Consider the following 72,089-nt stretch of genomic DNA (forward strand, 5'->3'; position numbering starts at 1 on the left):
GTTTAGCGCAAAAGTGGGGGATGATGGCCCAGCTATGCTTCGGTTCCTCAGACCGAAGGAGAAAGAGAAATAAACTTGGACGAGAAAAAGAGATAATATTAAAGGGACAGCTTTTAGAGCGGATCTAAAGAGTGGAAGAGAAAATCAAGCTCTCACACATCACCACAGGCCTCTCTTACTCTGCCATACCATACACCCCTCTTTTTCTATTAAATTTTATTTTGAATGCAAAGATTAAAGGGTCGGGCTAGGTTGGGCTTAGGCAGGCCTATATTCGGTCCGGTGACTGTTGGGCTAAACCCTTACACTGCGAACGATCGATTATAAACAGGTTGAATGCGACATGTTTATTAATCGGGCTGGGGCAGTTCAAGCTTTAAATGGTTGGGCTCAATCGAGCCTGTTGGGCCGGGCCGGGCCTAAAATTGACACCCCTGGATGCCATGAAGAAAGGGAGTTATTTGGATTTTCCAGAATAGAAAATTCTTACCAAAAAAAGATTGGATCATGAAATAGCTTATGAAGTATGTATTAGGGCTGCAATAGGGTCGGGTTGGGCCGGGCTTTATAGAACCCTAGCCCAACCCTAAGTCCCCTTAGCTGGGCCCAGGCCCAACCCGACCCTGATTCAGGGCCAGAAAAATCCAACCCTGACCCGCCCTCAGGGTCGGGTCGGGCCGACCCTGATTGGCCCTAATCATGGGGAGGGGGAAAGAAATGCATGGACTGGAATGGACTGGGAAGAACATTATTAATTTTACATAAAATAACAATATAATAAATTATATTATAACACTTATTGTCTTCATATATAATATATTATATAAAGAAATGTGGGTGAAATTTAAAGTTTATACTGTATAAATTTTGTCAATATATATTTTATAGTATAACTTAAATCAGGGTCGGGCCGGGCCGGGCCAAGCTTAGCTCGAGGCCTCAACCCTAACCCGACCCGACCCTAACTCAGGGCCAGAAATTTCTAGCCCTGACCCGCCCTCAGGGCCAAATATCTCAGCCCAAACCCTATTCGGGCTCAGGGCGGGCCAGGGCAGGTTCGGGCCAATAGGGCCAAACTTGCACCCCTAGTATGTATGGAGTGAGAATCCTAATAATAATCCAATAAAATAAATAACTAAAAGCTAGTTTACATATGGGAGGTGAGATAGGATTAAAGAAAAATTTAATGGTAAAAGCAAAAAGGATAAGGTTATACAACTTGATTGGGTAATTCCTTGGCTGACTCAATAGACCACTAAAACTGGTTTAATAACTGAACCAATTGAAACAAAATGCAAAGAAATAAAAGAACTATCAATCCAAAACAAACCAGACCACGTTATGCCTGCTGGTTCTTCTTGGCCCTTCTCATCTAATGGTCTTCAATTATGCATTAGGTCTCCCCAGATTAAAAACATTTGTCTCCGATGAATGAGTGAAAGACATGTAACACCCGTACAAGTGTGGATGTAGTTGCTTGAAGTCATTCACATGAATCCATTTGCATGCGTGCCTTAAATGTCCCTTCCATTTGACAAAGAAGGAATGATAACCTCCTCTGTATCGAAAACGATAACTACTACCATAATAAAATCATACTTCTCCCAAGCACGAGGTAACCCGAGCACGAACTCTATGCTTATATGCAACTAGGGTGCATGGAGAAAAAGTAAAGGTGAATACAGACTTGTATTTTGTTTAGTCCCCTAAGCAAGTTGACATATTCAATACCTTTTGATCAAATTAATGATAGACGTTCTGTGACATGTGTGGCCAGTAGTATCAATCGGCGATCTGAATAAGGGTCTTGTTCGACCCAAAGTGACTTCCTAAGCCTCCTCCATACAACTCTCTAATAATATGATTTCATAGAGACGAATAAAGGATGCATAATTGCTTAGTCCCCAAGAACATGTTATCATCATGAATGGAGTATTTTGGGTGTTGTCCTCCTTGTTGTAACTCCTAATATATGTGTGAAAAGTCATTGTCAACTACATACTCTCCTTTGATATGATCAATACTAACTGAGTGCTCTGAAAACGTATGAAAAATTAACACTTTGTGACTCAATGCATTTACAACAATGTTCTCTTTACCAACCTTGTATTTTCAATGTAAAAATAAACTCCGGTAAATTAGCCATGCACCTAGCATGCCATTTTCTTATTGACTGTTGAGAGTGCAAATGTGTAAGTGCCTAAAGATTAGTATAAAGAATATGTTTACAGATAAAATAGTATCTCTAGTGTCGCAACATTCGAAATATGGCATAGAGTTCTAGATCATAATTCGAGTAGAATCGCTTAACATCGTTGAGCTTCTCGCTATAGAAAGTGATAGGATTCACCCCCTTGCATAAGCACTCCTAGACCAACATGTGTAACATTTATGGCAACTTAAAACACTCGATCAATATATAATATAATTGTTTGCTATTTGATTCCACCCGAACTTGCCTTTGCTTTGCTTTAGGAATTCAGTGATGGGAGCCATAACTGAACTGAAATTTCGAATGAATTGTCGATAGAAAAATGTCAAACCATGGAAACTCTATACCTTTGTAATGGTCTTAGGTGTTGGACGATCTAGAATACTCTTGACTTCATCATAAACAATTTCAACTCCTTTTGAAGAAACAATAAATCTAAGGAACACCAGCTTGAGCAACATAATGAGCATTTCTTGATATTAAGATAGAGTTTTTCAGCTCCTAATATTCTCAAGCCTCATCTAAAATGATCAGTATATATAGTTATCTGGGTTCTTGCTATTGTTGGACTTATTCCAAAATATAATTATTCCATCCAAATCCAATGGCTTTTTTATTTATTTTAAGGGAAGGTGGTAGTAACACGGACGTATTGCGAAGCTTAGCAATGTATCCTATACAAGTACTATCTGGCTATCACTATACGTGTTGCGAAGCGTCTTATGGTGAACGATAAGTTTGGTGGGAAACCTTTCAAATCCCCTCAACTGGCTATCCAAGCTTTTCACCATCTCCTACTGTCTTGGGGAAATTAAACCTTGTGGATCCTGGTTAACTTGGAACTACAAACAAAAACCACCCAATACCTGTTTGTGCTCTCTTGGCTGGCTATCAAAATGGTGTTGGAAAAAGTGCAGAAATCCTTTTTCACCTGTGTGCAAAAAAAACTGGAAGAACACGGCAGTACATGAATAGTAACTATAAATAGTGTCATGTGAATAGTGACACATGAATAGTAAATGTGAATAATAGCTACGTGTGGGACCTACGTTAACATAAAGTGAGAGCGTGCAAAGAACGTATAAAAATAATAAAAGCAAAAACTCACAGACACAAGTGTTTACGTGGTTCAGCAATGCCTACATCCACGGGCGTAATTGGGATTTCTTCAATATAAGAGAACTGAGACAATAATCGTACGCGTAATAACACTTGGATTTAAATCAAACCCAACCCTGTATCCAAAGCCGGATACCCCTTGTACACCCTCTCTCAACTCACACTCTCAAACCCCTGAAGAGTTAACACAAAACTCAATACTCCACAAACAATCACCCGCTCAACTCACTTCACCTCTTGAACTTGTATATTGATCAAGTGTGTTTAGAACCCTTGCCCTTACCCCCTATTTATAGGGAATGACATGGATGCATTTTTCACGTTCCACATGATATTGAATAATTCAATAGTAGGCAAGTAGGTGGGAGGCATCCCCTCCCTATCTTTTTCTTCTTTTCATTTAATAGCCAATTTCTCTATGACCCATTTCACACTTCACATTTTCAATTCATTTTGTCCTACCTTCATTATTCTCTCTTACTCATTCTTTCCTATTTGATTTTGTGGCATAACAAGTTTCCAAAGCCCACCCCTTTTGTCAAGGGCGGTGGTTGTACCTCCTTAATGAGGAGGACCCAACAAACTCCCCCTCTAACTCATAAGGAGGGATCTGTCATCCCTGCAATGCTTTTGCAAAAATCGTGTTTTACTTTGGGTAAAGCCTTTGTCATCATATCAGCTCCATTCTTGTCAGTATGAAATTTTTCAAGCTGCAAATGTTTCTGCTCTAGTACATTTCGTATCCAGTGATACCTTACATTGATGTGCTTGGTCTTGCAATGAAAACTTGGATTCTTACTTATGGGAATAGCGTTTTGACTGTCGCAATAAACAACGTACTTGTCTTGCTTCAGACCTAATTCTTGAGTGAATCGCTTCATCCATAACATCTCCTTACAAGCTTCTACAATAGCTATGTACTCAACTTCTGTGGTTGATAAGGCCACACATTTCTGCAACTTGGATTGCTATGACACTGCTCCCCCTGCAAGAGTAAATAGGTATCCTGATGTGGACTTCCTTAAGTCGATGTCACCTGCCATATCAGCATCTGTATATCCCTACAACACAGGTTTTTCACCTCTAAAGCACAAACAAGAATTAGTTGTACCTTTAAGATATCTCATAATCCATTTCACTGTTTTTCAGTGCGCTTTGCTTGGGTTAGCAAGAAATCTACTTACAACTCCAATTGCATGTGCGATATCCGATCTTGTACATACTATGGCATACATCAAACTTCCTATCGCTGATGAGTATGGTATATTCTTCGTTCCAATTCTTCCTTCTTTAGTTGAGGGGCTCTGGTCACTGCTCAACTTGAAGTGGTATGCAAGTGGGGGTATTTACATGCTTTGCTTTGTCCATATTGAAGCTTTCAAGTACTTTCTGCACGTATATTTCTTGTAATAGCCATAGCTTCCCAGCTTTTCGATCACGAAAAAATCTTCATCCCTAAGATTTGTTGTGTCTGCCCCAAATCCTTCATAACAAAGGATTTGCTCAATTCTTGCTTTAACCTGTCAATTTTACTGACATCCTGACCAACAATTAACATGTCATTAACATAGAGCAAAAGAATAATAAAGTCATTTTCTAAAAAGTTCTTAACAAATACACAATGGTTTGATGTTGTTCTTATATACCCATGATGCATCATGAATGAATCAAATTTCTTGTATCATTGCCTTGGTGCTTGTTTTAAGCCGTACAAGTTCTTTCTTAACCTGCAGACCATGTGTTCCTTACCCTTGACTTTGAAGCCTTCTGGTTGATCCATGTAAATTTCTTTTTCCAAATCTCCAAGGAGAAAAGCTATTTTTACATCAAGTTGATGAACTTTCAAGTTCATACTTGCAGCTAGACTTAACACTACCCGTATGGATGACATTTTTACTACGGGTGAAAAAATTTCATCAAAGTCAATACCTTTCTTTTGCCCAAAACCTTTCACAACCAACATTGCCTTGTACCTTGGTTGAGAGTTGTTCTCTTCGGTCTTTAATTTGAACACCCATTTGTTCCTGAGTGTCTTCTTACCCTTAGGTAAACTTACCAGGTCATAGGTATGGTTCTTATGCAGGGAGTCCATCTCTTCTCGCATTGCTTTTAACCATTCAGCCTTGTGCTTATCAGCTTTTGCTTCTTCGAAGCACTCTGGTTCACTTGCATCTGTTAGTGTAATATACTGATGAGGTGTGTACCTAGTAGATTGTTGTCGCTCCCTGGTGGATCTTCTTAACTGGGACTCTCAACTAGTGGCTCTTGAGTCATCTGTTCCCCCTGTTCACCATCATCGGTACCATCTATGGGAGCATCATTTTCACCATTGACATCACCGGTTGCATCTTCAACGCCTTCTTGCGTATCTCCCCCATCATCATGTGTCATGGGTGGAGAATCTGGATCAGAATCCACAAGGTCATCAATGAACGACTGAGATTTTTCAATCTTGTCAAAGTCTTCAATTGTTTGGTCTTCAAGAAAGACCACATCTCTGCTTCTGATCACCTTCTTTTCAACGTGATCCCATAACCTGTAACCAAACTTGTCATTAGCATATCCTAAAAAAATGTATTGTTTAGATTTGTTATCAAGTTTGGACCGTTCATCTCTTAGAACGTGCACGAATGCTCTACAATCGAACACCTTTAGATGGTTGTAGGATACGTCATTTTCGCTCCATACCTGCTCGAAAAAATCTCCATTCAAAGGAGATGATGGAGATAAATTAATCAAGTAAACGGCTGTCCGCATAGCTTCTCCCCAGTAACATCGTGCCAATTTTGCATGTGAAAGCATGCATCTGATTCTTTCTATAATGGTGCCGTTCATCCTTTCAGCTACACCATTATGCTGTGGGGTCTTGGGAACTGTTTATTCATGTCGAATTCCATGGTCTTTGCAGTACTCTTCAAATGGACCAATGTACTCACCACCATTATCAGTACGAATGCATTTGAGAGGTTTTCCTGTTTCTCTTTCAACAATAACATGAAAATGTTTAAATACACCAAAAACTTGATCTTTAATTTTTAATGCAAATACCCACACTTTTCTAGATGCATCATCTATGAAAATAACAAAATAAGACGCACCACCAACTGATTTTACTTTCATAGGTCCACAAACATCAGAATGTACCAATTCTAAGATGTCTCTTTTTCTTTGGGGAGAACTTTTGTTGAAGGTAACTCGGTGTTGTTTACCGACTAAACAATGAACACAGCGATTTAGGGACGTACCTTTAATATTTGGTAAAATATTACCTTTTATGAGAATTTACACCCCTTTCTCACTCATGTGGTCAAGTCACCGATACCACACGTCCATAGTGGACTCATCCTCTACTGTGTTTATTTCAACCTTGCAAATTTACATTTATGTTTTGTACAAAGTACAGCACTTACTTCCCTTTGCCATCACAAGAGATCCTTTAGTAAGCTTCCATCAACCGTTACCAAAGTGATTGTAATATCCTTCTTCATCTAATTTTTCTGTAGATATCAAATTTAAACGGACATCTAGTAAATACCTTACGTCTCTAAGAACCATTTTACAACTAACATTTGTTTCAATGTCCACATCACCCATCCCCATAACTTTTTAGGTGCCACTGTTGCCTATTTTTACAACACCAAAATCACCAATTTTAAGATAAGTAAAAAATTCTTTGTGAGGGGTAACATGGTAAAATGCACTTAAATCGATGACCCAATCTGAGTCATTGCATGCGAGGGTGAGGCAAGATTTTTCACAGCTCGAGATGATGACGATGTCTCCATCTGAGCTCACGGCGGTGGTGTAGTTTTCTTCTTTCTTGTCATCCTGGTTCTCTCTCTTTGCTTTGAGCTTTTTGCAGTCCTTTTTCATATGCCCTACCTTTTTGCAGTAGTAGCATGTGATTCTTCCTTTTGACTTGGATCTTCCTTGTGACTTCTCACGATCTTGTGGTCGTCTAGTTCTGCTTCTCCTCCGGCTTTCCGTGACAAGTGCCTCTTGCTGAAATAGCCTCAAGGATTTTTTTCCTTGTCTCATTCTCCAAGAGAGCCACTGTCACCTCATCAACTTCGAGAGTATCTTTTCTGACCAATAGGGTAGTCACAAGTGTATCAAATGAAGATGAAAGAGAAGCCAAAAGAAGAAGAGTTTTATCCTCATCTTCAATTTTTACTTCAAGGTTTAACAGTTGAGTAACAATTCTATTAAAAACATTCAGATGATCCATGAGGTTAGTTCTTTCTTCCATCCTCAATTGATATAATTGTTTTTTCAAAAATAATTTATTTGTGAGGGATTTTGACATATATAAACTTTCAAGTTTTAACTACAATTTAGGAGCATAGGTTTCATTCAACACATTATATTTTACCTCAGGTGCGAGACATAAGCGGATGGTACTTACTGTCTTCATTTCGAGTTCTTCCAAGTCATCATTAGACATGGATTGTGACTTCTTGGCTTTGCCAGACAATGCTTTGAACAACCCTTATTGCACCAAGATGTCTTTGATCGTGCTTTGCCACAAACTGAAGTTATTTTTGCCATAAAAAAGCTCTATGTCGAACTTACCCATCGAGATTCCTTTTTCGATCATCGTACTGCAATCAATCTTTTACACACGTTCACGCTAACCAAGGCTTTGATACCACTTGTTGAAAAAAGTACGAAAATCCTTTTTCACCTGTGTGCAAAAAAAACTAGAAGAATACGGCAGTACGTGAATAGTAACTATGAATAGTATCACATGAATAGTGACATGTGAATAGTAAACATGAATAATAACCACGTGTGGGACCCACGTTAACATAAAGTGAGTGCGTGCAAAAAACGTATAAAAATAATAAAAGCAAAAACTCACAGATACAAGTGTTTACGTGATTTGGCAATGCCTACATCCACGGGCGTAATTGAAACTTCTTCAATATGAGAGAACTGAGACAATAATCGTACAAGTAATAACACTTGGATTTAAACCAAACTCAACCCTGTATCCAAAGCCGAATACCCCTTGTACACCTTTTCTCAACTCACACTCTCAGACCCCTGAAGAGATAACACAAAATCCAATACTCCACAAACAATCACCCGCTCAACTCATTTCACCTTTTGAACTTGTATATTGTTCAAGTGTGTTTAGAACCCTTGCCCTTACCCCCTATTTATAGGGAATGACATTGATGCATTTTCCACGTTCCACATGATATTGAACAATTCAATAGTAGGCAAGTAGGTGGGAGGCACCCCCTCCCTATCTGTTTCTTCTTTCCATTTAATAGCCGATTTCTCTATGGCCCATTTCACACTTCACATTTTCAATTCATTTTGTCCTACCTTCATTACTCTCTTACTCAGTCTTTCCTATTTGACTTTGTGGCATAACAAGTTTCCACAGCCCACCCCTTTAATTAAGGGCGGTGGCTATACCTCCTTAATGAGGAGGACCAACAAATAGCCCGAATCCTCCTTCCACACCTTGCATTCGATCTGTTCTGATCACATACCCCTCCTTAATACCTCTCCTTTCAGGAAATCTTACAAGAAACTCTTCCACTTCCAAGTCGCTTGGTTGAAACACCTCGAATTCTAACATTTATTGTCATCTAAATGGCACTCCTTAGTTGGTGATAACCTATTAATTAAACTTAATGGGGCTGTGGTTTTCCTTAAGTAGTGGAATAGAAATATGTTCGGACATTTACCCACCCTCAAACGAAATATCCAATTTCACTTTCTTGAATCTCTTGAGCCTTCCACAGATACCCTGTTGAAATTTTTTGACTTAAAATTCAACATCAAAATGCTTCTTGGGGTAAAAGGGTTCTTCTGAATGCAGAAATCCAGACATTAGTACATCTAGGAGGGAAATAGCAATTTGTTTGTTTGATTGGAAATGCAATTTGTTTTCCCAAGCTGGTACAATTGTTTTCATCAAATCAATTCTTTCCTCCAACCCTGCATACCCATAGTTCAAATTATTGTTTTGTTTCGTGCGAAATTTCGAATATTTCGAGTATTTCGGTTGAGTCGAAACGGAATGCAGCATCAAAATCAAAATATGCAATATTTCAAAAGTTTTGGCCATCTTGTTTCAAAAATTTCCGAAATCTCGGTAATTTCGGTCTAAAAAATGCACTGCTTCATCAAAATTTCAATTATTTTGATCATTTCGTTTCGGTATTTCAATCATTTCGACATTTTACACCCACAAATGGTCAAGCAAAACTTATAGAAAAAATACAATATTTCGACGAAATTTCACCAGAATTTCGGTATCTCGAAAATTTCAATCAGACCGAAATGGCCTTCCAAAACAAGATTTAATATTATGTGCATACTTATGTCCTACTTTCCCTTTCCGAAAAAGATTTGCAATTAATTGGAATCCATCAATGCCAATTTCTCGAAAGGGAAATCTGGTTCGGGGAAGAGCCTCAATCTAATCTCTTAACCTACCATTTTTAAATTCGAATTTCTGGTGGATTGGGCATTAGGAAATGTTCAAACCACAATAAAACACTCTTCAAACTTGCTTGGCGTTTACTGACTCATACTGATTGTCTTTGGGTTCGTATCACTAATGCCAAGCAAATACCATCCTATATAAGAATGCCAAATGGAACAATGGTTCATGGCTCTGGAATAGTTTAAAGGCCACCTTTGTGGGTTACATAACATCATCTGTTGGAGGGTAGGTGATGGATGTTCCATAAATATCTAGACCGACCCTTGGTTTCCCAACCTCACCGGGTCTTCATATCCCTCCCTCAGTCCCCTCACACCCCTACTATAGCAAAGTACAGGATCTAATTTACAATTGACAGTGGAACCACAATTTGATTTTTAATACCTTCCCAAAGTTAAATGTTGAATCCATTGTCAGGATCCCTTTGAGCAATAACCCCAACCCCCAATCAAGTTTCCTATCCTATCACCTGATCAGAAATCCGTATTACCAAATCAACAGCCTCCTTTCTCATTGGCAATCCTAGATCACATCAATCGGCCGAAGTAGGGGTGTCAATTTAGCCCAGCCAACCCAAGCCCACCCTAGCTGGCCCTGAACCTGAACAGGGCCTATGCTGAGCTTTTAAACTCGTAGGGTGGAGCTTGGCTGAGATTTTGAGGCCCAAGGTCGGCTGGACCGAGCCTGGGCTTAACTATTAGGCTGAGCCTGGCCTAGCCCAACATGACCCTATATGTATATGATGAATATATATACCACTCACTCAGCGCTCACATTCTTTGTTTTAATCACCGACATACACCCGTCAACATTCACATTCTTTGTTGTGTAGCGGCAGCCAGTGTCAATCAAAGCCAGCCCGGCCCTGAAATGGCAAAAATTAGGGGCTGACAAGGTCAATCAGAGCCAACCCAGGTCAACCCAGTCCAAATCAAGGTCAATTAGCGTCAGGACTGGGTTGGACTAAACCCAACAATGCTGGGCCTGAGCTGAGATATCCAAACCCGATCGAGGGCTTAGTTGGGTTTGGGCTGAGTTAAAATATCTTAGGGTTGGGCTTGGGTTTTAAAAAACTCGGCCCACCCTAACCCATTGACACCCCTAAGCCGAAGAACTGTGGATTTGGAAGACAGCCTGGATTCTCAAATCTCACCCTAAATTTAATCTCTTCCTTTGGAAGATTCTCAATGGTGGACTTTCCTATCTGTTTAAACTCAAACATTTCATAAACATTGAGGCCAGATGTAAATTTGCAACTCTGAAATAGAAACTGACTGATACATTTAGTATCTTGCAATTTTTCTAGACGGATCTGGGCTACTGACTCTAATGAACTGCGTACCGAACACCTCCACAGTCCCACTCTCATGAGCTTAATTAAGGACTCTATCACCAACCCAAGCATTACCAAATCCAATAAAAATCCAATAAATTCTGCATTCTCATCATCTTCTCATTAACATCCTACTTCTGACTTGTGAGGAATAATCTGATTTTCAGAAACACCAAGCCAAATCCCTACCATATAGAGCAGCCCTGTGCAAGATGCTCAAGCTTTATCCTTGCCTACCGTAGTCCACTAACCTCCAACCGCAACTTCAACTCCCCTATCATCGATTTCTACACCAACCTCTCCCAATCATGGTTTGAGGAATCGGGGTCGGATTAGCTGAATCGGCTGATTCGTATTGGTATCGGTGGAGACTGATACTATGGTTATGCAGGAACACCCCAAGAAGCTGAAGCGAGAGGGATCAAGCAAGTGTCTCAAGTGCTTTATCTATGGCATTTGAAGACTTAAAATATGGACATACTCGACAGAAGTAGTGCAGTGGCTTATAGAATCAGAGAAGGGTCCTAGGCCATGGGAGCTTTTCGCCATCATCTTTGATTTGCAATCTATTCTGGAAGACTTTAAATATGTATGTATTAAGAAGAAGAATAGGACAACCATTACCATTGCTCATAATCTAGCCTTTAAAGCTAGAGTTAGTTGCATGTTTCTATCATAGACACTGTTGTTACTTTCCCTTCTCAGTAGTTGATGAAATTTTATTTTTCACTACCAAAAAAACAAGGTGTCCTATAGCTATGCAGCATTTGATATGCATTCTAGGCCGATTTTTCATTCTCAAACGACAAAAACACCTCTTTTTATTGTCCTAAATGCAAAATCGGCCTAGAATGCATACCAAACGCTGCCTTAATGTCTACCACATGACTTTGGCTCCCAGATCTGATAAACAAGAAGCACCTACAATTTTATTTCAGCCCAATCTGAATTTTGACTTTGAAAACAAGCAGGTCAAATGTGATTAAAAAGTGGAGTAGAATTAAAATTAAGGGCTACCCGTAATGCACGGAAAGAAATTTGACCATAAAATTTAAACTACCAACAAATATGTTTAGAAGTTGCCGCATCATCAGGAACGTAGCTACAATTAATTCGGATGTGTTGTCAATGCTGCCACATTTTTTGGCTTATTTTGATTTATTTTTAATGATTTACTTGTATTTTGGCCTAAGAATTTAGTTTTTTTTTTTTTAAGAGTCTTTAATAAATCAGCCCAAACCCATGAATTACTTTTTATTTGTTTCCTTACTTCCTTACCATTATATGATGGACACAGCAAGAGTGGGATATATACCTTAACCATTTTAATGGATTTGCATTTTGTACAAACAATTAATGGCATTTCATAGAAAACAAAAACTGAAAATTCTATAGTGCCTACTAATGCACCATTCCTGTAAATGGGGCAAAGGGATATGCATCAAAATATAACAATGAGGAACCCAAATAGAATCTGACGATGATTGTTTCTTCAATCATGATCAAATCTAAAGGAGACCCATCTTCATATAATTTAAGACAGCATTGATTGAACCAGTGCCCATGTATTAGAGAAATATGGCAATATGGCTTTGCACCTTACCCGGGTCCCAACATCTCTTTTTCAATCTTTGGCTTTACATCGACATTCTCAATGGAGCCTCCAGCCTTCGGAAGCTGACCGTTATTAGTAGCAGCAGCAGCACCTGCACTTAACGTCTTAGATATTTCAGCACTGACTGGAACAGAAGGCCTTACAATACCATTTGCAACAGGTTCATGTTGACTCCCAGTTTGGATTGATCTGGTCAACGAAGAACAGTTTGTTTCTGTAATGTGAAAGAGAGATTAAAAACGACATATTTGAGTTAAAGACAATAGTAGTAGAAAGATAAAATTCCACACAAAGTTAAAGAATTGCAAACAAGAAGGAACGCATTGTTACGTTATTGGGACATCTAAGCTCCTTTGCACTTTCTAAACTACCTTGGCATTTTGTAGTTGGCAGCCCATATAAGGTTTTTATCAATCCAAAGGACAGCTCGATGAGATAAGCACATAAGGCTTTTGATGTCAACAAACAAACACTGAAACAAAGCAAGATTTAAAATAAAGAAATTAGGAAAGCATGTAATAAGCTAGAGAGCAATACCTTTAATTTGTGCATTAGTGGTTATCTTCCGAAGATAATCCCGGAATGCTGTCAAGACAAGCTTTTCCTGTTCCACATATATCTCAGATGTGTCCTGCCCATAAGGCCACCGCAAGGATGTTTTGCGTCCATGGCACATTGTCCCATTAGGGGAAGGAGCTGCCATGAACATTGTATCTTGCTCATCGCACATCAGTGCAAGTGTCCCAGGGGACATAGGCCTTCCATTCTGAGCAACTGCACCATCCGATCCAGAATCATCTGTGCCCATTTTCTCGGGTTGATTCCCACTTGAACGGTCATCAAACATAACTTTCTCAACGTCGGGTTCCTCCTGGCTAACCTCCTTTTCTTGAGTGGAAGAAGCAAGCGAACTCTCCATCTGATCTTCTCTCAGTTCTCTGCCTGCTTGACAGTTTGTTACATCTCTGTTATCTGGAATGTTAAGGTACAGATTCCAAAAATTTTCAGATAACACATCAAGAAAGAATACACTGAGCACATATACAAATGAAAAAATCACCATAGGAACATTTCTGGCCTGCTTTCATTGTTCAATGCAATATTGTCAGAGTAAAACCCCAAATGATCCCTGAGTTATGAGTTGGTTTGGATAAATTAATCCACTGGGTGGTCAAGTGCCTAGCACACTTGGTAGCTAGTGGTGCGTAAAGGCCCATTGGTATCAGGAGGTCTTGAGTTCAAGTCTCCTGGTTCACATCCTACATCCCCCCTACCTATCAAAAAAAAATTAATCCACTGGGTAGATAACAGATATTGCAAGTGGATTGCAGATCCACTGTGCATTACATATTAGATCAGGATCAGCCAATCGTTAAAGCCATGGTTGTCACCAGTTTCTAAATAAAGGGTAATAACAAGATTGTAGATCCACTAACTCAATAAGATGTAGAAACACTGAAAAAGTTGATTAGTACATAAGAATCAGAGATAGAAAAACTAGAGAAGAATCATTAGTTAATAAGGGAAGGAGGAAGGAGAATTCAGGGTCAAAGGAAAGAAAGGACTAGTGGACTACAGATTTGGTGCACAAATAGTACAAGTGCTTAGGATTTTAGAACAATTAAGCACAGCAGTGTTCTCCCCCCCCCCCCCTCCCACTCTTCTTTATTTCATCGTATCGGATATATCGTGATGCATTAGTTTAAAGACAAAAGCCACAAAACGCACCATGACCCAAATGAACATACACATGCACAAGAGGATAATTCTTCAGCTTCAGCCATTCGCACCCAGCCAAGCTTATAAAAAGCAGTCAACAAACCAAACATCATTGCAGAATATCAAAATAAGTAACGGAATCCTTAAAATCTAAGAATGAAGATCCCGTCTAACTGGTAAGCCTTCGCATAGGAAGACAGTTGTTTTAAAGTACAGGTAGGTATAAATATATATATATATATATATATATATATATATATATAGGCAGTTAAGACTGTTCAATTCTGAACCTGGATGTAAACTAAAATCATCTATTCCTGGCTGTTTTCCTGTTTAAGATCAACATATACCTGCAAGTGTCTTGGCAGCTTCTGCTGAAACTACAACCAAAAGGGAACAAAGCTCCTTCACGTCCTGAGGTTGAATAATATCAGCTAGCAGAGACCTTCAGTGTGGCCATTAAGCATTTAAACTAGTTAGTTCTGGTGACCAAAAGCTTTTATTAACTAAGCACAGAAGAATATCATCAAGAACAATACCTGTATGTAAATTTTGAAGAGCCCATTACTGCAGGGTTAGAAGCACGAGGAACAGGAACAGAAGGGAAGGAACATGAGGGTACAGAAGATTTAACATTATTCCCCTGATAAACAAAGGAAAGATTACAATTAATCAATGCTCCCATGATCTCCAAACATTTCATCAAAATTCGAAATCAATGTGGGATCATGGAAACATAAACAACAGAAACTGAAATTAACTGGTAAAAGCAAAGAATTTGTATCCATCCAAAATCCAGTGTAATGAAAAACCAGTTATGTCTCCTAGTTTGCAAACAGTCACACTTTGGTTCTTGACACAGATGGAAAGAGTAGGGGCTACCTATCTAAAAAAATCTGTTGTTTTGGTAGTACAATCAATACCTAATACACCATGAACAATCAGAATGTGGCTTTCTGCAAGGATGCAACATTGAAAATACCTGTGAGAAAGTAACAAGCCTATGAATAGGTGGATCTTTGGTTGCTGTCCCAAATAAGATATCTTGATTTTTTCGCTTCTTCGATGCAGGAGGGGACCCAAAGCCAGAGGACCCTATAGCCCCAGTAATTGCAGCATTGGCTGCTTGCTGCATGTAGGCCACGGCATTCCCATGGTCCACGTGAAATAGAGCCCGCCTCTCTTCGCTGCCTTCAAAGTTTTTACAGTCCATGCATTTACAATTTTCAGAGCAGAGAATGTTAGCTTGGAAACATTCACAATACTTCTTGAGGCATCCTGATTTCTTACAATGACATCCTTTGTTGTGCTTTACCACAATTGGGACCTCCCCTGCCTCCTCCTATATTAGTTTCCATCAATCCATATGCATGAAAAAAAACACCAGATTAGAACAAATGCAATTTGGAAATTCACATATTAGTGCATTAACCGAAGAGGAAACATATTCTTTTATAAAATCTTGTTAACAAAACACTTTTTAGTGAATTGCTTGAATGATCAATATGATCAGGCAAGAACTTTATTTATAAGGAGAAGAATTACAAAATAGGACAGAATTGCCCCTAAATCTTCTCTTTGAAAATATTATAACAATTCTATCAACCAAATTTTCTGTTTGGAAATCGAAAATCCGAATTAAATTTCGATGGAATAAAGCTCTAGCATGAGTTTCTTACTTCAAACGAGATAGCTCTCACTATGGTTGGTTACTGACTGGTTTAGATCTTTCTGTTCACTCTTCCTTCTCGGATCAAGGGCCTTCCTCTTACTACACCCACCGTCCTTGGCTATTAGTTACTGAGCTCTTTTTATAGCTGACCGGCTAAGGCCTCTTTCTAGCTCTTGCTCGTGCATTTGGGCTCTACTTCATTCTTTTTCAAAGAACTCCTACCTTGGCTACTACCCGAATTCATTCCTCTCAGTACCATAGTTGTCATGGCGTCGCCATATCGTCGCCATGGCGTCCTAGCGCTGGAGAAATGTGCATATCGACCTACACCATGGCGTCCTGTCTCTCTTTCCCTCTTCGATTTCTTCTTCTTTAATTTTTTGTTTCTTCCCCAACCTTAGACACACTCCCTGTTTCCCTAAATCTCCTATTTTAGCCTTGGTTTCTGAGTTTTTTCTTTCTATCATGTTATTGCAAGGTTGAAGAAGACATATTAAGTCTTTAAAATTGCAAGTAAGGACAACTTATATTATTTAAATTAAACCCCCTATATTCTCTATTGCTATTCTGATTAGCCCATTCAGTTTTCTCTTTAACTCCATTAAATTACAGTTCTGCCACTCCTTTACAACTTCAAATTAATTACAATTCTGCCATTGCTCTTATAAACCTTGATTTATCTACTAGTTTGCCATTCAACTTCGGATTTAATACAATTCTGCCATGGTCGACATGATCGTCATGGCATGAACACCATGGCGGGCGACGTGTCGATATATTGATCAGACATCCCTCCACCTACTTGGATCGCCGTGACGCCGTGACAACTATGCTCAGTACGTCCACCGGCCGCACCGCCCTAAGGGCACTCAAAGAACAGGCCATTAAGGATATTGTTGAACACTAACTAAGTGCTTCTAGGCAAGGTACTAAAACTCGGAACTCGGTACCAATTCGGTCCCTTGAAAAACCGAGTCTAGTCGAGATCTCGCCGAGTTGGTGCGTTTTTTTTTTCGACTCGAAGCCTCAACTCGGTGGGTTTTAGACCTAGTTTGGGTTTGAAACTTGGTATTAAGCCTATTTTAGGCCATTTAAACACAATGCCACTATCAGATTTTGCAAAAAAAAGTCCAAATAGGAGTTATGTACCGGTCAAACTTAATTTGGTGCGCACGAATGCTGTCAAAATCGTTCTGAATGAAAATATTTTCTTAGACATCAAAACAAATGAATATTTTACCACACTTTTGGTTTTTAGCAATGTTTTACCATATTAAGATTTATGGAATTTTTAGATTTGAGAAAAACCCCAGCATTAGAAAGTTGAAAATTGCACCTACCGCCGAAAATCCAGTTTTTGTTCTTGAACTGGGGGGGTGACTTTTTTTCCTTTTGGAATTTGATTTTTTAACTATTTTTATTGGATTCAAATAGGGGGCTATTTGCTTATTTATGAATAATATCTGTATTTCATTTACTTAAATGATATTAGGCATAAATAAGTGTCTGTCTTAATTCCTGGCTTAAATAAGTGTCTGTATACCAAGGTTTGCATAGATAGACGTCTATATACCAAGATTTTCCACCAAGATCTCGAGATTTGGCACTCATATAAAGGAGATTGGGTCGAGATTCTCGAGACCTCGAGAACTCGGCGAGATCTCGAGATCTCGGTCGAGTTGTTGCACTTTTATAACTCGTATGCCAACTCGTCTCGGTTTCTCAAAAAACCGAGAAACTCGCCGAGATCTCAGCGAGATCTCGCGAGTTCTCGAATTATGTTGACCGGAACATAACTCCTTCAACATAAATCAGATTTAAGCAATCTTCAATTTGTTTGAAAGCTTTCCAACAAATTCAAGATTACTTAAATCTGATTTATAATGAATGAGTTATGTTCCGGTCAAACTTAATTTGGTATGCGCGAATGCTGTTTAAAATCGCTTTGAATGGAAATAAATTTAGACATCAAAACAAATGAATATTTTACTGCACTTTTGGTTTTTACCAATGTTTTATCATATTAAGATTTATGGAATCTTTAGATTTGAGAAAAAACTAATATTTAAAAGTTGAAAATTGCACCTACCACCGACAATCCAATTTTTATTCCTGAACTTGGAGAGAGGGCGGGCCTTGGTGCAACTGTAAGGTTGCTCCATTGTGACCAGGTGGTCATGGGTTCAAGTCGGGAAACAGCCTCTTTGCAAAAGCAGGGTAAGGTTGCGTACATTATGACCCTCTTCAGACGCCGCAGTGGCGAGAGCCTCATGTACTGGGTTACGTCCTTTTTTTTTTTCTTAAATTGGGGGGTTGAGTTTTTATCCTTTTAGAATTTGATTTTTTAACTATTTTTATTGGATTCAAATAGGGGGTATTTTGAATAATATCTTAAGTAGTTGAAAGGACAAATAAAAAACATTTAATTGAATCATATTTGGCATAAAAGTGTTTGTCATGGTTTCGAGTCAGGTTTCCTCAAGTTTCGATGGGGATAAGCGAATTTATATAGGTGTTCAGGTCGAAACTTGCGAAATTACCGAAATATGGCCGAAACAGGGTCGAATCTTGTTGAAACCAGGTCAAACTTAAAGTCGACCCACATTTCGTCTTAGTAGGCTGCGAAACCGAGTTCTTCTTCCATGCTTTGGGGTTTACTTGTTCTAACACTTTGTGAACATTGGTCAAAATCTGAACTTCATCGGTTAAGGTTGACTTTGAACCTACTACTGACATAAATTCTGTTTTAGGTTTGCTTAAGTTCCTGTTATAAAGGGTGTCTAATCTGAATCAAGTTTCATCCTACCTACCCCCCACCAATTTGGTATCAGAGCTATGGCTACATTAGGTTCTAACCATAGCTCATTAATAAGCATTTTAACCATAGTTGTCACGTCGTCATGGCGATCCAAGTCGGTGGAGGGGTGTCACGTCGATATATCGACATGTCCCCCGCCATGGCGTTGCCATGGCGATCATGTCGACCATGTTTTATTTTTTATTTTCTCTATTTTTAATGTTTTAATAGATGTATACTCAAGCCATGTTTTATTTTTTCTCTATTGTTTCTCAAGTTTTAAGGATGGCAATCTTGTAATTAAGCAGAATCTAAGAAAGGGCATAAAAGGGTTTTCATTTAATGACTAAGGGTAAACTTGGAGGGATGTGTAAAGTATGGACAAAGGGGAATAAAAGAAGAGAAGGGTACTTTAGGAAAAAGGCAAAAATAAGGGTTTGTAATAACCCACGATCGGATTATGGATTTATGGTTGTCTTCAACCTTACGACTTCAGCCTGGGACGGAAAACAGCGCAGTACGAAGGAGATAACTCCTTCAAATCTTCTCGGTCCAGTCTAAACCTTCAGGCGAAGCATCGCCACATCAAGTTCTATCAATTCCAGAAAGAACTCATCACAGAAATCAACTAAACAAGGAGTATTTAATTCCTGGAATCAGATCTGGCGACTTCTTAGTTGCAAAACAGAGACAGAGAGACAGGAAGAAGAAATCGAAGAGGGAAAGAGAGACAGGAAGAAGAAATCGAAGAGGGAAAGAAGAAATAAAGAAGAAATCGAAGAGGGAAAGAAGAAATCGAAGAGGGACGCCCTGGCGTAGGTCGACATGCATGCTTCTCCAGCATAAAATGGATGTTCTTTTTTTTTTCCCATTTAAAAAGCAAACTGGCAAATGCTTTCCAAACCAACGCTAAAGAACGGGTTCATTCTTACTTCACATATTAAATGCGTATAAAGCACAAACGTGTTCTTAAGAAACCAAAAAAACAGCACTCTACAATTACCAATATTTAGACTGTAGCATTACCACAGTGAGCAGTGGAACCTCAACTGGGGAAAAAAAAAGGTTTTTCACGTTAAACTCATAGAAAAGGTACCAAAACCTAAGCTGATAGGCTGAGGTAGGTACATTTTTTCAAAAGACAGTTAGAATTTTATTAGAGTCCCACTCCCACTCACATCCATTGGTTACCGATGTGGGAGTAAAGGCATCCTGTGCAACATACCTACTCTCAGCCACAACCCACCCGGTCACATCTGGAACCTGAAACATGAATCTGACCACTCGATATGGATGAGATCGTTGACTCGTCAAAGCTTAGATCACTAATTTACTATGATTAGCATCCCGTACTGTTTCTCCACCTCCCCATTTGTGGTATCTTAGTCCACTATTCAGTCTTGATCTTAGAAAACTTTACTCCCCTGTGCAACAATGGCCCTGCTCCACACTTAGGTACCTACTCCCATCCAAGCACCTATTGGTTCGAACACCTTCTTGGGCTTGCTGTATATACTCTCTAAAGCTAAACTTTCTATAAACTGGAGGCTCCCTGCTACTCTGTATTATAGTATCATAAGGACAGAAAAAATGCGCTGCGGAGAATCTCTCCAAGCACCTATTTAGCCTTGAGATTCTATTATGCCAAATCATGAATGACATTACGTTGCTAAATGTTATCTTCAATAGACCAAGAGAATTTCCTCAGTAATTTAAACTGTGCTAGAAGCACAAAAACTACAAATATACTGCCCTTTTTTGGTCTCATATTGTGCAAATCTAAACGTTTAAAACCAGTACTGTCAAAGAAAGTAGGTGTTGGACTTTTTGGTGATTTCAAAAGTAAGTGAAGCAAGAGAAGAGGAGTTTTTTTCATTTTCTAAATGTTTCTCCGTATTTTTTATCGTCCCGTTCAAATTCTAGGCGGTTTAAGCACGCCGTACCGAACAAATTTTTTCGCCATCCCCGATTCAACTAGCTATGGTTCTAACCCTACAGAATCAAGAGATGACCACATACCTACACGACAACTTGCTGATATTACAAAGAGCAAATCTGATCAATTGGTATCCTTGGAGCAAGGTGTTTGTTAAAGTATTAGTACTAGGGGCAGTTTGGTCTTTTCCCTTTATTTCAGTCTTATTATTTAATTTTCTGTAGTATCGTTTCATGTAGGGGCATTATTGTCCTAAACATTATTTATTGAAGTTATTAATATATTAGGGACAAGCCAGCGATAGCTCTCTAAGTTCTATCACAGGCTCTCTCCCATCTTGGAGACTTGCGGCTCCTTTTCTCTTCTTCTCCATCTCCTAATTCTGGTTTGATTATATTAAATCTGATATTATAACATGGTATCAGAGCTTCTATAATCAGATTGAATTTTTCTCAATCTCTCTTACTGGTTTCTCTTTTTCGATTCTCCTCTGTGGTGTGCAGCCACCAATAGCTGTGATTACTATGCATTAGAACCACTTCTTCAGCAATTAATGAAGTGTTTTATCCCTAATTACCGCCCCTACAGATTGTCAGTTGAAGATTTCATCATCTACAGCCCCTTGTTGCAGGTATCGATCTCACAAAAAAAATATATATTCTCACAAGGATCGATCTCTATATGGCAATTTTTGGGATGTTTTCTAATCATGGTTATGATCGTGAGGATTTCCCAAGTTATTTCTGATTGATGACATATCAAAACATCAATTTGGTGACCTGGTTTACGGTAATTGTGATCTTCTCAAACCCCATCATCATCGTTTTCTCTTGGCTGGATTTGTAGCTGCTTCTGGTTTTGTGGCTGCTTCTATTGGGATTGAGACTATTGCTGCTATTTTTTTCTTATCAATTTCTCTTGGAGATCATTACTATTACTTCTGGTTTACTTTCTTCAAGAATCGAGTGTACTGTTTTGGGGGTTCAAGAGTTCTTCTCTTTTTTTATATATATTTTTTTGGAAGGCTTCTCCTTGTCATTACTATGGCTGATACAAAGCACTCAGTAGATAATGTTAATGTTCAGATTACCTCTATCAAACTTAAGGGATGTTCTAATTATCTATTGTGGGCTCAAGCTGTCCGTGTTTATATTATGGCTAAGGACAAACTTAGTTATATTACTTCTGCCCCTCCGGCTTCGCACTCTAAAGATTATAATATCTGGGTTAAGGAGAATGCCATAATTCTGATTTGGTTGTGGAATAACATAGAACCAGAAATTGCTGCCAATGTTATGTTCCACACTACTGCCAAGGGATTATGGGATGACTTGAAGGAGACATACTCTCAAGAGAAGAGCATGACACGTATTTATGACTTATACGAGAAACTGTTCCAGTTCCAACGGGTGATAAGTCCTTTCAAGAGTATTATAGTGCTTTTAAAGGGATGATTGAGGAACTAAACATGTTTCAGCCACTCACAACAGATATTGAAAGATTGAAGGCTCCAAGGAATGAGTTCTTTGTCTCTAAATTCCTGGCTGGTTTAAACTCTAACTTGAAGGCTGTGAAGGGTCATCTATTGGCGGGTGAATCAGTTCCTACACTCCATGACACCTATTCTAGACTTCAGCACATTGTTTCTCCTAATTCCAAGCCTGACACTAGCCCCAAGGAGAATTCAGCATTTACTACTAGTAGAGGCCATGGTTCAGGTGGAGGACGTGGTTCTGGTGGCAGTGTGTCTGGTGGACAGGCATGTTGATAAAGCTGCCCAGCAGTGTTCTTATTGTGGGAAATCCAATCATACCATTGAGACGTGCTCATCAAAGCATGGGAAACCAGAGTGGGCTCAGCACTTGGCCAATCATGCAGCCCCTGAAGATGGTACTGACATGGTTCCATCTAGTGCTACTAAATCTGGTTCAGTCATGGGAGATACTTCTACCAACCTTCATGATGAGGCTCATCAGCTGATGCGACGTATAAAGAGTCTAGAGTCATCTTCTTCCACTACTGGGGCATCTAACTCCACTGCCACATTGGCTCATGTAGGTACTCCTGTTTTTCTTTCTACCACTTCCACTCCCTGGATTATTGATTCGGGGGCTTCTGCCCATATGACTGGTAAGTCATCTATTTTTAGTTCCATTTCAACTAACTTTCATTATCCACCTGTTATCTTTGCAAATGGTTCTTCTACACTTGTTACTGGGCATGGTACTGTTTATCTTGATTCTAATCTTTCTCTTTCATCAGTATTACATGTTCCTCAATTTCCCTTAAGTCTTTTTTCAGTTAGTCAACTAACTAAAAACTTGAACTGCTCAGTAACATTCTTTCCCACTTATTGTATTTTTCAAGATCTTCACACGAGGAAGACAATTGGTGGAGGGTGTGAGAAAGATGGATTATATTATCTCTACAGGGCTGCACCTTCTGCCTCTGCAGCTGCTACTACTGTTGGTGGAGAGTCGTCATTCCAATGGCATTGTCGATTAGGACATTTGTCCTTGTCTAGACTAAAAATTTTATTTCCTCAGTTTAAGTCATTAGAGAAGTTAGAGTGTGAGGGCTGCGAGTTGGGAAAGCATCATCGTGCTTCTTACCCATCTCGTCCAATGCCCCATAGTCTGTCTTTATTTTCCTTAGTTCATTCTAATGTGTGGGGTCCATGTCGTGCAAGTAATAAACATGGTTTTTTAAGTATTTTGTCACTTTTGTGGACGACCATTATAGGCTTACTTGGTTGTATCTTTTAAAGGATCATTTTGAATTCTTACATGTATTTCACAATTTTTGCAAAGAAATAAAGACCCAATTTAATTCTTCCATTAAAGTTTTTTGGTCTGATAATGCTTTGGAATTTGTTCAAAATGAGATTTCCTCTTTTTGTCTTGAAAATGGCATGATACACCAGACCAGTTGTTCCTATACCCCTCAACAGAATGGGGTAGCGAAACGAAAAAATAGACATTTACTTGAGGTCGCCCGTGCTCTTATGCTTCATATGGAAGTGCCTAAACATTTTTAGTGTGATGTAGTCCTTACCGCTTGTTTCTTGATTAACCGAATGCCCTCTTCTGTGATTGCCGATAAGTCTCCTTTTTTTGTCTTATTTCCTGAACTTACCAATTTTTAGCTTACCGCCTCGGGTTTTTGGTTGTGTTTGTTTTGTTCATAATCTCCATCAACCTGGTGATAAGTTAGATCCTAAGTCAACTAAGTGTACTTTTTTGGGTTACTCTCGTACCCAAAAGGGGTATAGGTGTTATGACCCAATTACCCAAAGGCAGTTTGTTAGTGCCGATGTCAGCTTCTTTGAAGGTACCTCCTACTTTTCTGATCAGCCCATCGTATCGGGTGATCCGTTAGTTGTGTCTGACCCTCCACCCATCCCTACCATTGTTCCTTTGTCTACCTCTCCGTTGCAGGTGTATCGGCGCAAGCGGCGTATTGAGTAGCTCAGTACAGATAACATTGATCCAGCTCCATCTCCTCCTGTACCGTCCTCAACCTCTAGTGCAGATCTTCCCTTACTTGTTCTTCCTGACTTACCAGCTGCATCTGATGACTTGCCTATCGCCCATCGCAAAGGTAAACGTTCATGCACTCAAAAATCCTTGGTTGCATATCCTATTGATAAGTTTGTGTCACTCTCTTACCTTCCTTCTTGCTACCATCATTTTGCTCACTCTTTATCCACTTATACCATTCGTCTTACCCACACTGAGGCCCTTGCTATTCCTACTTGGAAGAAAGCCATGGATGTGGAAATGGATGTCGTGTTGACTCGCCATAGATGGAAGTTGGTAGATTTATCTCATGGCAAAGATCTGGTGAAGTGTCGGTGGGTGTATACTATTAGGTATGCGATTTTGATGGTTGTTGCGGATTTTTTCACAAGGAAAAGAAAGCAGGAACTCACTAGTAGCTTTACTAGCAAGAGGTAAGCATCCGAAAATAGAACCTTAAAATAACCGAAGGACAATCATAGCAACTATATCCAACCTACTACGTAGCTCTAGTAGCTAAAGCGAAATCACTCGGATGGTTCTATTGAACGGCTTAAAGCTCGCATGGTTGTTAAGGGCTACACCCAAACTTATGGTGTTGACTACTTTGAGACTCTCTCTGGTGGCTCGCTTGAACTCCATTAGCCTTATTATTTCAATAGCTGTGAATTTTGATTGACCCTTATACCAGTTGGACATTAAAAATGCCTTCCTCTAAGGTGACTTACTCGAAGAGGCCTATATGGAGCAACCTCTCGGGTATGTTGCTCAGGGGGAGAAGGGTGGATGCGTGTAGATTGCACAAGGCTATTTATGAGCTGGAACAGTCTCCTCGGGCATGGTTCGAGAAATTTAGTTCTGTTGTGACTGCTTATGGCTTCTTTCAGTGTTTTTCAGATCATTCAACATTTGTTCGTCGCCAAGGAGAGAAGTTGGTAGTTCTTGTTGTCTATGTAGATGACAACATTGTCTTAGGAAATGATGAGAGTGGCATCAAGAAGGTGAAAGATTACTTACAGCAGCATTTTCAAACCAAAGACTTGGGCCAGCTTCATTACTTTCTTGGGATTGAGGTTATTAGAAGTAAAAAGGGGATCAGCCTATCTCAGAGGAAGTATGTGTTAGATCTCTTGAAAGATACCGGTATGCTTGCCACAAAACCAGTGGATATTCCTATGGATCCTAATCAAAAATTTGGGATTACTGATGGTGAAACCCTTAAGGATGTTCACTCCTACAGAAGCTTAGCTTTTATACTTGACTATCACTAGGCCGGATATATCTTATGTTGTTGGGATTCTCAGCCAGCTCATGCAATCCCCTTGTAAGTCTCATTGGGATGCCATTGTTCGGGTTCTTCGGTATTTAAAGGATGCTCCTGGGAAGGGGCTTATTTATCGTCCCAATAGACATATGGAGCTTGTCGCATACTCTAACGCAGATTGGGCAGGTTCAGCTAGTGATCGTCGGTCTACCACAGGGTATCGTACGTTTGTTGAAGGTAATCTGATTAGGTGGCGAAGCAAGAAACAGACCACGGTTGCCAAGTCCAGTGCTGAAGCAGAGTATAGAGCTATGGCTCATACTACTGCTGAGTTGATATGGATCCAGTCACTACTCCTTAAGATGCGCTTACCAGTTCCGACTTCTATGAAGATGTATTGTAACTGTTGGTTGAATCGTGGGTTAGAAAGAGAGAATGAGAGAAAATAATGTGTTGTATTCATTGATAGGTACGCCAGGGGAAATTACAAAGAGACTAAACTAGGCAATGTGGGACTAAAACCCACATAGCTCACTTACACTTAATAACATAAGAAGAATAAAACTACCCCAAAAAGACCAGAATACCCCCACGGTATTCTGGACTACATATTCCAACACTCCCCCTCAAGCTGGATTATACAAATAAGCAAAGAAAGAAGATCCAGCTTGAACTAAAGAAAAAATAACTCCTAATAATGCTAACTCGTGGGTTAGAAAGAGAGAATGAGAGAAAATAATGTGTTGTATTCATTGATAGGTAAGCCAGGGGAAATTACAAAGAGACTAAACTAGGCAATGTGGGACTAAAACCCATAGCTCACTTACACTTAATAACATAATAAGAATAAAACTACCCCAAAAAGACCAGAATACCCCCACGGTATTCTGGACTACATATTCCAACACTCCCCCTCAAGCTGGATTATACATATAAGCAAAGAAAGAAGATCCAGCTTGAACTAAAGAAAAAATAACTCCTAATAATGCTAACACTCCCCCTCAAGTTGGCGCATACAAGATACTAATGCCCAACTCGAACAAAAAAAGGAAAAAAACTAAGTTGTAGCAGGATCCAGCTTGATAGATGAATGCAGATCCCAAATAAACCTTCAAGAACTTGAAAAAAAATAGGTCTTCAAAACCTGGGCAGACTTGAGCAGCAAACTTTCACCAATCTTTAACAGTTGTCCAGTGATGAATCGCTGACTGATAATCTTGAAGATAAGCAACTAGGGCAGCAAGCAGATGAATCAAGCAGCAAAATGGATCAAGCAGCGGAAAAAATCAACCCAACTGTAGAACCTCATATAGGCAGGCAATAACCAAACATCTTCAATACTTTAATACTTCAATCTCCCACTTACGGCAAACTCAACCCCAGTAACAAAGTAGATACCTAGTGGCAATGGTGAAAACTCTGATCTTCTATGCTTTGCACCAAGTGTTCCTACAAGTTTTGCTTCTACAATGTTTGCAGGTGTACTGTACATAATCTCCCCTTCACGTGTAGTAGTACACGTGGACATGACAGAGATGATGAATGAGATAGTGCAAAAGGATAACCTTTCAGAGTTATCCAAAGGTGCTATGGGTAATGGAAAAGATGAAGTAATGGCAAAGTAGATTATACCATAAACTTCCAAAGGGGTTATTGGTAAATGCCAAAGGTATGGTATGGGAGATAGGTAAGGAAAAAGGCAGTGGGATAAAGAACCATGGACAAAAACAAAACACAGTAATCTTCAACCTTCTTCAATCGATCGAACTAACTCTGAAACACCAATCTCCAATGATCAGATCTGAATTAAATAAAAGAACATGTCTGATTTGTTATAAGGAGAAGGCACCATACCATTCTTCAAAACTTGATCGATCTTCACACAAGGAAGAACTAGTGTGCTAAACTTCAATTTGTAAACTCCCACATGCTAAATATAACTGACGAAGATATCTGGGCAGAATTGATGTAATAAGCTTCAACAAAAACTTGGATCAAATCTGAATTAGTGAATAATACTAGGATCAAGCTCTCAAAGTAAGCCGGATATGAACCAGAAAAGCTTTACATAACTGAATAGGTTTGTAGTTGGAACCAATAACCTTGGAACACACTATTGTAATCCCAAATAAGCTGATCTCCAAGGTAGTAGATTCGAGTCTTCAATAATGAAAGAAATTCGATCTCCAATAGTAGGATACTCAGTCTCAATAATAGGGCAGCAGTAGTCCTCATAAAGGTAGCAGTAACATGTCAACCAGTCATGCTTACAAAAGCCAATCAATGAAACCAGCAAGGTATGTAGTAAAGCTCAATAGAACCAGCAAATGTAAGATAAATAACCTGACAGATCCATAGGTAGTTGAAGCAGCCAGCCACATAGGAACTAGAAAAAAATAGGTTGATAGTTGATGAAATCGAGCCATAAGAATGAACCTGAATTTTTTCAAAATAAATCCATGACTGATGCTGAAACTTGGGTCTAGTACTCCTCTGATGGTGATAAACTCTCCTCAAAAACTCAGCAAGAGAGGACTGCCCTAACCCTTAGATCGATTATAGTCCTGAAAGTTGAGATCGATTGTAGGGAAAGGGGGCTTCATAAAAGAGATGATGACTTGTTGATGGTTTGTAATAGATGTTGTCCACAGCTGCTTGAATGGATCTCCAATACGAATAACCAACCTCTTTTTGTGATTGAGACTTGATCTTCAAGAGGGAGAAACACCAAAAAATTGCAGAAAAATAAGGCAACAGCTATCACACGAAATAGAACTTCTTCAAGCCATGTATTGATGAAGTAGAAGTTCCCTCTTGATAGTAGAAACACCTTCAAAAAACTCCAGCAGCAGCAAGCAATCCTAACCCGAAAATCGATGTGTCAGGGTTTTAAAAGACTCTGAAAAGGAGGATCGATTGGGGTTAGTGGTCTTCAAACACTTAGAAAAAGGCTAATATTGAGGTCGAGTGGTCCTTGTAGATGAAGTAATCAGCCCTCCAAAAATCAGCAAAAGCTGAAACCTGTAACCCTAATTTCGGTTGGAGTCAGGGTTTTAGCAGATAACCAAATTAGTAGGTTAAGAAATTAGCAGGTTAAGAAAGTTTTGCTGTAGAAACAAATCCAGCCATTAGAAAGGGTCCAAACTTAGGTTGAGTAGGGTTTGTAGTAGTAGGGAATCACCCCCAAAAAATCAGCTGCATCTGAAAAAGGAAACCCTAAAATCGATTGGAGTCAGGGTTTTTCAAGTTGAGATCGATTGGGTATGGGGGCTGGAATGGTTAATGAAAGCTGGAGAAAGAAAAAAAGGGGAAAGAGGACAGTGGAATAGGGTAGAAAGGTGCTAGAAAAGGGTGCATAGGAGTCTCCAACAATGGGGGATTCACCTTCATTATTGATAGAAATCAGATCTCCAAAAAATTCTAGAAAGCTCCAATATCGCAGGTATGGTTCCAACAGATTTCGAACAGAATTTTGAATAATAAAAAGGTAGATTGGAAGGAGGGCAGCAACTAAATCATTGAATGCTTTGTTTACCTCATTAGTACTGCCCCCTTACAAGGATGAGAAGAAGAAAAAACAGAAGGAGAAGCCGAGAAAGAGAGAAGAAGGGAGAAGTCGATTGAAGAAGAAAAGGGTTTTTTTTTCTTTCCTTCTAACCTAGATCAGAATTGGCTCTGATACCATGTTGGTTGAATCGTGGGTTAGAAAGAGAGAATGAGAGAAAATAATGTGTTGTATTCATTGATAGGTAAGCCTCTCTATTTATAATAGAGGGGAAATTACAAAGAGACTAAACTAGGCGATGTGGGACTAAAACCCACATAGCTCACTTACACTTAATAACATAAGAAGAATAAAACTACCCCAAAAAGACCAAAATACCCCCACGGTATTCTGGACTACATATTCCAACAGTAACAACCAAGTCGTTATCTATATTGCCAACAATCCGGTCTTTCATGAGAGGACCAAGCATATTGAGGTGGATTGCCACTTCATTCGCAGTGTCATCTTAAAGAAATTGGTCGAGACACCATTTGTTTCTTCGTCTGATCAATTAGTTGATGTGTTCATCAAGTCTTTATTTTCCCCTGGTTTTCGTTCTTGTTGTAACAAGCTGAGCATGGGTGATATATATGCTCCAACTTGAAGGGGAGTGTTAAAGTATTAGTACTAGGGGCAGTTTAGTCTTTTCCCATTATTTCAGTCTTATTATTTAATTTTCTGTCGTATCATTTTATGTAGGGGCATTATTGTCCTAAACATTATTTATTGAAGTTATTAATATATTAGGGACAGGCCAGCAATAGCTCTCTAAGTTCTATCGCAGGCTCTCTCCCATCTTGGGAGACTTGTGGCTCCTTTTCCCTTCTTCTTTCTTCTTCTCTATCTCCTAATTCTGGTTTGATTATATTAAATCTGATATTATAACAGTGTTGATACCATGTCACCACATCTGCCCATTCCAAAGCATGGTTTGTAATCTCGGATCGGATCGGTCAATATCGGCCGGATCAGATCAGTATCGATGGAGGCCGATCCCGAGATTAGACCGATCCGGTAAAGTTTTAATGGATCGGCCGATCCGATCCAATACTTGCCCCTTTTTTTTTGTTTTAAAACCCATACTTTTTCTTGGTCCTGAGCCTTTCAAGCTGTGATTCATTGATTTGGGATTTCAAATCTGCGAGAAAAAAAGGAGGATCTTACCATTTTTTACCCAGGAATTGAGGGAATATTTCGTTCCATTTAAACATTGATCTGCTTAAGGTGGTTAGGGTTTTAAAACCCAAATTTTCATGTTCTTCGTCCCGAGTTTTTCATGCTGTTATTTAGAGATTTAGCCTCAGATCCGCGAGTGAAAAGGGTTCGGGGGAGATCTTACCATTTTGGACTAGGAATCTATTATGGGAAGATCTCATTCCTTGAAAACCTTGATTCGATCCCACAAAACCTGGAGTTTTTTAGATAATGGCGGTAGTGGGTGCATAGTTCGAGAACTCGCGAGATCTCGCCGAGTTTCTCGATTTTTGGAAAAGCCGAGACGAGACTGCCTACGAGTCTCAAAAGTGCAATAGCTCGACGAGATCTCGGATCTCGATTGGATCTCGGTTTCGACCCATTATTTTAACCCACCTACCACTTAAATACCTTACCTAATTGGACAAAACTCGACATATCACGGCGAGATCTCGAATCTTGGGTCCAGATCTCGGGTTGACCCAAAGTTAAGGCTTCGAGTTGAAAAAAAAAATGCACCAACTCGGCGAGATCTCGACTCGTCTCGGTTTTTCCAAGAGTCGAGTTGGTACCGAGACCCGAGTTTTAGTACCTTGAATGGGTGAGGTTGAGGAGATGGAAAAGATAAGCTCAACCTAAAAAATAGGATTAGAGAAGTGATTACTGTTTTCTCAGCCATCTTTTTTATTTTTTTTTTCTTAATTTTTTAATATTTTATGACCAATACAACAACCGATCCGTAAAACCTGGATTTTAGTCATTTTTTGTCGATCTAAGACGATTTTGACCAATCTAGATCAATAACGGATCGGTATCATTCCTGACCGATCCTGAGATTAGGAACCTTGGTCCAGAGGATCATAGAGGTAAGCATTAACTGATACCAGCTGCATCGCAGGACACTAACCGATACCAGGGAAGGTTGCCACAAAGGACTACTACTCCACAAGCACTACCGGTTACTTTTGAGGATCACATGAGAGTTAGATTCTAGGTTTAGGAAATAAGGGAGAAGAAAGAAGTTGGAGGAGGAAGAAGATAGCAAGAGAAGAGAGAAGAGAGAAGAGAATATTAGGCTGTAATCGATTGTGTTGGAGAGGCTTCTCCATACACCATATATTCATTCAATCATAACTAATAGAGAATTACATCCACCTCCCTAGGGAGGTATAAAGGAAATAAAGAAGAAAAATAGAATTACATAATAAGGCAACTAGTAATAGAACTAGTTCCTAAACTACCCCTATTACATGACTTCTAACACTCCCCCACAAGCTAGAGAATATATATCATGCATTCCCAACTTGCTTAGGAAAGAGCTAAACTGAGGAGAGCCAAGAGCTTTGGTGAAGATATCTGCCAGCTGATCACCAGTCTTCACAAAAGGAGTACAAATACAGCCAAAGTCTATCTTCTCCTTGATAAAATGTCTATCAACCTCAATGTGCTTAGTCCGGTCATGTTGAACGGGGTTGTGAGCGATAGTAATGGCAGCCTTGTTGTCACAGTACAGCCTCATAGGTCCTTCAGTGTCAAATCCCAATTCCTGAACCAGTCTTTTCAGCCAGATGAGCTCACACACTCCATGTGCTATAGCTCTAAATTCTGCCTCGGCACTAGATCTGGCCACAACATACTGTTTCTTACTCCTCCATGTGACTAAGTTACCTCCCACAAAGGTACAATAGCCGAAGGTAGATCTCCTGCCTGTAATGGAACCAGCCCAATAGGCATCTGTGAAACCTTCCACTCTCAAGTGGTTGTGCCTTGCATACAACAGTCCTTTCCCTTGAGAGGACTTCAAATACCTCAGAATGCGATACATAGCATCCAAATGGCCACTCTTGGGAGCATGCAGAAATTGGCTGACAACTCCCACTGCATAAGAGATATTTGGCCGAGTCATAGAGAGATAGATAAGCTTCCCCACTAGCCTTTGATACTTTCCCACATCAACAAGAGAAGGACCACAGTCCTCTCCTAGTTTGTGATTCTGCTCAATAGGAGAGTTTGCTGGTTTGCAGCCTAACATTCCTGTCTCCGTCAACAGGTCAAGAATAAACCTCCTCTAACATATGCTGATTCCTTTCTTGGTCCTTGATACTTCTATTCCTAAGAAGTACTTCAACGGACCCAGATCTTTGATCTCAAATTGCTGTGCCAAGTAGCTCTTCAACCTACCTATCTCAGCTGTATCATCTCCTGTGACCACGATATCATCAATATAGACAATGAGAGCTGTGATAGGACCATTACTCCGCTTGGTAAAGAGAGTATGATTAGCTTGGCTCTGGGAGTATCCATTCTTCAGAATAGCTTGTCGGAAGCGCTCAACCCATGCCTTTGGTGACTGTTTGAGACCATATAGGGCTTTCTTAAGGAGGCACACTTTCCCTTCAGCTGAAGGCATCTTGAAGCCCGGTGGAGTGTGCATGTACACTTCCTCTTCCAAACCACCATGAAGGAAGGCATTCCTCACATCCAACTGATATAAAGGCCAATCTTTATTGGCAGCCAAGGATAAAAGAACTCTTATTGAATTCAAGGTTCGAAAACTCGGGTCTCGGAGCCATCTCGGCCCAACCCAAAACCGAGATGGACCGAGATCTTGGCGAGTTTGTGTACTTTTGTTTTTCCCAACTCAGAAGCCCATCTCGGTGGGTTTTAGATCTCTTTTGGGTCTGAAAATCGGTATACAGCCTATTTTAGGCCATTTAAACACAATGGCATTATCAGATTTTGTTAAAACTTTGTCCAAATAGGAGTTTCAGTTAGTGGGAAAGCAGGACAGAAACTTACTTATGCTAGAAACCAGGACAGACACAGGACAAACATTCTTATTTATGCCTCATATTATCTTAAGTAAATGCTTTTGTATTTGTATTTCATTTACTTAAGATATTATTCATAAATAAGCAAATACCCCCTATTTGAATCCAATAAAAATAGTTAAAAAATCAAATTCCAAAAGGAAAAAAAGTCAACCCCTCAGTTCAAGAGCAAAAACTGGATTTTCGGCGGTAGGTGCAATTTTCAACTTTCTAATGTTGGGGTTTTTCTCAAATCTAAAAATTCCATAAATCTTATTATGGTAAAACATTGCTAAAAACCAAAAGTGCGGTAAAATATTCATTTGTTTTGATGTCCAAAAATATTTCTTCATTCAGAGCGATTTTGACAGCATTCGCGGAGACCGAATTAAGTTTGACCGGTACATAACTCCTTCAATATAAATCAGATTTAAGCAATCTTGGACTTGTTGGAAAGCTTTCAAAACAAAGCTTTCCAACAAGTCCAAGATTGCTAAAATCTGATTTATATTGAAAGAGTTATGAACCGGTCAAACTTAATTCGGTATGCACGAATGCTGTCAAAATCACTCTGAATGAAGAAATATTTTTGGACATCAAAACAAATGAATATTTTACCGCACTTTTGGTTTTTAGCAATGTTTTACCATATTAAGATTTATGGAATTTTTAGATTTGAGAAAAACCCCAGCATTAGAAAGTTGAAAATTGCACCTACTGCCGAAAATCCAGTTTTTGTTCTTGAACTGGGGGATTGACTTTTTTCCCTTTTGGAATTTGATTTTTTAACTATTTTTATTGGATTCAAATGGGGGTGTTTACTTATTTATGAATAATATCTTATGTAAATGAAATACAAATACAAAAGAATTTACTTACATGATATTAGGCATAAATAAGTGTCTGTCTTGGTTCTTGGCATACATAGGTGTCTGTATACCAAGAATTTCCAGGAAGATCTCGAGATCTGGCACTCATATAAAGGACCTAGATGGGCATTTTCCTATGGAAAACCGAGATCTCGGAGAGATAAATGATATTAGACATAAATAAGTGTCTGTCTTGGTTCCTGGCATACATAGGTGTCTGTATACCAAGAATTTCCAGCAAGATCTCGAGATCTGGCACTCATATAAAGGACCTAGATGGGCATTTTCCTATATCAAAGGATCTCGGAGAGATCTTGCCGAGATCTCGGCGAGAAAGTGCACTTTTTGGTTTCGTAGGCCATCTCGACTCGGTAAATGAAAAAACCGAAGATCTCGCGAGATTTCGGACTATGATTGAATTAGGCTTTGCCATAGGGGCAAATGTCTCCTGGTAGTCAATTCCATAGACTTGACTATACCCCTTGGCCACCAACCTTGCTTTGTATCTCTCAATACTACCATCTGATTTATACTTGATTGTAGAGACCCATCTACATCCAACTGGGACACGTCCCTTGGGGAGGTCAACAAGTTGCCAAGTACCATTCTTCTCAAGTGCCATCATCTCCTCAGACATGACTTGTCTCCACTTTGGGTCAGACATAGCATCAATGACATTCTTAGGAATGGAAGCAGTAGAGAGAGCAGTAATAAAGGAAAGGCCTGTAGGAGAAATTGCATCATAGGAAACAAATTGGGATATAGGATTAGTACAAGTTCTTTTCCCTTTCCTAATAGCAATAGGAAGGTCCAAATCAGATGGAGGAGAAGAAATGTCACCTGATTGAGGAGGATGAATCTCAGGATGTGGATCTGGATCTGAAGAGGACTCTTGGTAGATCATCTTTCTTGTATTATGCAAGCTTTCACCTTTTTTGTATATAAGGTGGTAATCCTTCTCTACCTTCTCTTTACCAGAACAACCGAATCTGTATTCCCCCCTGGTTGATCATCAACCTCAACCACATCTACAGTCCTGTATTTCCCAATGTCAAGCATAAAAGGGGATGTAGGTAGAGAATAAAGAAAGAAATCATCAGTAGCCTATTCACTCCCACAATTCGCCCCTAAAGAGGATGCTGAGAAGGGACAAAGAAAGGGATAGACTCAAGAAAGGTAACATCCTTGGAAATGATACACCAGCGGGAAGAAGGATGATAACACTTGTACCCCTTGGTAGTAGAAGAGTACCCAAGGAAGAGACACTTTAGAGCTTTGGGGTCAAGTTTAGTGCGAGCAGATTTGTTAACATGCACATAACAAACACAGCTAAAGACTCTAGGTGGAAGAGAAAAAGCAGAGGCCTTGGGAGAAAAGATGTCCAAGGGAGATTTGAAATTAAGAAGCTTGGTAGGCATACAATTGATGAGAAAGGAGGCAGTGAGAAGAGCTGCGGACCAGAAGGTCTTGGGGACATGCATGCCAAACAATAAGCTCCGGGTGACCTCCAGTAGATGGCGATTTTTCCTCTCAACAACCCCATTTTGTTGGGGCGTGTCAACACACGCTAGCTGATGGATAATGCCATGAGTAGTAAAGAAGGTTTGAAGGCAACCAAACATGTACTCTCCCCCTTTATCAGATCGCACAATTTTGATCCAAGTCTCAAATTTAGTAAGGATCATTTTGTAAAAATTCTGAAAAGCATCACAAACATCACTCTTATGCTTCAAAAGTACAGTCTATGTGGCACGGGAAAAATCATCAACAAAGGACACAAAGTAACGAAAGCCAAATAAAGAAGTAGTAGGGGAAGGACCCCAAACATCAGTATGCACAATATGAAAAGGAGCAACAGTTCTATTACCATGATAAGGATATGAAGACCGACAATGTTTGGCAAACATACATGGTTCACATTGAAAAACATGAGAAGAGGTAATAGATGAAAATAAGTGAGGCAATTATTTCCTCATTACTACAAAAGATGGATGGCCAAGACGGCGATGCCATAACATAACAGAATCCACAGAACTACTATCATTTCGACCACACACATAGGAATGAGTTGTGGGCAAAAACGGATCAAAAAAGTAGAGGCCTTGCTCCTCACGTCCACTACCAATAATCCTCTTCGTCACCAAATCCTGAAAAAGGCAGTGAGAAGGAAAAAAAGTGACACAACAGTTGAGAGATTTAGTCAAATGACTCACAGATAAAAGATTCAGTGCAAGGTTAGGGACATGAAGAACAGAAGAGAGGGAAATAGATGATGTCACAGGGATATTACCCTTACCAGATATGGAGGAAAGGGAACCATCAGCTACCCTAACCTTGTCCTTACCAGAACAAATGGTATAGGAATCATAATAATGAGACGTACCAGTCATGTGGTCCGTGGCACTCGAGTCAATGACCCAAGACTGGGCAGCAGTGGAAGCTGAGGTGGAGACCTGCAAAGCTGAGGATGATGAGGATCTAGCCATACTAGATGTAGAAGATGTGCTCAACTGTGACACAACCCTGCGAACCACTGCATCCATAAAGGTGGAGTCATCCTGTGGGGCAACAGCATCAGTTGCCGCTGCGGAATGAGCTCGAGCTCCCCCTTTACGGCCACCACGACCACGCATACCAAGAGGACGACCATGGAGAGACCAACACCTATCCTTGGTGTGTCCAGTGCGTCCACAATGATCACATTTAAATCTGTCTCGCCCAACTCCACTGGCACCAACTGTCTCCACAATACTAGCTTCCTCACGGTTAGGCCCTAGGCCTCTACCACCTCCACCGGTGTCTCGAACAGAACTAGAATTGAGGGCTGACCTCTCAGATGATGCTGGTGGTGGTGCCATAGTAAGTCGCCTGGTCTCTTCACTCTGTAAGTAACTACAGACTTCACTAAGAGAGGGAAGGGGAGACCGGCCTAACAGCTGGAGTCTAACTGGCTCATAGTCAGAGTTTAGACCACCAAACAAAGAGAAGACACGCTTTTTTTCAAGAGTCAGATACACCTTGGCTTCATCCTCTGGGTTGGTCAAATGAAGGTCTCTGTAGTGATCATACTCTTCCACAAGACTAAGGAACGCACTGTAGTACTCAGAAATAGTGCTGTCACCCTGTTTCAATGAGTGAATTCTTTGATGGAGCTGATAGACCTTGGCAGTGTCACCTACTCTGTCAAAGGCCACAGAGACACTATCCCAAATAGCTTTGGCAGTTTCCTTCCTTATAAACCTTCTCCCAATCACGAGCTTCATGGAAAAGATCAACCATGTCATAACTGTAGAATTTTCAGTCTCCCATTTATCAAAAGTAGGTGAACCAGCTGTGGGAGCCTTGATAGAACCTGTGATATATCCAAGTTTTCCCTTACTCCTAAGGGAAAGTCTCACAGAATGTGACCAATCTAGGTAATTAGTACCATCAAGCTTCACAAAAGAAATCTGTTGATGAGTACTCTCATAAGCCAACTGAGGGACAACAGTGGGTGGCTGTGAATCAGCAGTACCAAGCACAGATGTATCCGAATCATTCATGATGGATACCAACAATAAACAAGATCACCAAAGGCAAGTGGGGAGTACACACTCAACCCAAACAAGTAAGAAGTCCAATAAGCAGCCTAGGATAGCACACTACCGAAGCAGTCCTAAGAGCAAATTTCTAAGAGGACTTAAATCAAGTACTTCTAGTGCATAACAACAACAATCCAAGAGTCCCCTAAGAAGAGGCCTCACAAAGGCTCGTAAGGTGTAGTAATAACTTCAAACAAGTAAAAAGCCTCACAAAGGCTATGCATACACATCCCTCAACCAAGGGAGCATCAAACTGCAGCTCGAAGCAAGAAAAAAAGGAGTAAATACTCTCGGGTTTACCTGGGCAGAACAGAGGATCCCACACAAGGAGCAAAACTGCTCATATAGCTTCTTCAATCAGCAAGGGAGATCATATCCACTCTCATAAGTGTCCTTGGGCGATGCAAATGGGCCAAACCAAGACACAAAAGGAATCCGAGAATGGCAGCAGTTGCAACCTGAAACTAAGACTGGCGGAACTTGGACCAATAGCTATGGGAGATCCAAATCTCCAAAGAAGCTTCAAAAGGTCTCAAGTAGATCCTTCAATCATCAAAAGAGGCTAGAATGAGCCTATTCCATGTTCTTAAGCAAAGCTGTACACAGAAATCTCCTCTTTGGAATCCTTAGACACAAAGGATTTCAAAGAGAGGAGAAAGAATGAAAACAGGGACTGAACACGACTCTCAAACCTTGAGCCTGCTCTGATACCAAGTTAGATTCTAGGTTTAGGAAATAAGAAGGGAGAAGAAAGAAGTTGGAGGAGGAAGAAGATAGCAAGAGAAGAGAGAAGAGAGAAGAGAATATTAGGCTGTAATCGATTGTGTTGGAGAGGTTTCTCCATATACCATATATTCATTCAATCATAACTAATAGAGAATTACATCCACCTCCCTAGGGGAGGTATAAGGGAAATAAAGAAGCAACATAGAATTACATAATAAGGCAACTAGTAATAGAACTAGTTCCTAAACTACCCCTATTACATGACTTCTAACAGTGAGAACATACTTCGACAACAACATTGGTTTGCCTCCTAGGCGATTTAATAATTCACATAAAGGTGAAGCCAGAGTTGAAGAAATACAACGGGCAGCTTGATCCACAATCATTCCTGGATTGGGTAAATGCAATTGATGATTACTTACGACATGGATAAAGCTAGAAAGATCAAGTTAGACAAGAATAAGCTCGTTGGATCCATGGAACAAGAACTCGCGAGATCTCGCAAATATCTTAACCCAACCGGGTCGGGTTCTCGCCTCTTTGATCCGGTCTCTCTTTGCCCTGTTTCTCCTTCGTCCTTACCCGGTTCTCCTCTCAATACCCCTTCAGCTTCTATAGCCCCTCCAACCTCTGCTGCTCTTCCCACTACCACCTCATATCACAGGCGGCACCGCAGCCCCTCTGCTTCTCGTAGTGCCAGCATTATGTCCCGACTTCTAGGGACTAAGTTGCAATCCTCTAAGCTCTCCTAATGAATCTTGGCATCGTGTGGAATACTCGGGTCTTAATTCCCCTTGTAAACATGCTTGTTTGTTCCCTTCTTCGGCATCATCAAGCCACTTTCGCTGCTTTAAATCGATGTCAAAGAACCAAACTCCTCGAGGATCTGCTCCTCCATCGCTCCTGGCTGGTCCTTCTTATCGAATTTTGCCCATCACCCTGATGGTCGTATATTGGTGTTATGGGACCCCTCAAAAATCAAAATTTCAATGCTCTCCTCCTCAGACCAATTTATCCATTTAAACTTCTCAGACTGCCTTAACCAATTTTCCTACTTTTTCACTGTCACGTATGCTTTCAATTGTCCCTTTCTGAGGCAAGCTCTTTGGTCTGATCTCCGCAACCTTGCTGGTCCCATTGGCTCTTTACCTTGGGGTATTGGTGGTGATTTTAATGTCATCAGATTTGGGTTTGAAAAACAGGGAGGACACCATTTGGACCCTCAACCTATTTCTGATTTCAATGATTGCATTGAGGATTTGGGCCTTGATGATCTCAGGTGGACAGGTCTCCCTTTACCTAGAGCAACAAAAGGGCTGGTACTTCCTCAACTCGATCGTAAACTGGATCGGATCTTGGTGAATGAAACTTGGCTGTCCTCCTTCCCTTCTTCCTTTGCGAATTTTGACACTCTAGGGATATCTGATCACAGCCCCATCCTCTTGTCCATTCAACCTTATAACTCCTTTGGTCCAAAGCCCTTTAAATATTTTGGCATGTGGTCCTCTCACCCCACCTTCCTGACCACTGTGAAGGATGCGTGGGATGTGCCTGTCCAAGCTTTCTCCTCCCCTCTCCTAGCTTTGGCAAGGAAGCTAAAGAATGTGAAATCTGCCCTCAAAATTTGGAATACCAGTATCTTCGGAAATGTCTCTCAAAACGTGCAGGAATGTAAAGACAAGCTTGCTAACATCCAGCTTCAAATTCAAAGGGACAACCTCAATAGCCAATTAGCTGCTGATGAAAAAACTGCTGGTCTTGAACTAGCCATGCTCCTCAATCAAGAAGAAAATTTCCTGAAACAAAAGTCCAGGATCAAGTGGCTGGATTTAGGGGATTCTAACTCAGCCTACTTCCATCGCTCCTTGAAGTCCAGAATCAACTACAACTCCATTCTTCAGTTGGATGCTCCGGATGGTTCTCCAGTAACAAATGTGAAAGACATCAAAGACATGGCAGTGAATTACTTCATGAATCTCTTCTCCGGTCATTCGGATGAGGCTGATCTATTCCCTGATAATGTGATCAACAAGTTCATTCCCGATGATCTCATTCAGTCTTTCAATGCGATTCCCAATGAAGATGAAATTATTGCCGCTGTCCATTCCACTAAGTTGAATCGGGCTCCTGGACCTGATGGTTTTAGCATGGGCTTCTTTTTAGCAACTTGGGACGTCATAAAGGAGGATCTCATCAAAGCCATTAGAAGCTTCTTTTTCAACCCCAACCAGATCTCTGAGGTGAATCATACTTTTCTGTGCCTCATTCCTAAGAAGGAGGGTGCTTCTGTGATGACAAACTTCAGGCCCATCTCCCTTTGCAATCTCATCTACAAGTTCATAGCTAAAATCCTTGCTTTGAGGCTCAAGAAGGTGGTGGATCTGCTTGTCAGTCAGAATCAGTCTGCCTTCATTCCTGGTAGAAGCATCTCAGATAATATCCTCCTTTGCAATGAGATTGTCCGAGGTTTTGAAAGAAAAAATCATTCTCCTGCTGCTCTTATGAAGATCGATATCCATAAAGCTTTTGACTCTCTGAGATGGGATTTTATTGCGAATGTCTTGATCAAGATGAGGTTCCCTATGGTTTTCATCCATTGGATTCACTGCTGCATTTCCACCCCCAGGTTCTCTGTGCTTGTTAATGGCAGCCCAGCTGGCTACTTTGCCTCTACTGTTGGTGTACGCCAAGGATGCCCCTTATCCCCATACCTCTTCACCTTAGCTTTAGAATTTCTATCCAGGGAAATCCAATTATGCACGGACCAGCATCTCATCTCCACTATACCCAAATGCAAAGCCCTCAAGCTCTCTCACCTGGCTTTCGCTGATGATCTCATGATCTTCTCCAAGGCCTCCATAGCCTCCTTTGAGTCCATCATGAACTGTTTGCAGCACTTTCAAGACTTATCCGGGCTTCATATCAACCCCACCAAGTCTCTTCTCTTCCTTGCTGGAGTTCCTGATGAGGTAAAAGAAGGTCTGAAGAATATTTGTGGTTTCAGTATTGGTCAGCTTCCTGTGAAATATCTGGGCCTGCCTTTGATCCCGGCAAGACTTTCGGCGCATCACTGCACTCCTATGCTGGATCTTATAAGGAAACGGCTTCAACTATGGAAGGGCAAACTTCTTTCTTATGCGGGTCGTCTGGTGCTTGTCAAGTCTGTCCTCCAAGCCTCCTACATTTATTGGTCAGGTATCTATGGGCTGCCTCATTCCATCATCAAGTCTCTGGAATCACTCATGTCTTCTTTTCTTTGGAAAGGCTTTGATGTTACCAGATTCCTTCAGCCTATCAGTTGGGACTCTGTGTGTCATCCTTTCGTGGAAGGAGGGTTGGGTATCAGAAGGATAAAGGATGTGAACCAAGCCGGCATTATCAAATTGTTGTGGAAGATTGTGTCCAAGGCAAAAAGTATTTGGGTAGAGTTGATATATTCAGGCCTTCTTCGTTCTGACTCTATCTGGACTGTCCATTTATCTTCTGATGCTTCTTGGACCTGGCACAAAATTATGGATGTCCGACCCTTGGTTCTTGGCTCTATCCAAACTCACATTGGTAATGGGAACTCCACTCAGCTTTGGTTAGATCACTGGCATCCTTTGGGAATCCTGATACATCATGTCAGCCCTAGATTGATCTATGGTTCTAGGCTGCCTAGAAATGCCTTGGTGGCTGATATTCTTAATGCCGACGGATGGGACCTCCCTGATTCATCTACTCCAGCTCTAACCCCTATCTGGAACTTATTGCCCTCTATTTCCAGAAGACCCTTCATAAGGGATGACTGTGTTTCTTGGCTGCCTAGTTCCTTGGGTAAGTTCAGCTCCAAATCTGCTTGGGATCTTGTTAGAACTCGGCTCCCACTCATTCCTTGGAGGAACCTCGTCTGGTTCAAGCACCACATTCCTAGGCACAGCTTCACGACTTGGAGAGTCTTCTCCAACTACCTCCCAACGCAAGCTTTCCTCAGACATCGCCACATTATGGTTTCTCTCAATTGTGACCTATGTTGGAATGCGATTGAAGATTCAAACCATCTCTTCTTTGAGTGCCCCTTCTCCCGCTCTATCTGGAAAAGGATCCTCTCCAAATGCTGGCCAAGAAATAGGAGGATTCTCCCTTTTGATCGTGAATGGATTTGGGTTGACATGACCTTTGGTGGTTCTACTCTTTGTGACATGATTGGGAAGATGGCTTTCTCAGCCTCCATCAGCCACATTTGGATGGAGCGCAATCTTCGGAAATGGACCTCCAAATCCAGATCTGCTTATCAGATTTGGGAGTCCATCTCTTTTGAAATCAAATCTAAGCTTAGTTTGGTTGCTCCTACTTCTTGTATTGACACCCCAAGGAACAGACTAATTGTTGTTTCCTGGGGTCTTTCTTCTCTCTCCCTTATCCCAGCTGGCTCCCCTGTTTGAGCTTCTGCTGCTGGTTCTTGTTTTCCTCCCTCCTTTTTGAGGGCTGCTTCTCTTTAGTAATGAAATTTTTATTCACCCAAAAAAAAAAACACACTCCCATAAGAAGAATAAACGCAAGGCAAAATACCTTAGTGCCCTTAGTGGAGCCAAACAGGCTTTAGTGGCTAGTTAGTTTAGTTGTTTGAAGTCCTTTTTTTTTACTTTAGAAGTTAAGACACTTTAGAACTCCCCCACGTTGGAGATTTCCTTTCTACTGTTTTATCTTCAGTTTCCTAGTGGCTTTTGACTATGTATTTCTGTCTCCTAGTTGGATACCTTAATTCTAGCTATAAGTTGTAAGAGCCTAAGAGCTAATTCACGTTCTGATTAAATAAAGAATTGTTTGCTTCAAGGGAGAAGCTGGGAGACTCAGTTTATGGTGGGAAATCCTTGGGATGAATGGGATTCTAATCTAGTTTTGCTGGTGGGAAGCCAAAGGTCACATTCTTCTTTTCTATACTTTGTTTTCCTTCAAGTAAGTGCTGTTTCATCTGTTCTTATTCACGCTTGCTGGAAACTATTTTAATTTGAGTTTGGTGTAGAAGATCATATTCTTAAGTTGCTGTCTTAGTGCTCTAATACAGAGGATCGAATACCTAACAGAACCTTCCCCATTAAACCTGGCGGCTGCTCTGTTTTTTAGCCTTTTTTACTGAAAACAATATTTTCTTTACTGGAGAATCTGTCCATTAGATTTCTCCCTTACTTTGGGCCATTCAAGGATCACCCAAGAGGGTCATTCAACCAGGGTTTGGAGCAGATCAGGCCTGCTGATCTGTGGCTGCAATATTTCTGCAAAATCTGGGTTTTGTTCTTGGAAATATATTGCTCTGATCATTACTTTAATCCGGTCATTAGAACATCGCAGTACTTTGGGGTTTACTTGTTCTAACACTTTGTGAACATTGGTCAAAATCTGACCGTCATCGGTTAAGATTAACTTTCACCCTACTGTTGACCTAGATTCAGCTTTGGATTTGCTTGAATTCCTGTTATAAGTATACGCTGAACCTAGGGTTCATCCTACCTCTCCCTCCCCCCCCCCCCCCAACCATACAAATATGGAAAATAGGCACCAGACTCCCAACTCAAGTATGTAAATCATTCAACCATAGCTTTCTTTGTTTCCAGCATTCACCATTAAGAACCTTTCCTATGGAGACACTACATGTGCAAGCCAATACTTGGTAAAGTACAGAATAGGTCTACAAGAAAGGTGTCAACATTCCTGTAATGAACTGAATTTATAGATAGCAACACAAGAAAGGAAGAACAAGAAAAACATGTACCTACAGGAGAAAATGAAATGCAAGTATAAACTTAATGAGGAGCTTTCTATAAGCGCCCTTCACACAGTTTGCCCACCTCTCCCCCCACCCCATCCCACTCACTCCCAAAAAAAAAAAAAGAAGCTTGTGCAAACACAAGAGAGACATATCTATCATGAATAGTGTCAGCAAAACAGCTTTGAGAATAATGCTTAAGTGAATCGATATGATTCCCTAAGCCCTTTATTTATATTAATAAAACCAGAATTACATGGACATATATGCCCTTACATAGCCGACATAATATGAACCGGGAAAAAGAAAGGAAAAAACATAGGGAAAAACAAAAGTAGGAAAGGTCCAGAATACCCCTACGGTATTAGGGGTATTCTGGCCCATATATTCTAACACTCCCCCTCAAGTTGGTGCAAAAATGTCGCACATGCCCAACTTGGCTAGAAAATGATGAAACACTTTGCCACTTAGCCCCTTCGTGAACACATCAGCCAACTGATCAATAGACTTCACATAGGGAACACAGATTAGTCCAGCTTCAAGTTTCTCCTTGATGAAATGTCTGTCCACCTCCACATGTTTAGTTTGGTCATGTTGGACAGGATTATGAGCGATGCTAATGGCAGCCTTATTGTCACAATATAACAGCATTGGAAGTTGGACAGCAATCCCGATTTCTTGCAACAGTCCCTTAAGCCACAACAATTCACAGATACCATCAGCCATCGCACGGAATTCTGCCTCAGCACTGGATCTTGCCACCACATTCTGTTTTTTACTACGCCAGGTGACAAGGTTCCCAACTACAAAAGAGTAATATCCAGAGATGGATTTCCTATCACTTGAACCAGCCCAATTTGCATTAGTGTACTCTTCAACCATCAGATGACCATTGGGAGATAAAAGTATTCCTTGTCCCGGAGCAGACTTCAAATAACGTAAAATGCGAAGGAATACCTCCATATGAGAGGAATAAGGGTCATGCATAAACTGGCTGACCATACTAACTGCAATGGCAATGTCTGGTCGAGTATGAGAGAGGTAGATAAGTTTGCCCACCAATATCTGATAACGACCTTTGTCAACTGGTGTGCCTCCTTTCTCCTTGAGTCTTGTCGTAGCTTCTATGGGAATGTCTGAGGGATGACACCCTAGCAGCCCTGTTTCAGACAGTAGATCCATACATACTTTCTTTAAGACAGAAATATGCCCTTTGAAGAGCGAGCAACCTCTATCCCTAAAAAATATTTTAGAGTCCCCAGATCCTTGATTTCAAACTCACGGCCAAGAAACAGCTTCAACTTTTTTATCTCATCACCATCATTGCCGGTTACTACAATATCATCAACATAGACTATAAGGAGAGTTACCTTATCACCCACTCGCTTGATGAACAAGGTATGATCAGCATTGCTTTGCTGGTATCCCACTGAAAGCATAGCCTTGTGAAATCTACCGAACCAAGCTCTAGGTGACTGCTTCAAGCCATAGAGGGCACGCTTCAGTTTACACACCTTACCCTTGGTAGGAGGACTTGAAAAAATTGGAGGAATGTCCATATATACTTCTTCCTTTAGTTTACCATGGAGGAAGGCATTCTTCACATCCAACTGCTGAAGATCCCATCCAAGGTTCACTGCATCAGGATAGCAATACCCTTACAGTATTGAGTTTTGCTACTGGTGCGAAAATCTACTGGTAGTCAATGCCATATGTTTGGGTGAAGCCTTTAGCAACCAGACGTGCCTTCTACTTGACTACAAACACCCATTTACAACCCACTGGTTTTTTCCCTGGAGGAAGAGCTACAAGATCCCACGTATTATATTTATTCAATGCTCTCATTTCTTCCAACATTGCTGCCTTCCACTTTCCATCTGTAGATGCTTCCTGCCAATTTTTAGGAATGGAAACAGAAGAAAGGGAGGAAACAAAGGTACGAAAAGAAGGAGAAAGAGAACTATAAGAAACAAAACGAGAAATGGGATGTAAAGTGCAAGTCCTAGTACCTTTGCAATGAGCAATGGGTAGATCAGAAGAGGAAGGCTCACCAGAGAAGGAGGATCTAGATCCTGAGTCGGCAACTGGATGGGTATCGGTGCTGCAGTGGACCGATTCTGCCCTTTGCTAGAACATCTCTGGTTATAAGTGAGAATGTTGGAATTATCAATGGCCTTCTGAAACCTACTAATGGTCCTCTGTACTAGAGTCAACTCCCCCCAAGGTTTAATATTCACGATATCTCGGTATCTCGGGCCTACCGAGATATCCGAGATACCCGAAATATCGCGAAATATGACCGAAATATTGCATTTTTTCTGCAATATTTCGGGGGTCCATCTCGGGGGGTATTTAGCCATATCTAGGCCTGAAACTTCATGGACAGCCTTATTTAAGCTTAATAAACACATTTAAACCATAAAATTGTAAAAATGTGAATTCAAATTGGTGTTTTGGGCTTGCACCCTTGATTGACATACGGTCGCCGACCCTAATGTATAAATAGTTAAATACACATAGATTAGGCAGTTAATATTTAATAATAGTATTTAACTTCATCACATATCAAGTTAAAGCCAATACACATTGATGAGTACCATGATTCTCATAAACTCCATAATATTCAATAACTCGCTTAAAGCCTTAAAGGCAATACACTAAATGTCAAAGTTAGTAAGTCACAAGACTCGCAACCCGCAAGTCACAACTCACAAGTTCATAAATCAATGAAATCACAACTTAAGTTACAAATTACAAGTGCTAAACTGCTAATAGTAGTTGCTGTGCCTCCCTGGATCAATCCCACTCATGCCTCGCTGGAGTCGACGTCCATTGCTCTCTGTTTGAAGGACATATGTGGACCACGGTATAGAATCGGAGAAGAAACGAGTGTAGTCATCCACAAGTGTCACGTAAATGGAATCATCAACATACTATAGAATTTACCTTAAATAGTGGAAAAAGGCTTGGATGATGAACTTAGATGACCCTCCGATGAGTTTACCGGCGAAAATCCGACAACAATGTGCTTAAACAATGGCTAGAGTGTTGGATGAGAGCTTGGAAGAGTGGAAGAATAGGCAAAAGACTGAAATTCCTTAGCAAATGTAGCTCTCAGTCGAAATATGGACCGAAATCTGCGAAATATTGTATTAAAGCCCCCCTTCACGTGACACTTTAAGCCAAAATACCATATTTCGTCGATATCTCGTGAGATATCGACGATATCTCACGAGATATCAAGATATCGACGAAATATGGTATTTTTTCATTTCGACCAGATTTCGCATCTCGGTAAGCTCGAGATATACGAAATTAAGCGATATTTCGGCGAAATATCGTGAGATTTTGAACCATGGCTCCCCCTGAATGGGAACATTACCACCACTTGTTTCCATGATCTCCCCCTGTATCGGATTCCTCTGGGGTGAAGGGACAGCAGGCAAAGGAGGCTAGACAGCAGCCAAGGGAGGCTAGGCAGCAGCCAAGGGAGGCTGGACAGCAGCCACGGGAGGCTGGTCATCAGTCGGGGAGGGAGGGAGGTTTCCATCTTTGGTCACCAAATGTAATAAGGATAACTTTTTTTGTGAGGCTTTGATACCATGTTGGGCAGTAACAATAGGTGATGAAAGGAGGGGAAACTCAAGAGCGGGAACCACATCTTCACTAGAACTCTCCCCCTTAAGAGGTGGGGAAGAATAATAGGAAAGGTTTTCATGAAAAACCACATCCATACTGACCATAGTACAACGGGAAGGAGGGTGGTAACACTTGTAACCTTTCTGGGTTGGAGAATAACCCAAAAAAATACACTGTAACCCACGAGGTTCAAGCTTGCCAGGGGATGTAGTATCCCTAGCATAACAGACACAACCAAATACCTTGGGAGGTACCACAAAGGAGGAATCTCCAAGTAAAATGTCAGATGGGCTACGGGAATCAAGAACCCGTGAAGTTAACCTATTAATAAGGTAAGCTACAGTAAGTACAGCATCAGCCCAATATTGGGATGGAACATGCCGAGCAAACATTAATGCTCTTGCCACTTCTAATAAGTGGCAGTTCTTTCTTTCAACCACACCATTTTGGGCCGGGGTATCAACACAACTAGTCTGATGTATGATCCCATTATCAGCAAGGCACTTTTGGAATTGAGATTCCTTATACTCAATTCCATTATCACTCCGTAAAACCTTGAGAGTGGCCTGGAACTGGGTCTGGATCATTATATGAAAATGCTGAAAACATGAAAAAACCTTATTTTTAGTGTGAAGAAGATAAACCCAAGTATTTCGAGAATGACAATCAATAAATGAGACAAACCAACGATGACCAGAAATAGAGGTCTTACGACTAGGTCCCCAAACATCCGAATGCACTAAATGAAAACAAGAAGAACTCTTTTTATTTGATAAAGAATAAGTTGAACGTGTCTGTTTGGCCAGAACACAAGTCTCATAAAAAAAGTTATCCTTATTACATTTGGTAACCAAAGATGGAAACAAATGGGCTAAAATTCCTAATGGAGGGCGATCTAATCTAGAGTGCCATTGGTAAAGTTCAGAAGAGACCAAGGAGTTCTGATGTAGTGGAGAAGGTACCAGTGGAGAGCGACGACCATCATCAAGTAGATACAGACCACCGTGTACTTTACTCAATCCAATCGTCTTCCCAGATGCCAAATCCTTAAAAACACTATAGGAAGGAAAAAAAGTTACCTTGCAGTTAAGATCACAAGTAATACTACTAATGGAAAGAAGGTCAGTAGTAAAATTAGGAATATGTAAAACAGAAGACAAAGGAAAGGTGGAAGTGCAATTGATGATTCATTTTCCAGATATGGGAGAAAGGGAACCATCAGCCACTTTGACCTTGTCTTTCCCAGAAGTGGGAGAATATCTATGAAATAAGCTAGAAGAACCAGTCATGTGATCTGTAGCCCCGGAATCAATGATCCAAGGATGGGAAGCTACAGAAGCACAATGACCACCAAATGGGATACCTGACCGGGGCAAAATTTGAACCTGAAGGAGCAGAGGAATTGGCAGTAACAGCGGAAGTAGTAGAGGCAGCAGTAGCGGAAGACCTTAGCACACGTAGGAAGGCTTGTAGATCGTCCTAGAATAGACCAATGTCTGTAGCCGGGGCTGCAGGAACAGTTTCAGATTGGTTTGATTTGCCTTTCGGTTTCTTCTTGGCAGCCCGCTTGGCTTCAAAGTCAGTTGGTTTCCCATGAAGCTTCCAACACTTGTCCTTGGTGTGATAAGGCTTGTGACAGTGGTCACAAGTAACAAGGCCTGGAGTAGAACAACCAACAGATAAAGTACCAACAGGGGCAGCAGGAGCTTGGGCAGCAGTCTAGAGAGCCGATCTGTCAAAAACAAGAGGATGAAACATAGCAGCCCTGCGGTTTTCTTCTGAAGAGACCAGGGCATAGGACTGTTCAAGTGTGGGAAAAGGAGAATGGCCAAACACCTGAACACGAATCTGGTCATACTCAACATTTAACCCGGCCAAGAAGTCATAAACCCTGATCTTGTCAACATGTTTTTTATAGGCAGCTATGTTGGCAGCTATATCAGGGTGATAATCTGAAAAGTGGTCCAATTGCAGCCAAAGGCTGCGAAGAGTAGCATAATATTTAGACACAGTTAAGTCCCCTTAAGTAGTATGAAGGACCTTCTTGCGAAGTTCATAAACCTGAGCATCATTACCAAGCTGCCCATATGTCTCCTTACAGGCTGACCAAATCTGAGAAGCTGCATCAAGGAGGAGAAATCCCTGTGCATGATCTGAATTCATAAAGCCAACCAAATAGGACATAAGTAGACCATTGTTGGCAAGTTATCTAGTCTGGGCAGCACCAAGGGCAGTCGGCATAGGTATAGTGCCATCAATATGGCCAATGAGGCCACGTCCAGCAATAGCAAAAGAGGCAGATCGAGACCACAGCAGATAGTTGCTGCCATCTAACTTGATAGGTTTAGGATGAAGATCACGATAATCTGACTTGTCATGGCTACTCTGATCAGAAGTGGCAGTTGAAGTAGCAGTGGAGTCACCCATAGTGTAGAGATGGGCTGTTGGGTAGATAAACCCAACAAAGAAGCCAAGCCAAGGGCTGAAAGCTGAGCCGAGTGTCCCTCTGTGATGGGAAACACACCTCCCAAAAAAGCAGCAGCAATAGAGCAGCCCTCCCCAAGATCGATGGTGTCAGGGTTTTGGCAAAAACCCAAAAAATAGAGATCGATGTGGGGAGTGGAACCAAAAAAAATTTGTTGCAGAAGAAGCCTGAGGTAATCTGTCCAAGAGCCTGCAGATAATGTCCTTGATGAAGAAAAAAAGCCAAAAGAAACAGCAGCCACAAGCAGCCCAATCCCAAAACGATAATGCACAAGGTTTTTTTGAAAAAAAACCCTGAAAGTAAGAGATCGATAGGGAGAAGGGTCTTCAGCACCTGTGGTAGACTTGACAGCAGCAGTTCAATGTTGCAGAAGGGTCTCCAATAGAGGGAGAAAGAGTCCCAATAATTATCGTGGACTGATCTTAAAAAATCTGGAAACTCCTAATATCGCAAGAGAGAACCAGCAGCTATCGAGCAAAATTTTTAGTACATGGAAACGGAAAAAAAGAGGTGGGAAAAGGGCAGCAACTAAATCATCTGATCACCTCTGCAGTGCTGCCCTTAGAGAGGGAGAAGCAAGGAGAAGGGGGAGAAAAAAAATCGAGAGAAGGGAAAGAGAAGGAAAAACGATGAGAGGGTGGGGGGTTTTGAAAACAGGTCAAAGAAATCGTGGCTCTGATGCCATGTCAGCAAAGCAGCTTTGAGAATAATGCTTAAGTGAATCGATATGATTCCCTAAGCCCTTTATTTATATTAATAAAACCAGAATTACATGGACATATATGCCCTTACATAGCCGACATAATATGAACCAGGAAAAAGAAAGGGAAAAACATAAGTAGGAAAGGTCCAGAATACCCCTACGGTATTCTGGCCCATATATTCTAACAAATAGTTTAATTTTGTTACTGTGAACCTGCAGATTAAGTTTCAGATGATTAAATCCAATGATTGCATGGCAAAACAATAAATTAACCAAAAATTATGACAGGGCTTACAAATTGCGGAGTAAACAGAATATATGCATCTGTTTTAGGGTTGTCAACTAAGCAGATCACACCCAAGAGCTGATTCCCCCCCACCCCTAATGGTTAGGGTTTGGTATCACCATTAAAGTGTTAGGTCAGGTTTGGTATGGAAAAAAGGCAACAGAAATCTCAGAGTCTTAGCCAGGTAACATTGTACAATATGTAGATTCTTTCTGTGCTTCATGGGGTGGGGGACAGGGAAAAGGGTTAGGGTTGATCAATCCACCCAGCCTCAAACCCAACCCATTGCCATCACTAGCATGTGTGATTCTCCCAAACAGTTAAATGGAATAGTACCAAACTAAAGTAAGAATTGAGTTACATCACCATAAAGATTTTGATAGAAATAGTGATGCAGGCAAAATATGGTGGACCCCCCCCCCCAATGAGGACATCAGCCTCATTCCCAAAGACTTTCGATGGATCAACTTGGATTGGGTTCACTTTGGATGGATGGAGATTTCTTTCTTGATGGATTGTGGTGCTGATCTGGAGGAGTACTTTTGCTGGCCCAAGTTATTTTAGTCTTTTTTATTGTAATTTGGTTCATATGTAATTTCGGTCCTGGCCCACTTAGGACCAGTTCCTTTTAGTTGTTTGAGTCAAAGGCTGTTGGACTTCTTAGCACTTTGTGCTCCATCATTTTAGGCAACAGCCCAGCTGTTTTGGTGTTTTCCCTATGTTGTTGTTTGGTCTTCCCAAGGGGAGGTCAACAGTTTTTTGTTTTGGTCTTCCCAAGGGGAGGTCAACAGTCTTTTATTGTTTTTGTTTTCTTTATAAAAGCTGTACAGGCCATTCAGCCAGGAATGATATGATGATGATGATGATGGAATGAAAGAATGAATTGAGAGTCTGAATAGAGTGTGTGTGCAATCTCCTCTCTCCTCTCTCCTCTCCCCCCCCCCCCTTTCTTCTTCTTCTTCCTCCTCTACTGCTTCTTCTTTCTACGGTTACTTCTCTTCTTCCCCCTGCAACTCTGATTCTTCTCAGGTTTCTTCTTCTTTTCCCCTGCTATTCTGATTTCTTCCTATCTTTTCCTCTTCTCCTATTCTGTCCCCCATTGAATAGGTACCATAATTGGCATATACAAAAAATAATAACCTTGTTCTCAGCAGCAACTGGATTTTGACATGTTGATATAGTTAAATTTCTTGAAAATACACAGAATGAGAAGTAATAGTGTGCCTCAACACAAAAAACATGTAAAGAAAATAAAAGTTTTAAAAAGAAAGCTACATAGATTCCCATTCATAAGGAAAATCTAAAAAACTATATATGTTTCCTAAAAACACCCATTACCTTTTAAACCTGTTTCTGACACAGAAAGGTTTTTCAAATATAAGAGAAAGAACAAGCATACAAGACTTTACAAGGTCAACCCCCACCCCTAAAAAAATAGATGAATAAGCAATAAATAAGCAAATAAAAAATATACGGAGTACACAAAAAAAATAACATAATTGAAAGGAACATAGAGAACAACTATCGCCACTCTTTTCGCCATTTGCAAAGCCAGAGGGTTGCCAGTAGTAATTAAAACCATGTAACACTAAAAGCATAACATTGAGCATACAATCTTTGCATACTGTGATGGCATAATTACATAAAGAGGCACCCAATTCTTTCATGAAGAGAGCAAAGGTGCATTGAATTGCATGATTTCCATGGACAACTTCGCACATTTTTTTCCACAAAAACAAAAGCAAATAAAGATTTGGTAATAGTACGAAAATAAAAATTTAAAAGAACATAATATTTGTATTTTCTCCAAAATTACATTTCATTCTGCTTTCTGCAGTTCAAAAACCTACAGAACATCATGCACAATTCATCTAAAGGTCGAATAATACTAAAAGTCAATACAAAAATTTGGACAATTCGACATTAAATATGGCATATAAACATAGAAACTTTTTACAGCCAGTTAAGGTAACCAAGCATCACTGGGGATGTAAGGGAAAAGGTTCTTTGAACAGACCACACAGGAAGGCCTTCCTATATGGGACTACCCAACTGTGCTACATGCAAGGGCGACGTAGCAACAGTGACTGTTATGTAGATAAAGTATGGTCTGGACTGCCCACGTATCAAATTTCAGAGCAAAATTTAATCATATGTCCTTCCATGTAATAGTATTTGCCCCTGTATTTTCATCCATAGTTGTCATGGCGTCGCCATGGCCCCGCCATGGCGTCCTGGCGCTGGAGAAGGTTGCATGGCGACCTACGCCATGGCGTCCCTCTTTGATTTCTTCTTCCTGTCTCTCTTTCCCTCTTCAATTTCTTCTTCTTGTCTCTCTTTCCCTCTTCGATTTCTTCTTCCTGTCTTCGATTTCTTCTTCCCTCTTCGATTTCTTCTTTCCCTCTTCGATTTCTTTCGATTTCTTCTTTCCCTCTTCGATTTCTGAATTTTCTTCTTAAAACTTGAGAAACAATAGAGAAAAAATAAAACATGGCTTCAGTATACATCTATTAAAACATTAAAAATAGAGAAAATAAAAAATAAAACATGGTCGACATGCTCGCCATGGCGACCTGTCGATATATCGACGTGACACCCCTCCACCGACTTGGATCGTCGTGACAACTATGTTTTCATCCATCATCATTTCTCAAAAAATTGTCCTTTTCCTAGTGGGCCAACTCCATTGTACTGAAACTTGACATTTGAGCAAGGTACCCAAGTCCCTACCTGCACATAAAAGTTTGGCCCCACCTAATCTACCATGTGGCAGATAATAGGGCTGTAGAGGAAGGCCTTCCTATGAAACATGCAGGACACCAAAGACAATGACAACTCAGCCATATCCGAATTACCATATCCGAATTAAATGAGGTCGGCTACAGCCTACATGGATCCTTGCCCTCCAATCAGCTCTGTTCGAGGTCATACTTGATACAATACCTAAACTGCATGTCTTTCATCACCACTTCTCCTAGGGTCATTTTAGGTCTGCCCCTGGCTCTTTTAATTCCTTCCATCTGACTCAAATCACTCCTCCATACTGGAGCATCCAAAGGCCTCTATTGAACATGGTCATGCCACCTCAAACAACTTTCTCGTAATTTATCATGTATCGGAGCTTCTCCCAAATCAGCTCTAATATGATCATTCCTTACTTTATCCTTCCTAGTTTTGCCACCCATCCATCTCAACATCCTCATCTCCGCTACACTGAGTTTATCTATGTGATGCTTCTTAACCGCCCAACATTCCACACCATACAACATAGCCGGTTGTATGACTTTCCTATATATAAATTGGTTGAAAACCCAACTTGAATAAGATATCTGTTAAGATTATCAGAAATCAGACACAAATCAATGCCTGAATAAACAATCAAATATGAATTAACATCTCGATATATCCCCCAAACTACAAATCATATTACATATGTATCTTTTATATGCATAATACATTTCGTGAGACAAATACTTTTATTTTATATAACTTATATTACAAATTGTAGAAATTAAGTGGATACTATCGGGCAGTCAAATCCTCAGTAGATTTCCAATTCAAATATTTTAATGGAATAGCTGTTGGATCCTTGATACAAGTTCGAACATTGAATACTGCAATCAGATGTGAATTCGGATACTAGTCCATTCACTCTGCATTCAATCTATTCACATCCCTATTCAATTCTTTGAGTTTGATATCGTTACAACATTTCAAGTTTTCAACTAGACCAAGACGAAAATCATTATTTAAACCATGAAAGAAAATAAACATATTAAGCAAGACAGATTGCTTGAAATTTTGAAGGAGTCTAACTGCATACCCTACTATCTCGGGTTCCATGTGGACTGCTAGCAATTTTTGGCCGGAATGCATTTGGGTTACGCTCCAAAGTAACTTCAACAGCCTCCTGCCTGGCAGCTTCATTCTCAACATTATTACAACAGTTTGCACAGTTACACCCATCACAGTAAATTCCAGATGCAAAGCACTCACAGTACCTGACCAGGCATTGCATTGTTAACTTCATGTTAGTAACATAATTAACAAAAGCCAAGAGATTGCATATTATGCAAATCAACTAAATGTTGCCACAGAACTAGACATAACACAGAAACCAATCACCATCTTTAACTGCATCGTTTGTTTAGTCATCAGTGTACTTAAATTAAATTTCAGTCATTAAGAAGATAAACTTGATCAAATGATACAGAATGTGTTCAACATCCACCCAGATAAATCTACCAGAGATACTTGTGACAAGAAATACCGATTGTGAGGAGATGAGACATAGCTCATTCCCTTGTCTTTCACTACAGAAGTGTTCTGTCTCTAGAGGAGAGAAGATAACTAAATTTGCATGGTATGTGCAAGTTTCTTCTAGTAAACTAGTGTTTTTCCAAATTTTACTGTTGCGTTAAGACATTTTGACTTTTCTGCTGCAACAAGAGGTAATAAGGGGAAAAAAAGTGATGTTTAATCTCATTCGAACAATAACTACAAAAAGGCCATGAGGCTTTTAACGAGTTCTTACATATTCCAGTCTTGTTTATTCCCAGTTATTAACACAATCAAGTCAATGGCAAAAAATAAATTGCTTTGTGTCTCACATGAAGAATCTGAAATTACATTCCAGTGAACATCACTCCTCAAAGAAACATGCAATTTCTTATTACATCATTTGGAAAGAGAAAAAGGTGAAAGCAAAAATAGTCCAGTTTGGACCATATCACAAAAGGAGAATTAAAAAAAGCATACACAAAGACTATATACCATGACTATCCTTAAGATCAACACTTGATTTACAATAAATTATGTATTGTTTCCATCAACTCCAAATTTTAAAGAAAATGCAATTCCTTCTTACTGTGACTTACATGCTAAGAATGAATACAAGAAGGTGATGTACTTACAACTTCAAGCATTTGGAGTGTTTGCAATTACATTGTTTCTGTTTCTTTGGTGTACCATCTTTTATCTCAATGTTAGGCCGTGGTCGTGATCTTGGAGACTCCGGCTTTCTGAAGAAAGACATGTGAGAGTTGGAGTTAGACTGTTAGAGATTAAAAGAAAGCTTTAAGATGGAGAATTTTGTTCTTGCCTAAAGACTCATAGAAGTACATAAACTGGAGTTTGAGATTAAAAGAAAGTTTTAAGATGGAGAATTTTGTTCTTGCCTAAAGGCTCATAGAAGTACATAAACATCAAATTATTAATGTTGAATACATTCACTACGATGACCAAAGAAGTCAAAATTTTCAAATACACAGAGAGATCAAAGATTGACGGCACAATATAAGTGGAAAAAACAAGTTCAGTGAAAAAAAAAATCAGTAGTTATCATATATTGCACAGATCAAGGTTCATAAATATTCTAGAGAAACAGAAACCTCTAACACAAACTACTTTTTTTCAATCAATGGACAGAACTCAGTAAACTTCATTGTATCTTGATAGCTTTGAGATATTTGATATATACTATGAATTCCTCATAGCAGAACTTAGTAAACTTCATTGTATCCTGATAGCTTTGAGATATTTGATATATACTACGAATTCCTCATAGCAACTGTAACTAAGCATAACATATTTTCCCTATTTGAATCTCAACTGTAATTGCGCTTAATTGAAATTGCTCAGATGTGAACTCACAATTCCAAACTATTCCCATATCTACCATTAATTCGAGGGTCCTATGCATCAGATATGACTGAAATGTCATGTGGAAGAAACTGATATTCTAGAAACAAGGAAATCAATACTTGTTTTGATCCTCGAAGCTCATAAATGTATAGTAGATCTCTCTTCAAGAAATTCCACCATGGGAGAAAACAAAAGGATAAATATTTTACATATCTAATCATGATATCAAATAGGTTCAAGTGCAATCAGCTTATCAACTAATTGACTATTTAACAATAGAGCATTTTGGATTTGGAAAGAAACAGCAAACAACTCTGTCATCCGATCTACATAGTCAAAAGAAACGACATTTAGATTTTAAAGAAAGGGGACAAGAAGTTACAAGTTTGATTAACTTTTAGTGATATATCAAAAATAGAAGATGATTTACACAGCCGTGAGTCCATCTGGTAATACTCTCTGCTCTCGTTAAAAGATCATAACAAGTATGAACTCAGAACCGAACAACTTGTGCGAGTGTACCCGTTTGCGCGTACATGCGTGAGAGTGTGCGTGTGAATGTGTGATAGAGAATGAGAAACTTCAAACATCCTTTTCCTAATCAATAAAAGTTAAACAAAATGATAATCGATCTACAAATAATAAAAAAATAACTGGAAAAATAATCAAAATAAAAGAACAAAGGGGAAAACCTCAGGACGATAGCACTGGTTAAAAACTATCGAATTGAAATTTTTCACCTTCTAAAACAACTAACCAATGCAATTAAACAAGAAAGAAGCCTTTCAGGGTAAGCCAAAGACAACTCCAGACGACTGCATAAATCTTACACGAGTGGCAACGAAGGTCGAGGGGGAGGAGGAGGCGGAGGCGGAAGGTTATTGTCCTGCAGCGGCGGCTGCGTTTGCGATGGTAGCGGAGCTGGTGGATTTGAAGGTGTTGGCAGTGTTATTGTCTGCTTTTGCTGCGATGGCTGGTGAGATTGCGGGTTCTCCGGCAAGATTATACCTGTCGATGCACTGGAAAACACCGTGAAATCCAGCTGCCTCGCGAGCTTCTTCGGTGGTTCAGAGGTGGGCGTTAGTGTCGCCATTGTAACCAATTGGAGCCTTTTCGGCGGGAAATCCCCGCCGTTACCTTGTTCCATCGGCTTCAAATTCAAAACAGATAAAGATTCAAACAAATACGTATGAATTCAATCCAAGGAATACTCTTCAATCATCACGGAAACCCTCAAAAATCACCTCAAATTTAAGAACTTTCAGATCTCACAACCGCTCAAAGATCGAAGAGCAACAGATTACAAGGACTCAGGAACCTTGCCGTCACGGAGCTGCTCCTCAACCCCCAGAAATCCGGCAAATGTCGCCCTGCAATAGCCGCAGAATACAGAGAAACCAGCAAGCTCGATCGGTAAGGACGGATTAATGACTACCGATGATGCAAATGAGAAGATTTTGCAGCGAAATTTTGTTTTGACAGAGAAAATTGAAAGAAGGGAAATGGAAGAAGAGAAGCAAATGGCCTTTCTCTATACTCCCTCTCGAGCTTTTGAAATTGAATTTGTAATTATTGGACGGTCAGATGGGGATAGTGGTCCCATCTGACGGTGATGCTGTATGGATCGATCTGACGAACGAAATTCATAGGGGAATGAATGGTGCATTAATAGCCGTTGGATTAATGAAAGTTTGTAGTTTCAGGGAAAGTGGGCGTGAGTGGAAACTGGAGAGTGCGGGGAAGAATTTGTATCTTTCTTGACTCCGATTGTCCGACTAGCGGGTTTTGATTATTAGGAACAAAAAAAAAAAAAAAAATTTGGCGCTAAAAAAATGTCCTCTTTATATAGTTGAGAATTTAGACACGTGTGTAACTACTGTATTTTCCTTGCATACACGTGCACATTACTAGATGGAGGATATGGAGGGTATATAATCCGAAGTGAGTCACTAAGTAGTACTTTCACGGTCCACTCCATATCCGAACCCACAAGAAAAAAAGAGTTGTTATTGGTTTTGTTGGGGTGGGCCGGTGGCGTAGGGTAAGGAGAAATACGTTTTTTCACTTATGGGCTTATTCGGTTGGTTTTGATTTCGGTTCAAGCTATAATATGTGAAAATTGAAACCAAATGAGAGATTGTTTTGGTTTGACCCTTTATTTGTTAGGGTCATCATCTACCAACTTTTATAAACACAAAAAAAAAAAATTTGAACTCGTCAACCACATTGATTAAAGTATCAAAAGACCTATATGTAATTCGGTTTAATTTGATTTGAACCAACAGTTTCAACCTTGAAATTGAAACCAAAACAAAATCAATTTTGTTTCGGTTCAATTTTTATTTTTATTTTTGGTAATATTTTCGGTTCAATTCAATTCAGTTTTAAGTGGCCGGCTTCCGTTTCAATTGTCTATTTTGATTCTAAATTGACATCTTACTTAAGGGTGTAAATTGGTTCAAAACTGAGTATTTGGTTCAGTTCTAGGGAGAGTTTGTGTGATACGGATCCGGATCGAGTCCCGCCTCTAAATTTGGTTCGATTCTCGTACCCAAATTTGGTTCCTATGCTGAAATCAAATCCAAACTGAATCAAATTGAACCAGAACTAAGTATGGGTCCTGCATTCCAGTCCTGGATTCCAATCGGGTCCGATTTTCAGTCTGGATCCAATTTCGGTTTTCAGTTCCGATTCCAATTTGACACCCTTAATCTTACTTATGCCTATGTATATAAGCAATAAATAAGTGACAAATTATTATTGAATGTTTCATGTTAAAGGCTAGACAACCTGGTACAGGCTCTTCGATAACATGCCAATTATCACGTAGTATGAGTCTGTGAGAATCAAATCCTAATATGCAGACTCACCTTAGATTTTCAAGCATATGATTTAATTAGTATTTTTTCCTATTAAACTTTTTGGAACAGTATTAAATATATATTGATCGTTTAAATACTTAATAAAAACTTTTAAGGGTTCCTCTGTTTGTAACCGAGATGGTTACAATCATAAACACCCTAAAATAAATGTGTAAGTTTGGTAAAACTATATTGAATTTTGTTTTACCTGATTTTCTATCACTATTTACCAACGTATACACACTGTTACATTGTTCGTTTATAAAATCTAATAAATCGTCAATAGTATTTTACATATATCTAAATAAGCTAAGGGGCGATGTTCTCTACATCATAGTGCATGGGGGCACAGGCTACGTCCAAACACATGGGACACGACAAGGTGATCATTTCAGACATGCAGGGGGCGGGGTGATCATTTCACCCACTGCTCATGTGTCTGGGCACAGCCTACACCCCCCATGGGAGAGAACATTTTTCCATAAGTTAATTTCCACCTAAACTCCATTAATATCCAATTACATATTAAATCAACTTCGACTTATTAGGATTTAGAAATTCATTTACAATGGGTTGGACTTTGACAGGACCTAAAAATATGTAGATTGTGCTGAATAAAATATATGTACAAAACATGTACTATATATCAGATAATACATATAATGTAGTGGAAGAAAGTTTTTGGATCCGCTTACCAAGTAACTAACACTGTGGCCTGGTGCGCCAGACGATGGAAATGGAATAAAATCCACCCCCTATTTGACAAATCATCAATTATATCTTTCCTTTTGCTTTTTTCTTTATATTTTACCCCTAAAAGTACATATTTGGTGATGTATAAAACCCCTCCCTTAATATATTTATGGGAAAAAGATCCTTGCTATGATACATATAGTTTGCAGCCAAACACAAGACTGCACAAAAACCGCCTTGTCCTCCGAAAATGAAAAAGTCCCACCCCATTGATACCCTCGTGTGCGCTCTCATTGGCCCCTATGCTTGTACAGGGCCACGCAGCCTAGCAGCGATCTTCTGCCCTATATTTATTTAATTACATTAAATAAGTAAATGTGTTGAAATAAACCTCTCACCCTCCCCATGCTAAATAGTATAAAATCCTTAACCTTACCATATGCTCCTAAGTAAAATGATATAAAAATCCTTGTCCTTGCCTGCAAACGAGGGTTTGGCATCATTTGGAGGGTAAGGCGAGCACATATGTTTCACCTACAGCTTCAATTGCCAAAAAAAAAAGTTTGGGGAGAGCTATTATGTCGACAATTTTACCCATGCTTAACATAGAGGTTGTTTCCCAACTCGAAACCCCTAACCACTAAGTCGCAATAGAACAACTATACCGTTGTATCGAGGTCTACTTTCTACTTGTAGCTTCAATTGCATGAGACCAAAATAAGGGATTTGCAATATAAACAAATTGAGTTTGACCAATTGATTAGGACCAATGAGCATGAGAATAAATGTTTTAAAAAATGATTAGAATATTATTTAACAAATAGGGGGAAAATAATTTATGTATTGATTTAAATGTGTCAATAAACTCGACTCATGGTCACATCAAAATGAGGTTATTAAACTTGGGATTGGCATCCAGATCAGGTCTAGCCAATTTTGATTCTGATCTGGATTGGAATCGGGTTGGATCATTTAGGAATCGGACCATAATCTCTCTTATCCCTAAATTTTGTACATGTGTTGGCCTAATCAAATCAATCAGAATCAAGATCGACCTCGGCCGAAATAGCCAATTTCAACAATTCCAATGCCGATTCTTGAAACTCTACTCCAAAATTAACTTATATCCAATGGTTAGAATGACTATATCACCTTCACATGAAAATCATCAAAAAAGGTAAATCATCAAAGGAAACTTCCCTTTCACTAAAGGACACCAATATGCAGATTCTTGCACATGCCCTCTCACATTTCTCTCATGAATCACACACCCTTTTTTCTATAAAAAAAAAAACCCTTATTGGACAATTCATCACCCACCTCCTATTGGTGTAAAACTGTACTTTGGCGTTATGGAGAACCTCTCCCCAAAATATAAAGGGAAAAGAAAATGTACAACATCAATGTAAGATATTCTTCCACATGCCCTCTCACATCCCACCTATAAACCCCAAACCTTCTCTTCTCATTAATGCCCCATATTGGACGGTTCATCACCCCTCTCCTATTAGCGTAAAAAATTTGCACCCTAGCATCGTAGAGAACCTCTCCTTAAAATGTAAAGGGATAAGGAAACGTACAACGCCAATACCGTACAAATTATTGCACATGTCCTCTCACATCCCATCTATAGATCCTACATCCTCTGTCCGTAATAAATGCCCTATGTTGGACAATTCGTCACCCCATCTTCTGTTAGTGTAAAACTGCACCTTGACTTATGGGAAACCTTTTTCTAAAATGTAAAAGGAAAAGGAAGCACAAAATGTCAGTGTGCAGATTCTTGCGCATACCCTCTCACATCCCACTATGGACTTCACACCCTCTCTCCTCAATAAATTCCACCAATTGGATAATTCGCCACAGGCCCCTATTAGTGCAAAATTGTATCCTAGCATCGTGGGGAATTTCTCCCCAAAATATAAAGGGAAAAGGAAACATATAAGTGTGCAGATTCTTGCGTACACCCTCTATCCTCAATAAATTCCATCATTGGATGATTCGCCACATGCCCCTATTGATGCAAAACTACATCCTGGTGTCATGGGGAACTTCTCCCTAAAATGTAAAGGGAAAAGAAATGCACAGTGCCAATGTATAGATTCTTACGCACACGCTCTCACTTCTCGCCAATGGACCCTATACCCTCTCTCCTTAATAAATGCTCTCTATTGGATGATTCATCACCTGTCCCCTATTAGTGTAAAATTGCACATTGGTATCGTGAAAAACCTCTCCCCAAAATAGAAAAAGAAAAGGAGTACATGCTAATGTGCATGTTCTTACATACACCCTCTCACATCCCACGCATGAACCATAAACCTTCCTTCCTCAATGAATGTCACATATTGGTGTAAAATCGCACTATGGTGTCATAAAGAACCTCTCCTCAAAATAAAAGGGAAAAGGAAGCGCACAACATCAATGTGCAATTTTTTGTGCACGCCCTTTCACATCATCCCTACGGACTCGACACCCTCTCCTCAATAAATACCTGCTATTGGACGATTCGCCAGCCACCCCTTAATGGTGTAGAACGGTTCCCTGACATCATTGAGCACTTCTCCCCAAAATGTAAAGGGAGCAGGAAATGCATGACGCTAGTGTGCAAATTCTTGTGCACGTCCTCTCTATCCCACCTATGGACCACATCCTCTGTCCTCAATAAATGCCCCCTATTGGAAGATTAGTCATTCGCCCCCCTCTATTGGTGTAAAAACAACACTCTGACATTATGGGGGACCTCTCTCCAAAGCGTAAAGGGAAAAAGAAATACATGACTTCAATGTGCAGATTCTTATACATGCCCTCTCATATCCTACCCATGGACCCTTCCCTCTCTCCTCGATAAATATGTCATATTCGATGATTAATTACTCGTTTTCCCTCCATTGGTGTAAAACTACACCCAGGTATCATGGAGAACCTCTCCCCAAAATCTTAAGGGAAAAGGAAGTGACACGACACCAATGTGCAAATTCTTGTACACAACCTCTCACATCCCACCCATGGACCCCACACCCTCTCTTTCAAATAATTACCCTATTGAAAGATTTATCACCCCCTATTAATGCAAAATTGCACCCTGGCATCATGTGGAATATCTTCCCAAATGTAAAATATGTCTTAAAGAGTTATTCATAAATGATGGGTAAGAATATTTTCCACCGTGGATAAAGAGAATCTAGACATTAGGGTGTCATTATCCCATTTATTCTCCTATTGTATAAGTCTGAAATATCATTGGTACTAATCTTGGAGTCCTGTCAAATGATCAGAACATACATTAAGAGATTCTTTCTTCACCATGGGTGAAGGAAACTTAATTCAGAATGGTAAACATGCCAAGTTTATTTAGAGGCAACTCTTATGATCAACTGACAATCAACCTAGAAAACATGAAATGATGAGGGATATACCTTTGGTCAGGTTAGCAAGAATTGTGCAAAAGGACAAGCCTAAAATTGGGTCAGGTAAAGCCATTGACCCAAAATATGACCAAAATTTGGGTTTAGCCTAGTCTTAGACTTACTTTGGCATAGCCCAAAGGCTCAACCAATAAGGTTTTTTTTTTTAAAAAGGCATTCATGATATTTGTGAAATGAAATGTAATATTTTTAAGAAAACAAAAGTCATATTCATACATTTTGTTAAGTGGAGTATTTTTGTACATTATTTATGGGTATAGTCTAGATTTTTTGTAGCCCATGACAAGCACATATCAAATAAGGAAGAAGATTAGCCCAAAGAGCTCAAACTCTACCCAAGGCTTGCATAAAAATTAAAAGGATTTGACTGGGCCTTTTCAGGTCATAGGCTCGACTAGGAATGGAATATCTCAATTTGACTTTTGTCAAGCAAGGATAGAATTGAGTTCGACCAACCCAAACCATAGTTTTACGTATAAATGTATAGGTTGATTTGTTGACTCAAATTCAATTATGGGAAAAAGGTTCCCGAAACTACCAACTTGAGAGGGTATCTCCACGCAAGCACATTATTGATTGTAGGATGGGGTGATTTTCATCTCAACTATTGTTATCGTTATGACTGCATCACCCATGATCCACCATTGTACCCTTCACAATCCACCGTTGTTTCACTCCTATCAATGTCTTCCCCTCTCGATATTTTTTTCTCTTTCCTGCCATCCCTTATTGTCTACGCATATTGCATCATTTGCTCCCTCCTCTCCTTGCATCTCATGGCCCCCGTTGATGTAGTTGCGGTGAAATAAAGGTGAGCCTCTCTCCAATCCTCTAAGTCAATGAACAACATAATCTATAACACGGTCTGTCGAAGAAGACGGAAGAATCTTGGCGTTGAATCCCCCAAAGCGAGATGTCTGAGGATCACCAATGAAAGATTGATAACGATCATCTCACCTTTCTACGAAGCAAAGGATACCCTGCCTCTCTCCATGTCTCTATGTCAAAGAACAACAAAATTTACAACGCAATTTATCAAAGAAGATAGATGAATCTTGAGAACTAATCATTCAAAGCAAGATGTTTGTGGTTCTTCAGTGAAAATTTGGCAACAATCATCTAAGATTTCATCAAAACCTGATCATATTGAACTTTGTGAGATTAGGAACATTCATAGACGTAATTTGAAAACAGATTCTGAGTTTGTATGAAAACCAACAAACGTTATCTCTGATCAATTTCGCTTTAACCAGAGATTCTATTGTACAACAGTGGTGATTCGGAGAATCAAAAGAGGAAAGTTATAGTCTTTCGACTTGTTCGTGAACCCCCTTGCATTAATGACAACTGTTGTAATCTAAGTCTCCAAACTCGAAGTCTATGACATGTATGAACCTTGCTTTGTTCAGGATCTCAATGCTTGGGACTTGAAAAATGGGAACAGAGATAGTTCCTAAGTAAGTAAGTAGTTAGAATCCCAATTAATATCCTTAACTCAATAATCAATAAACATAAAATCTAGTCTTTTGAGATGTGGACCTTCTAAAAAGTACTCCATTTTTTTCAAAATTGATTTGTTGACTAGAAAGATTCAAAAACAACTCAAAATATTTTTTTAATGTTAATCTTTCTTATCATTGCTACGAAAAGAAATGAAATTTTTGGACCAACACTATTCATTTTCATCCCTCAAAAAAGATTCGTTTCTTTGTAAACTTTAAGTAATCTAGATAACCTTTCCATAGCAATAAAAACAGGTAAAGACGAAGGGGACAATCTAATGAATACCACGAGAAGGCTCAATAAATTAAAAATAATTACCTTCAATTTTAACAAAATATGTATAAAAAATATAAGATTACCTATCATATCACACCAATGAGAGCTAAACCTAAAAACTAAAAACTATCACCCAATTAACCTTGTTCCAACTTATTATAGACTTTAGACATTTCTAATTGTATAGCTAACCATCTTTGCTTACTTGTATGCAATTTAAGATAACAAATATTTACTAAGTAATTACAACATTCTCTACAATCTATCTATCTTTTACAAAAGCATATTGATAAGGGAAAATAAATTTATTTAATAAAGATTTGAGTCTATTAGGAAGCAATTTAGATATTATCTTATAAGGAACAATACATAGGCTAATAGGTCTAAATTCATTAAGTCTAACGGATCTCCCTTTTATCATAGATAAAAGAATATGATTAGTACCATAAGATAATAAATTACAACATCGGGTTTAATAGCTTCCTAGCAGTGTTGAAAGAAAACTGACAATATTTCATCATGGTCTGAAGCTTTATATGCTCTACTACTAAAAACAACATTTTTATTTTCAAACTCTGAAGGGAAAGAAGTCAAAATCAGATTCTCAACATCTGAAATAACATGATAAAAGCGACTCTCAATAAAATAATGATCTAAAGGATTACATTAAGCAAATATACTGTGCATATGAGCAGCAAACCGCTTAGCTATGGATGGAGTATCACTCTCACCTAAGTCCCATCATAATCTAATAGATAAGATATAGAAGCCTTTCTAAGATTTTAATTAGCTAGTAGCCACAGTATGTGAAAATTTAATTTTACGATCACCATCATTAATATAAAGTTGTCTAGATTTTTCAAACCAAAACAATTCCTTAGCCTCAAGAAGCCAACTAATATGTTTACTAACCACTGAACTGGAAGATAATACTTTAAGAGAAGGCGACTGTGTCTCCAAATAATGTCATTGATCAAAAAGAGATTTCTATAAGATGGTTTAAATGTAAACTTCTATGTTCCATTTTTTAAAGAAAACCATCAAGTTTCAGTATCAAATTTTGAGAACCCAACAACTCTCATTGAGATTGGAAAAGACCATTAAATTGATGATGCTTGAACTGAAAAACATTTTTAAACAATTGTTTAGAAGGATTAGTTTGAAGAAATTTTAGATTGTGATCTAACCCAAAAGACGTTAAAGTCGAAAGAGAAACATGTTTCCACATAGATAGCCAAATTGGACTAACCATAACTCCATCTAGGACTTCCTTAATAAGGTTAGGAAGCTTTTGTTTATTAGACCATGCATATGATTATCTAGAACCCCTCAAAGGTATATCCTCAAGCCCAAAGTCACTAATGACATTCATTAAACTTTGTGATGCAGGGCCTTGAACGTGGGGTACCTTACATCCAACTTCTCAAATGGGTTTAAAATTTAGTTAAAATCTCTAATTAGAATAAAAGGAATCATAAGAGAAGATAAATACTCAAAATTTTTCCAAAAAGAAATTATGTCATTAGAGAATGGGGGAACATAAATCCCAACAAATCACCAAGGGCTATCTACTCTAGGATCATCCAAGTGACAGCAATAAATTGAGATCTATAGTAAACAACAAACACTTAACATTAGAATTGGTAAAAACAATATAAACATGATTTATAAGAGCACATCCAAATTGAGAGGAATGAATTCATCTGATATTCTAGCATAGAACTTTCATAATAGATGAGAATAGAGATAAAACCAAACAAGCAACCATAGAATAGATTCCAAAGGAAAAAACATACACCAGTAAGGAATATATACATGGAGTAAGAAGAACAATAAGCTAACAAAGAGAAATTATAAAAGGTAAAAGGTAGAATGAAAGTATTCCTAAATTCACGAGCTAATGCTCTATCATTCAAGCAAAGAAGATGAAAAGACCGAAGAAAAAATAAGAAAAACAAGAAAGAAATAATGAACACTAAAATGATATATGGAGAATGAGAGATTCCCTTACTTATCAAGCCTTTGTCACTCTCATCACCCATTCTTATCGTTTCCTTCTTTAGGGAATCTCTCAGATCACAAACCCTAGCCATTATCTTCTCAAATAGACCTTTAGGGGTTTGGGGATGGACTAAAAGGTCATTAAAGAAGCGGCGGGATGCTTCAAGCTCATCCACCTCAGAATCTCCAACAAGGGAAGTTCTTTTCCTCTTCCTCACAACCTTCATCTAACTCAGAAGATTAGGGTTTTGATGAAGTGCAGGAGTACTTAGAATGAAACTATGATGCACAAAACCCTTTAGATTTCTCAAAACAAATGGAAACTACTTTTAGCATTCTCATATTTTCATATGAACTACATACTATTTGTTAGACATATTACATATACATGTAAAGTTTTTTTTATTTTTATTTTTTTTGGGGGGGGGGGGGGTGGGGGTGAGGGGTTAAAGGAGATTCTATTGATGAGAATGAGACAAATACAAGGAGTCATGCAGACAGATTTCCTGAATCCAGGGAGAGGAAATAGGCCAATCAATCCTTCTCGTCAAGGAAAGAATTTTCTTGGCCAAAGAGTTAGCTAAGTTGTTAATCTCTCTAGGAATACACACAATGGTGAAATAATGAAAATAAGATCAGTCCCATTGATGTACTTGATGGCATCCTTGCTATCTGACTCAACCTCAATGTTATTGACGTAGTCACCTATTACCTGGAGGAGACCTAATCTGATTGCCAAAATTTCGCTTATCAGAGGAGAGGAGAAGAGCCTAAATGCAAGAGTCCATTATGCGAACGCAAAGCTTAAGCGCTTTAGCTTTCATACTTGACTTTTCAAACCTAGCTAAGCTAATAAGCAAGCAAGGCAAAACAAACAAAGCAAGAGAGCTGATCTATGACCACTCTCTCCTGGTGATTGAGCTAATCTACGAGCTGTTGTTTGACTTAGTTTTACTTGAAGCACCCGTAGAAGAAGCAGGACATCACCCAAAAAGTAAGAGCATTAGTTCTGATATAGCTGCAGTAGGATAACCACAGTGATCTCTCACAATAAAGCCCAATTCACCCTTGGCCTTATCGGATATGAAGGATGCGTCACAGTTGAGCTTAAATTTGGGAGGGAGGTTTCCATACTAGAGTGGAAGTCAAAGAAGGATATCTGCTTCTTGATCTGGGAGTTTCAGAAACAACTGTAGCTTGGTGGAACTCAGAGCAAGCTTTCTGGGCTAGAAGGAGAACCTTTTACAGTGAACGTTGGAGGCCTTTAAAGATGAGATCATTTCTTGCTAGCTAGATTGACCAAGCTATGAACTGCAAAAGGACATTTCTCTTTTTGAATCTGATTTTCCAAGAGAAGATAAGGATTTCCAATCCAAAATCCATTTGTGGACAGAGGGGTTTTGGCTTGGGGATATCAATGGAATTAGAGTTAACGGAATTCAAGTTCCACTCACTCTCTAATTCCTTTTTTGTTTTTAATCTCTTATGTTTTCCTACTTTAGTTCAACGTCATCACATGTAAGTGGAATCCCACTCACATACGATAACAATCCATAGCTAGGCGATATTGAATCGTGCCTATATATATATTGTAACCTTTAGTTCATTGAGGATCAATCTAATAGAGAAATTCAATACTGATATGGTATCTTGAGTCTATTGGCTAACGCCTCTCTTGATCCAACTTCTTCTCCTCTCACCAGTGTGAGCTACATCTCCCACCATGCTTCCTCTTACTGCTACCACTGCGACTACTACGTCTTCTACAACTGCTCCTCTCCCTGCAGCCCATCACTATCTCAGCCTCAAGTTAAACTCAACAAATTTTCTTCTTTGGAAGGCCCAGCTTATACCATTTCTTATTGGTCAAAATCTCTTTGGCTACATTGATGGGACTGTTACACCATCTGATGATCCTGCATCTGCTCTTCAATGGAAACAACAGGATGCTCTCATCCTAAGCCTGCTAATCTCCTCCTTATCAACCGAGGTGCTGCCTCTCATAATCGGTAAAGACACCTACAAAGCCTTGTGGGATGCACTTCACGTTACCTATGGCTCCACGTCCAGTACTCGTCTTATGTCTCTAAATCTGGCTCTCAATAAACTTACTCAGAAATTTGATGAATCAGTGGCTATCTTTCTTCAACGGGCTCGTTCCATCGCGGATGAACTTCAGGCTGCAGGCAAAATTCTGCTACTCGAGGACTTTAATGTTCATATTTACCGTGGTCTTCTTCCTGAATTGAAGACTATTGTGCCTTCTCTGCTCACTTAAAAGCCAGCCCCATCCTTCACGGACTTGTTGGGTCTGCTACAAAGCCATGAGGTCTTAACCAGCTTCAACAAACTTGCTGTCTCTGATGCTTCTACTACCTCCACCGCTCCGTCTGCACACTCTGTTTAGCGTGGTTCTTCATCTGATCAACCTGCCTCTTCCACTCGCGGGTACACCCGTGGTCATGGTGGACATGGCTGTGGCGGTGGTGGTTGCTCGTATAATAACAATTAATGGTGCACTATATGCCATCGCCTCTACCATACTGCTCATACTTGCCACTACAAGGACCAACCCCACCTTTTTCACCATCCTACTTCATCTCCCTCTCCCACATTCCCTTCCCCCACCGCCACCGGCCGTCCCTACTACACCCCTCCCCAACCTGCGGCCTATCATACCCACCCTCCTCTCCTTCCCACACCCCCACCCTCCACAGCTTTAACCTGGTATCCTGACACTGGTGCCACACACCACGTTACACCTGATATTGGTTCTCTCTCCTCCTACGACAAGTACTCTGGTAATGATTAGCTCCACATTGGCAATGGCAAGGGTTTACCCATTCTCCACATTGGTGATGCATCCCTCCCCTCCCCCAACTCTAATCTTTCTTTTCGCATCTCTAATATTTTACATGTTCCCACTCTTAACAAACATCTTCTTTCTGTTCAAAAATTTGCACAGGACAATAATGTATTTTTTGAGTTTCACTCTTCTTTTTTTCTTGTCAAGGACTCCAACACCAAGGTAGTGCTCCTTTCCGAGCCGAGTAATGGTGGTTTATACACTCTTCCTTCTTCCTCCAGCGCTCCTTCCGCAAGTCTCTCTGAACGAACCTCCATCGATAGCTAGCATCATCATTTAGGTCATCCACATGAAAGTCTTCTTCGTCATATGTTACGTGTCAATAATTTACCGTGTCAGTCCACACGGCTCAGCCATGTCTGCTCTGCTTGTTAATTGGGCAAGTCCAGTCGTTTGTCTTTGAGGGAGACTAGTTCTCGTAGTTTATTTCCTTTGGATCTTATTTTTAGTGATATTTGGGGGCCCTCTCCCTCCCCCTCCGTTCATGGACATAGATATTTTGTAATTTTCATGGATGATCATAGTAAATATATTTGGTTTTATCCCTTGTCTTTTAAATCTAATGTTTACACCACTTTTCGCCAGTTTCAGTCTCTAGTTGAACGTCAATTTAATCTTAAAATCAAAGCCATTCAAACTGATTGGGGTGGTGAGTATCGTACTCTTCCCCAATATTTTTCCTCTCTTGGGATTAGTCACCGGGTGTCCTGTCCTCACACCCATGAACAACAAGGTTTTGTTGAGAGACGACACCGTCACATTGTTTAAACGGGTCTCTCCCTATTAGCCCATAGTTCCGTTCCCCGTCCTTACTGGCACTTTGCTTTTGAGACTGCCATCTATCTCATTAATAGAATGCCCTCTAGGGTTTCTCACAATCTATCTCCCTTCCAAATAATCCACCATAAGCCACTAGACTACTCATTCCTTCGTATTTTTGGGTGTTGTTGCTTCCCCTACCTCCGGCCATACAACACGCATAAAATGGATTTTCGTTCCACCCCTTGTGTCTTTTGGGTTATAGTTCATCTCATACTGGGTACTGCTGCCTTGACTTAGCCACCAATAAATTCTATATTTCTCGCCATGTTCGGTTTGATGAAACCCTTTTTCCCTTTGCTACCTCACCATCCTATGCATCACCTCCCTCCCCACCCTCTACCACTCCATGGGCATCTGCCTCCCTTCATCCCCCTCCTCCATCAACTCCGTCTCCTCACTTACCGAGGCTACCTTCTCCCCCCAGCCATCCCCTCCTATCCTCTCTCCCTCCTCCACTCCTACCCCCTCTCCAACCACCACTACCCGCACTCCCCCTACCACACCCGAACCCACACATACCCGCACCCAAGCACTCATTGACCTCTACAATACCCCTCCCCCCCTCCCCTCCTCCGCCATACCCACCCATCATCCCATGCAGCTCCACTCCCGCAAGCCTCCACAGGCTCTCACCACCATGGCTACTGACATTATTGAATTGACTTGTTTTACACAGGCTAACAAAGTGCAGGAATGGCGGTCCGCTATGGCTGAGGAGTTTAATGCCCAAATTCGCAATGGCACTTGGTCTCTAGTGCC

At 39.9% G+C, this 72,089-nt stretch overlaps 1 protein-coding gene across 3 annotated transcripts; it reads right to left on the reverse strand.

Moving 5' to 3' along the window:
* Positions 1 to 12,420: 12,420 nt before the first annotated feature.
* LOC122638368 (protein tesmin/TSO1-like CXC 5) lies at positions 12,421 to 58,429 on the reverse strand. 3 transcript variants are annotated; one of them, XM_043831295.1, is made up of 9 exons: positions 58,185 to 58,428; positions 57,711 to 58,030; positions 56,151 to 56,258; positions 55,061 to 55,238; positions 15,447 to 15,806; positions 15,004 to 15,107; positions 14,815 to 14,909; positions 13,283 to 13,717; positions 12,421 to 12,959 (listed from the first exon to the last, which is right to left on the reverse strand). In XM_043831295.1, exons 2-9 carry the CDS (start codon positions 58,025 to 58,027, stop codon positions 12,730 to 12,732), a joined length of 1,827 nt encoding a protein of 608 aa, XP_043687230.1. In that variant the 5' UTR covers positions 58,028 to 58,030; positions 58,185 to 58,428; the 3' UTR covers positions 12,421 to 12,729. The 3 variants fall into 3 exon arrangements, with proteins under 3 accessions (XP_043687230.1, XP_043687229.1, XP_043687231.1); XM_043831294.1 differs by having other exon boundaries at positions 58,153 to 58,428; XM_043831296.1 differs by having other exon boundaries at positions 12,744 to 12,934; positions 57,711 to 58,429.
* Positions 58,430 to 72,089: the final 13,660 nt, after the last annotated feature.

Source organism: Telopea speciosissima, chromosome 8, assembly GCF_018873765.1.
Source record: "Telopea speciosissima isolate NSW1024214 ecotype Mountain lineage chromosome 8, Tspe_v1, whole genome shotgun sequence".
NCBI classification, from domain to species: Eukaryota; Viridiplantae; Streptophyta; class Magnoliopsida; order Proteales; family Proteaceae; genus Telopea; species Telopea speciosissima.

Excerpts from the sequence above, each read along its gene's own strand:
- LOC122638368 (XM_043831295.1), bottom strand. The coding sequence starts at position 58,027 with ATGGAACAAGGTAACGGCGGGGATTTCCCGCCGAAAAGGCTCCAATTG. Across the intron at positions 15,807-55,060 it reads ATGGAACCCGAGATAGTAGG|GAGGAGGCAGGGGAGGTCCC; the intron begins GTATGCAGTTAG and ends AAACTAATATAG. Across the intron at positions 12,960-13,282 it reads CACTAATGCACAAATTAAAG|AAACAAACTGTTCTTCGTTG; the intron begins GTATTGCTCTCT and ends TTCACATTACAG.